This window comes from Hemitrygon akajei, chromosome 10, assembly GCF_048418815.1.
Source record: "Hemitrygon akajei chromosome 10, sHemAka1.3, whole genome shotgun sequence".
In the NCBI taxonomy this organism is placed as follows: domain Eukaryota; kingdom Metazoa; phylum Chordata; class Chondrichthyes; order Myliobatiformes; family Dasyatidae; genus Hemitrygon; species Hemitrygon akajei.
Genome location: NC_133133.1, coordinates 82,712,537 through 82,784,625, shown reverse-complemented (window position 1 = coordinate 82,784,625; position 72,089 = coordinate 82,712,537). Strand labels below are relative to the sequence as shown.

General features: G+C 41.4%; 1 protein-coding gene across 1 annotated transcript; it reads left to right on the top strand.

Moving 5' to 3' along the window:
* Positions 1-27,895: 27,895 nt before the first annotated feature.
* On the top strand, positions 27,896-55,747 carry LOC140734094 (interferon-inducible GTPase 5-like). Its single transcript, XM_073057678.1, has 3 exons — positions 27,896-28,007; positions 29,896-30,027; positions 53,997-55,747. The coding sequence occupies exons 2-3, from the start codon at positions 30,008-30,010 to the stop codon at positions 55,192-55,194; spliced, it is 1,218 nt and encodes a 405-aa protein (XP_072913779.1). The 5' UTR covers positions 27,896-28,007; positions 29,896-30,007; the 3' UTR covers positions 55,195-55,747.
* Positions 55,748-72,089: the final 16,342 nt, after the last annotated feature.

The following is a 72,089-nucleotide window of genomic DNA, read 5'->3' as shown; positions in this document are numbered from 1 at the left end:
TGGCCACAATATATTGATGCAATTACATGGAAAGGACAACAATGTCTATAGTTGATTAGGAGCTTGAGGAGACTTGGTACGTCACCAAAGACCATCACAAATTTCTATAGATGTTCCATGGAGAGCATTCAAACTAGTTGCATCACCATCTGGCACAGAGGGGCCATTACACAGGTTTGGAGAAAGCTGCAGAAAGTCTTTTCCTTTTCTTTGCAAATCTAGTTTACCAAAGGCTACAGCCATTGGTGGAGCAGTAACAGTCATGAAAGGCTGCTGCTCTCCACCCTGCATCAAAGAGTATCGTTACCCGGGGGATGACGGGGGAACTAGCTCATTGGCTTGGGCAGGGCTGGGAGGTGCATGGGCTAGTACATTCCTACTTGTGATCTGTCTATTCTCAAAGTCCTGAATCTGAGAGTAATCCCTATAGAATGAGGAAGGGGAAGGATTGTTGGTGCAGGTGTTTTGAAAAGCGCAGATCTAATCAGTCAGTGGGGACATTAAAAATACTGCTATGGAGCTATAGAACTGCAGATCCTAATAATTATCAATGGAAAAATTCCTCTAGTGTACTCTGCCATATTCTTTTGATTGACCATAAATGAACAAAATCAACACAGACATCTTGTGTAGATAATGGACTGCCTTCATACAATGCTTTCATCCTCCAAACCTTCATTTTCGTTGTTACATTCAGGATGATTGTTTTTATTTATTTATTATTGAGATATAGCACAGAATAGAGCTCTCCAGCACTTCAAGACACACCACCCAGTAATCCTCTGATTGAATCCCGGCCAAATCACCGGACAATTTACAATGACCAATTAACCTACTAACTGGTATGTCTTTGGACTGTGGGAGGTAGCTGGAGCACCCGGAGGAAACCCATATGTTCACAGGGGGAACACACAAACTCCTTCCAGGCAGCTTCAGGAATTGTTGATACCTTCAGATTCTTAATATTTCCTAACTTGTTGAAGCCGTAAAATCATTTCACTTTCACTCCTGGCTGTTTCTGGCATCTCCAAACCGTAATGTTTGAAACTGGATTGTACAAAACAGTTCGGCTTGTCTTACTGCGTATTTTTCACCAAGTATCAGTGACAAAAATCACAGCTTTTTTAAACACAAACACACAATCAACACTGTATAAAAACTGATCACTATAAGCATAGCGTAGTGTTTAACAACCATGCAAGTACACATGATTGATGCTAGTTAAAAGCAGTTGAGCAAGTCTCCTGTCCCAATTAAGTGGCATAGTGTCCCAAGTGAACAAAGGCAATCCCAGCTATTTTCTTGATTAGTTTTGTTGCTCAAGAGTTGTCTCAATAAGTGACTACTCCAATTAACAGATGGCCCAATGAGCTGGAATCCACTCTCATTAACTTACCTACTGGTAATGAGTGCCTTGTGTCCTCACTCACTAAACCAAAAATGACAAATGACAAAAATGACAAAACTGTCATCAGGGAGCTGTATCAGAACACATCAGGGTGGTCAGAGTCTATTTGCTAGGTAGGGGGTATTTCACACTACAGAGTATAGGTTTACAGTGAGAGAGGAAATATTTAAAGGGGATTTGTTATGAAAGCTTCCCACAGAGAAGGTGGTGTACATATGGAACAAGCTGCCAGAGGCAGTGTAGAAGTCATTATAATTGCAACATTTTAAACAGGATTGGTTCAGAGAAAAAGGGGTCAATGCGGGCAATTGGGAAACCTACTGACCCAGCCCATCCTGTCACATATAAAAATATAGTTCCCTTTTCTCAGTTCCTTTATCTGCCACATCTGCTCCCTGGATGAGAGTTTCCATTTCAGAAAATTTGAGATGTCCTCCTTCTTCAAGGCATGAGGTTTCCCCTCCACTACCATCAATACTGCCCTCATCCACATCTCCTCCATTTCCTGGAAATCCACTCTCAGCCTGTCTCCCTGCTGCCATAACAGAGATAGAGTTCATCTTGTCCATACCTACGACTCCACTAGCCATGGTATCCAGTGCGTCATTCTCTGTATCGTCTTCAATGGGATGTTACCATTAACTACCTTTCCCTTCTCTCAACTCTCTGCTTTCAGAAAGGATCATGAAACTCTCTTGTCCACTCATCCCTATCCCCCTATCTCCCTTTGGCACTTACCCCTGTAAGTGGGACAAGTGCTTCACCTGCCCTTATACCATCTCCCTCACCACCATTCAGTGCCCCAAACAGTCATTCCAGTTGAAGCAACACTTCACTTGTAAGTTAAGTGGTCCCTGTGCAGCCTCCTCTACATTGGTGACCCAACGTAGACTGGGGAGACCACTTCATCGAGCACCGTCACTCTGTCCATCACAAAAGGTGGGTTTTCCCGGGGACCATTGATTTTAATTCCATTTTCTACTCCCATTCCAACATGTCAGTCCATGTCTACTACCACGATGAGGCCACCCTCAATTGAGTTAACTTGTGGTAAATCAATTCTTTATTGCTTCCCTTTTCTTTTCAACCAGGAATCTGACAGGGGCAGGAAATATAAAGAGATGAAAGGGAAGGATGGAGATAAAGAGATTAAAAGGGACGGTGCCATGGAGGGGGTTGAATGCAGATAGAGAATGCTATGAACATATGATTGCTTCTCTGGGAGGTATTGTGTACTTTCCAGAAGAGAGGAGATGGTTAAACCCAGAATAGAGTGAAGACTGAAGCATTTTGCACAATATTTAATCTGAGGAAGGTGGAACAAGCGAGACTGACCGGGAGGAATTTGGAACCACACGTTTCAAGGTAAAGAACCTGGCTGGAGATTTCATTACGGACGCAATGAGGTGCAGTGAGAGTGGACAATATTCGATAACCTTGTGATTCACTACAAAGTAAAGGCATTGAATGCATTCTGTTTTCTATATACCCCACCTGTGATTTGATTAATCACAGATAGCTCACTAGTCCCATCACAGTAGACTGGTCACTGTAGATATAACATTAGCTAACCCTGACATTGTGAACACCTCACAAGTTTGTGCCTTGCAGAATTCGCACTCCCATAGCCACACACTACAGACTGCACACTGCTGATTGCTGACTGATCTACACAGAATTTGTTCACACATTTACAAAATCCAGATTGCTCACAAATGTGAACACCATGATCTGCTCACATCCTTACAGTAACATTCAAAACAAGGGTTAACAAGGTTTCCAGTGACACTGAAATGACTGTAGGAATAACAGAGACATGGCTGCAACAGGGCCTGGGTTGGGAAATGAAGATTCAGGCAATACATCCTATGGAAAGGACAGACAGGTGGGCAGAGGGGGTGGGGTGGCTCTGCTGGTGAGGAATGAAATTCAGTCCCTTACGAGGGGTGACAGAATCAGGAGATGTAGAGTCAGTATGGATAGAACTGAGAAATTGTAAGGGCAAAAAGACCCTAATGGGAGTTATCTACAGGCCCCCAAACAGTAGCCTGGATATAGGGTGCAAGTTGAATCAAGAGCTAAATTTGGCATGTCGCAAAGGTAATGCTATGGTTGTTATGGGGGTTTCAACATGCAGGTAGACTGGGAAAACCAGGTTGGTACTGGACCCCAAGAAAGGGAGTTTGTGGAGTGCCTCCGAGATGGATTCTTAGAGCAGCTTGTACTGGAGCCTACCAGGGAGAAGGTAATTCTAGATTTAGTGTTATGTAATGAACCAGATTTGATAAGGGAACTCAAGGTAAAGGAGCCATTAGGAGGTCGTGACCATAATATGATAAGTTTTAATCTACAATTTGAGAGGGAGAAGGGAAAATCGGAAGTGTCAGTATTACAGTTGAATGAAGGGGTCTATGGAGCTATGAGGGAGGAGCTGGCCAATGTTGAGTGGAAAGATACCCTAGCAGGGATGACAGTGGAACAACAATGGCAGGTCTTTCTGGGAATATTACAGAATATGCAGGATCAGTTCATTCCAAAGAGGACAAAAGATTCTATGGGGAATAAGGGGTGACTGTGGCTGACAAGGGAAGTCAAGGACAGTATAAAAATAAAAGAGCAGAAGTATAACATAGCAAAGATGAGCAGGAAGCCAAAGGACTGGGAAACTTTTAAAGAGCAACAGAAGATAACTAAAAAGGCAATACAGGGAGAAAAGATTAGGTACAAAGGTAAACTAGCCAAGAATATAAAGCTTCTTTAGGTATGTGAAGAGGAAAAATTTAGTTAAAACCAAAGTTGGGCCCCTTAAGATAGAAACAGGTGAAGTTATTATGGGGAAGAAGGAAATGGCAGATGAGTTGAACAGATACTTTGGATCTGTCTTCACTAGGGAAGACACAAACAATCTCCCAGATGTAATAGTGGCCAGAGACATGGCTCCAGGGTGACCAAGGATGGGAGCTCAACATCCAGGGATATTCAATATTCAGGAGGGATAGACAGGAAAGAAAAGGAGGTGGGGTAGCATTGCTGGTTAGAGAGGACATTAATGCAATAGAAAGGAAGGACATTAGCCTGAAGGATGTGGAATCGATATGGGTAGAGATGTATAACACTAAGGGGCAGAAAACGCTGGTGGGAGTTGTGTACAGGCCACCTAACAGTAGTAGTGAGGTTGGGGATGGCATTAAACAGGAAATTAGAAATGCGTGCAATAAAGGAACAGTAGTTATAATGGGTGACTTCAATCTACATATAGATTGGGTGAACCAGATTGGTAAGGGTGCTGAAGAAGAGGATTTTTTGGAATGTATGCGGAATGGTTTTCTGAACCAAAATGTCGAGAAACCAACTAGAGAGCAGGCCATTCTAGATTGGGTATTGAGCAATGAGGAAGGGTTAGTTAGCAATCTTGTCGTGCGAGGCCCCTTGGGTAAGAGTGACCATAATATGGTGGAATTCTTCATTAAGATGGAGAGTGACATAGTTAATTCAGAAACAAAGGTTCTGAACTTAAAGAAGGGTAACTTTGAAGGTATGAGACGTGAATTAGCTAAGATAGACTGGCAAATGATACTTAAAGGGTTGACAGTGGATATGCAATGGCAAGCATTTAAAGATCGCATGGATGAAATACAACAACTGTTCATCCCTGTTTGGCAAAAGAATAAACCAGGGAAGGTAGTGCACCCGTGGCTGACAAGGGAAATTAGGGATAGTATCAAGTCCAAAGAAGAAACATATAAATTAGTTTAAAAAAAGCGGCACACCTGAGGACTGGGAGAAATTCAGAGACCAGCAGAGGAGGACAAAGGGCTTAATTAGGAAAGGGAAAAAAGATATGAGAGAAAGCTGGCAGGGAACATAAAAACTGACTGTAAAAGCTTTTATAGATATGTGAAAAGAAAAAGGTTGGTCAAGACAAATGTAGGTCCCTTACAGTCAGAAACAGGTGAATTGATCATAGGGAACAAAGACATGGCAGACCAATTGAATAACTACTTTGGTTCTGTCTTCACTAAGGAGGACATAAATAATCTTCCGGAAATAGTAAGGGACCGAAGGTCTAGTGAGATGGAGGAACTGAGGGAAATACATGTTAGTAGGGAAGTGGTGTTAGGTAAATTGAAGGGATTAAAGGCAGATAAATCCCCAGGGCCAGATGGTCTGCATCCCAGAGTGCTTAAGGAAGTAACCCAAGAAATAGTGGATGCATTAGTGATAATTTTTCAAAACTCCTTAGATTCTGGATTAGTTCCTGAGAATTGGAGGGTGGCTAATGTAACCCCACTTTTTAAAAAAGTAGGGAGAGAGAAACCGAGGAATTATAGACCGCTTAGTCTGACATCGGTGGTGGGGGAAATGCTAGAGTCAGTTATCAAAGATGTGATAACATCACATTTGGAAAGAGGTGAAATCATCGGACAAAGTCAGCATGGATTTGTGAAAGGAAAATCATGTCTGACGAATCTTATAGAATTTTTTGAAGATGTAACTAGTAGAGTGGATAGTGGAGAGCCAGTGGATGTGGTATATTTAGATTTTCAAAAGGCTTTTGACAAGGTCCCACACAGGAGATTAGTGTGCAAACTTAAAGCACACGGTATTGGGGGTATGGTATTGATGTGGATAGAGAATTGGTTGGCAGACAGGAAGCAAAGAGTGGGAGTAAACGGGACCTTTTCAGAATGGCAGGCAGTGACTAGTGGGGTACCACAAGGCTCAGTGCTGGGACCCCAGTTGTTTACAATATATATTAATGATTTAGATGAGGGAATTAAATGCAGTATCTCCAAGTTTGCAGATGACACGAAGCTGGGCGGCGGTGTTAGCTGTGAGGAGGATGCTAAGAGGATGCAGGGTGACTTGGATAGGTTAGGTGAGTGGGCAAATTTATGGCAGATGCAATTTAATGTGGATAAATGTGAGGTTATCCACTTTGGTTGCAAGAACAGGAAAACAAATTATTATCTGAATGGTGGCCGATTAGGAAAAGGGGAGATGCAACGAGACCTGGGTGTCATTGTACACCAGTCATTGAAGGTGGGCATGCAGGTACAGCAGACGGTGAAAAAGGCAAATGGTATGTTGGCATTCATAGCAAAAGGATTTGAGTACAGGAGCAGGGAGGTTCTACTGCAGTTGTACAAGGCCTTGGTGAGACCACACCTAGAATATCGTGTGCAGTTTTGGTCCCCTAATCTGAGGAAAGACATTCTTGCCATAGAGGGAGTAAAAAGAAGGTTCTCCAGATTGATTCTTGGGATGGCAGGACTTTCATATGAAGAAAGACTGAATCAACTAGGCTTACACTCACTGGAATTTAGAAGATTGAGGGGGGATCTTATTGAAATGTGTAAAATTCTAAAGGGATTGGACAGGCTAGATGCAGGAAGATTGTTTCCGAAGTTGGGGAAGTCCAGAATGAGGGGTCACAGTTTAAGGATAAAGGGGAAGCCTTTTAGGACCGAGATGAGAAAAAACTTCTTCACACAGAGAGTGGTGAATCTGTGGAATTCTCTGCCACAGGAAACAGTTGAGGCTGCTTCATTGGCTATATCTAAGAGGAGGTTAGATATGGCCCTTGTGGCTAAAGGGATCAGGGGGTATGGAGAGAAAGCAGGTACAGGGTTCTGAGTTGGATGATCAGCCATGATCATACTGAATGGTGTTGCAGGCTTGAAGGGCTGAATGGCCTACTCCTGCACCTATTTTCAATGTTTCTATATTTCTGGAGGACCTGGGATAACAGAGGAACTGTAGAAAATCCACATTAGGCAGAAAATGGTATTGGGTAGACTGATGGGACTGAAGGCTGATAAATCCCCAGGGCTTGATGGTCTGCATCCCAGGGTACCTAAGGAGGTGGCTCTAGAAATCGTGGACACATTGGTAATCATTTTCCAATGTTCTGTAGATTCAGGATCAGTTCCAGTGGATTGGAGGGTAGCTAATGTTATCCCACTTTTTAAAAAAGGAAGGAGAGAGAAAACAGGGAATTATAGACAGTTAGCCTGACATCAGTGGTGGGGAAGATGCTGGAGTCAATTATAAAAGTTGAAATAGCGGCACATTTGGATAGCAGTAACAGGATTGGTCCGAGTCAGCGTGGATTTTTGAAGGGGAAATCATTCTTGACTAATCTTCTGGAATTTTTTGAGGGTGTAACTATGAAAATGGACAAGGGAGAGCCAGTGGATGTAGTGTACCTAAACTTTCAGAAAGCCTTTGATAAGGTCCCACATAGGAGATTAGTGGGCAAAATTAGAGCACATGGTATTGGGGGTAGGGTACTAGCATGGATAAAAAATTGGTTGTCAGACAGTAAACAAAGAGTAAGGATTAATGGGTCCCTTTCAGAATGGCAGGCAGTGACGAGTGGGGTACCGCAAAGCTCGGTGCTGGGACTATAGCTATTTACAATATACATAAATGATTTAGATGAAGGGATTAAAAGTAACATTGGCAAATTTGCAGATGACACAAAGCTGGGTGGCAGTGTGAAATGTCAGGAAGATGTTATGAGAATGCGGGGTGACTTGGATAGGTTGGGTGTGTGGGCAGATGCAGTTTAATGTGGATAAATATGAAGTTATACACTTTGGTGGCAAGAACAGGAATGCAGATTACTATCTAAATGGTGTCAAGTTCGGAAAAGGGGAAGTACAACAAGGTCTAGGTCTCCTTGTTCATCAGTCACTGAAAGTAAGCATGCAGGCAGTGAAGACATCTAATGGCATGTTGGCATTCATAACAAGGAGAGTTGAGTATAGGAGCAAAGAGGTCCTTCTGCAGTTGTACAGGGCCCTGGTGAGACCACACCTGGAGTATTGTGTGCAGTTTTGATCTCCAAATTTGAGAAAGGAGATTCTTGCTATTGGGTGAGTACAGCAGAGGTTCACGAAGTTCATTCCTGGGATGGCGGGACTGTCATATGTTGAAAGATTGGAGCGAATGGGCTTGTATACACTGGAATTTAGAAGGATGAGAGGGGATCTGATTGAAACATACAAGGTTATTGAGGGATTGGATACGCTAGAGGCAGGAAACATGTTCCCAGTGTTGGGGGAGTCCAGAACCAGAGGTCACAATTTAAGAATAAGGGGTAGGCCATTTAGAACGGAGTTGAGGAAAAACTTTTTCACCCGGAGAGTTGTGGATCTGTGGAATGTTCTGCCTCAGAAGGCAGTTGAGGCCAATTCTCTGGATGCTTTCAAGAAAGAGTGAGATAGAGTTCTTAAAGATAGTGGAGTCAAGGAATATGGGGAGAAGGCAGGAATGGGTACTGATTGTGGATTATCAGCCATGATCACAGTGAATGGTGGTGCTGGCTCAAAGGGCTGAATGGCCTACTCCTGCACCTATTATCTATTGCCAATTGACATCACTATCAGAGCTTATGATGCATACAAAGTACTGACATAATCTTTGTTTAATATCCAAAGTTGTTCATCTGCAATGGACATTAAACAAACAGTGTCAGTATGTCATTATAATTAGTCTAAAAATTGACTAAAAAGAAAGGACATTCCAAAAAGGAGTCCCATGCTTTAAAGGGAAATGTCTTCAAATGTTGGTGTTCTAATGTTCTCAGGGGATGCAAGAAGGAGCTTGTTCAGTTCAGTTCAGTTTCAGTTTATTGTCATTTAGAAACCACAAATACAATGCAGTTAAAAAATGAGACAACGTTCCTCCAGAATGATATCACAAAAGCACATGACAAAACAGACTACACCAGAAAATCCACATAACGTTTGGCAATCCACAATCCAGGGTCCGGAGAGGCTGCTGCGTATTAATATCGCGCTACTGTCTTAGCGCGTTCCCCAGAAAGGAGCTCCAAATCCACCAGACAAAACAAGACTACCCAGACACACCAAGTCAGGAGACCAACTCTAGCACCCAACAAACCAAAAACTAAAACTACAAGACCTGCACAAAACCACATAGTTACAACAGTGCAAACAATAGCATAATTGATTAAAAAAAACAAACCATGGGCACAGTAAAAATAGTCCAAAAATGTTAAAAGACTATAAGTTCAAAGGAAACCACCACACAGTTTCCACAAATCCTCAGGGTCCTAATAGGCTCGCCATCCCACGTCGGTGGCAGAAGGGAATACCCCCACTATGGGCTTGCACAGCGCCGCCGGACTCAGCCTCGCAGACGCAACACACAATGAAAGTTCCGTCTGATCCAGCCTCGCAGACAGCTCCCCAGCACCCTGATCACAGTGGACTCCGAGTGTGTTGAACCTCCGAGCCTCCGATCTTCCATTCCGGCACAGCTTCTCTGAGCACCATCCTCTGCAAAGTGCATTAAGATGCCCCCACCAACGGCTACCGGCAACACGACCCCGAGGACTGGAGGCCCCTTCTTCTCAGCAGAGACCTGAACCTCACAACAGCAGCAGCAACAAAGAAGGTCTTCCTGGAGATTTGCAGATGTTCCTCCATGCTCCCACGTCCATTTTTCATCAGATTAGGATTGTGCATGGCACCCCGCTTAACAAATAACATATCAGCTCCGGAGTGGCCTCTGCAAGCTGTGTCGTGCTGCCATCTTGGCTCAGCATTTACTCAGATATGTGATCCGATGTTGTGTTACCAAATCAAAGGGACTTTCCCAATTTGAGCTGAAATTTTCTTAGTTCCAAAAGCATACTTTACCAATGCCAAGAGCACCAGTGACAGGATATGGAGACTACAGAGATGCTGTGCACTGTACAGCATCTCACAACAAGCACACTATCAGCTCACCATTTTAGTGGACTGGAAAGTGTAACTCAAGAGTTGGAGAATGAGTAGAGAACTATAGTTGACAGTGTTCAACAAGGAAGAAGATGATGTAATGACATTTCTCTAGGTGTTACTGACAGGACGTGTGTGCAGTTGTACATGTTACAAAGATCTACATGTGCTGCAGTATTTTTGCAAGTGCAATTACGGTGTTTGTATATTTTAAATTGAGGAAGAAGGAGCTGTGTTGAGCCATAAGGTGTTGGAATTCTGGTTCCTGTATCTCCTGCCTGATGGCAGCATCAAGAAGAGTACATGCCCAAAAGGTGTGGTCCAATGATGCATGTCAGCTTCCTGAGAACATCTTGAAGATGCTTTGATATTGGGCTGAGCTGTACCGTACTATATGTTCCCATCTATCATCTACATGTTTCTGTCTCACACCCCACTCACATCTGTATAGTGGGTATCTCTACACATTATGTGTACTGTTAATGGAAATATGCATTATTATGGGAGAAAATAAAAAATAAACAATCAATTAAGTCTGCAAATTTTGCTTCTGTGACCTGAGATGGATTGGAACGACATTTTTTTCTGCTGGAAAAAAAGCTGAAGGGAATGAAATTTAAATGATATAATTTCTTTATTATAATCGCAACTGATAGATTCTGGAAAACTGGTGCAAATCTCATCACAGAGATTAAACAGCTGCGGAAGGATTTCTATTTTTCTGCTGTGATAATGACAGTAACTTTTATTCCATGAGGAAGCACCAAAAGGTAATTTATGAAGTACGGGGAAGCATGGGCTGACTGTGTGAGGAAGCTGGTAGAAGCAGGGATTCATGATTCGACAATGTCCATGATATCTGGTTTTGAGCGGGATCGGTATATTGGTGTAGAGTATGTCAAATGTATTCAGCTCAACAAGTACTGGATCTGCTATTAGGCAATGAGAAAGGGCAGGTGTCAGAAGTGACTAGGGGAACACTTTGAATCCAGTGACCACAATTCCATTAGTTTCAAAGTAAATATGCAAAAAGATAGATCTGGTCCACGGGTAGAGATGTTAAATTGGAGAAAGGCCAATTTTGATATGGCAGGTGTGGATTGGACAGGCTGTTTTCTGACAAGGTTGTACCTGGTAAGTGGGAGGCCTTCAAAAATAGAATTTTGAGAGTTCAAAACTTGTACTTGCCTGTCAGAATAAAAGGTAAATGTAGGGAAAATTGGATTTCAAGAAATATTGAAACCACAGTTAAGAGAAGAAAATGAGGTGCATAGCAGGAATAGGAAGGTAGGAACAAATGAGGTGCTTGTGGAATCTAAAAAATGCAAGATAACATTTAAGGAAGAAGTCAGGAAAGATTAAAAAAAGATAGAAATTAAAACACCACGTCAAAACAAAACTGCGTCATGAGACGAACACACAGCATAACGGAGTCACTGACAAATTAAACAATGAACTGACCTGCATCACAGCAAGGCTTTCCTGCTTTATACCTGTTGGAACAGGCCATCAAATGGTGGGAAATTACATCACCCCACCATCACAAGACCATTACATCATGCTCATCAGATTCTCAATTACATCATGGTCATAAGACAACCTCAAGATACCCACGGGGTATGTAACAGAGGGTATGAGCTATTTGGAGAGATTGAACAAATTGTTTTCTCTGAAGTGTTGGAGGTTTAGTGGAGAATTGATAGAAGTTTATAAAATAACGGGAGGTATAGGTGTGATAGAGAGTCAGAATCTTTCTCCCATGTTAGAAATTTTGAATTCTAAATGGCATAACTTTACATGAGAGGTGGAAAGTTTTAAGGAGAAGTGGAGGAACACCATTTTTCTCAGATAATTCCTTAGGTTCTACTGGGCAGGCAAACCAATGATGGTGATCTCTCACAACACAGTCACTACATGTAACATTGCCAATCTACTCTGTCACCACTCAGTGAAACTGCAAATCTGCGAAAACACAATAAGACCAGCGAGCAAGGTTTGGTGATTGAACAGAAGATGAATATGTGTAAAGGCAAAAATAATAGAGAGAACCCCTATGTGAGGAGTGCCAAGTCCAAGATGCAATAGTGCAGCATTTGGAAGACAACAATGGAGGATTGGACATCTCGCCAACATTCTGGTGGGACATGATACACCAGTAGGCTGTCAGACAAGCTGAACTCCTGCAAGGTGAAAATGGGACACCACATCATGTCTGTACTGAACGAGGACTGAGAGGAAGGGGAACCAGATGGGTGCTTTCTGGTTGTTGACAGCCACAGTAAACTGCAGCACAAGACAATCTCACAGAAGGAGAAAGAGATAAATTGCTTATGAAAAAAAGTGGAATTGCTAAACCAGTGATGTGTTGCCATGGGGGTGGCTGCCTAACCTATCGGACCAAGGAGTTAGAGGATAGGAGTACAGACATGGTCTGTCAGCTAGGAAAAGTGTAGCAGTTAGAGACTGCCTGCGACACTAACTGGCAACCATATCTCATTAAGATCCGAGCCCTGATGTTGTGGGAGGGTGACTGCGACGTGTGGGTGTGGTATGAGGTTATTTGGTTAGATGGTGAGGATGGGGAAGAAAGGTTAGCAAAGAGGTTTTCCCTTTAAGGAGTGCACATCCTCCTATGCATCCATGTCATTGTAGGCCAGTACTAGACCCGACAAGTGTGCTTCTGCTCCCTAGACCCTCCAGCCCCTATTGAACAGGCAGGGGAAGAGCAACAGGCTGGGGGAGATTCCCACCTGCTTCAAAAGTGTGACAATCATATCAGTGCCCAAGAGGAGTAGAATGAGCTACCTTAATGACCATTGCCCAGTTACACTCACATCTACTGTGATGAAATTCTTTGCGGTTGGTCATGGCAAGAATCAACAGCATTTTATCTATTGCCACAATAGGCCTACAGTGGATGAAACCTCACTGGCTCTCCACTCAGCCTTGGATCACCTGGACAATATGAATACCTAGGTCAGGCTAATGTTTATTGATTACAGCTCAGCATATAAAACCATCATACACTCAGTACTAATCGACAAGCTCTAGAACCTGGGCTTCTGTACATCCCTCTGCAACTGAATCCTTGACTTCCTTATCGAGAGATGACAGTCAGAGCAGTTTGGAAATAGCATCTCCTTCTCTCTGCCAATCAACACTGATACACTCATGCTTAGCCCACTAGGCTACTCTCTCTACACGCATGACTGTGTGGCTAGGCACAGCTCAAATGCTATCTTTAGATTTTTCAATGACAGAAGTATTGTTAGCAGAATTTCAGATGGTGATGAGGAAGTATGCAAGAGTGAGAATCAGCAGGGTGAGTGGGGTTGAATTCGTTGTGGTGGAAAGGGTGAGCAGTTTCAAGTTCCTGGATGTCCACATCTCTAAAGTTCTATCCTGGGCCCAATATATTGATGCAATTACAAAGAAGGGATGACAATGTCTATAGTTAATTAGGAGCTTGAGGAGACTTGGTATGTCATCAAAAACTGTCGCGTTTCTATAGATGTTCCATGGAGAACATTCAAACTAGTTACATCACCATCTGGCACAGAGGGACCATAGCACAGGTTCAGAGAAAGCTGCAGAAAATCTTTTCTTTTTCCTTGAAAGTCTGGTTAAAGGCTACAGCCATTGGTGGAGCAGTAACAGTGATGAAAGGCTGCTGCTCTCCACCCTGTATCAAAGAGAATCTTTACCCAGGGGGAAGACGGGGAATCTAGCTCATTGGCTTGGTCAGGGCCAGGAGGTGCATGGGCTAGTAGATTCCTACTTGTGATCTGTCTATTCCCAAAGTCCTGTCTCTGAGTAATTCCTATAGAACGAGAAAGGGGAAGGAGTGTTGGGGCTGGTGCTATGATAAGCACAGGTCCAATCAATCAGTGGGAACATTAAAAATACTGCTACAATACTATAGAATTGCAGATCCTAATAATTACCAATGGAAAAATTCATCGAATGCACTCTGCCAAATTATTTTGATTGACCATAAATGAACAAAATCAATGCAGACATCTTGTGTAGATAATGGACTGCCATCATACAATGCTTTCATCCTCCAAATCTTCATTTTCATTGTAACATTCTGGATTATTTATTTATTTATTTATTATTGAGATATAGCACAGAATAGAGCTCTCCAGCCCTTCAAGCCACACCACCCAGTAATCCTCTGATTTAATCCCAGCCTAATCACCGGACAATTTACAATGACCAATTAACCTACTAACTGGTATGTCTTTGGACTGTGGGAGGAAACCTGAACACCTGGAGGAAACACATATGGTCATGGGGGGAACATACAAACTCCTTCCAGGCAGCTGATACCTTCAGATTCTTAATATTTCCTAACTTGTTGAAGCCATGAAATAATTTCATTTTCACTTCTGGCTGTTTCTGGCATCTCCAAACCGTAATGTTTGAAACTGTAGTGTGCAAAACAGTTTTGGTTGTCTTACTGCATATTTTTCCCCAACTATCAGTGACAAAATACACAGCATTTTTTTTACAAAAACACACAAAAAACACTGTTTAAAAACTGATCACTATAAGCACAGTGTAGTGTTTAACAACCATGCTAGTACACACGATTGGTGCTAGTTAAATCTGTTCAGCAACAGTTTCCTGTCCCAATTAAGTGGCAGTGTCCCAAGTGAACAAAGGCAATCCCAGCTATTTTCTTGATCAGTTTTGTTCTTCAAGAGTTGTCTCAATAAGTGACTACTCCAATTAACAGATGGCCCAATGAGCTGGAATCCACTCTCGTTAACTTACCTACTGGTAATGAGTGCCTTGAGTCCTCACTCACCATACCCAGGATTTCAATTTCACATAACAGCCATCTTAGTGATCATAGAAAAGGAATGAAACTACACAAATGGAATACATGGAGAGTTTGCAACAGCCTAGAGCAAAGAGTAGAGGCTTACAGTACACGCATTTTGTCAAAATGTGGGCAGTGAGGCACTCGAGATTAGAAAGGACAATTTATTTAATGCAATAATTAGCCTGTGTTTTTGGACACTGCCAAGTTATCCTGGAGCTTCTGCACATAAAGATTTCATTTGACTGACAAAACTGTCAGCAGGGAGCTGTATCAGAACACATCAGGATGGTCAGAGTCTTTTTGCCAGGTAGTGGGTATCTCACACCAGAAGGCATAGGTTTACGGTGAGAGAGGAAACATTTAAAAGGAATCTGTTGGGAAGGCTTCCCAGAGAGAAAGTGGTATACATATGGAATGAGCTGCCAGAGACAGTGTAGAGATCATCATAATTACAACATTTTAAACAGGCACGTGAATAGGATTGGCTGAGAGGAAAAGGGGTCAATGTGGGCAATTGAGAAACCTACTGACTCTTCCAATCCTGTCACATATAAAAATACAGTTCACTTTTCTACAGTTCCTCTGTCTCTGCAACATCTGTTCTCTAGATGAGGGTTTCCATTTCAGTACACTTTCCCCTTCCACTTCCATCAATACTGCCCTCATCCCCATCTCCTCCATTTCCCAGACATTCACTCTTACCCTGTCTCCCTGACACCATAACAGAGATAGAGTTCCTCTTGTCCTTACCTACAACTCCACTAACCACTGTAGCCAGTACGTCATTCTCTGTTATGTCTTGAATGGGATCCTACCACTAACAGATCTTTCACTCCCCAGAACTCTCTGCTTTCAGAAGGGATCACTTTCCATGCAACTCCCTTGTCCACTCATCCCACTCAACCTGTCATATACCCCTCTATCAGGATGAGTGCTACGTCTGCCCCTATACCTATCCCTCACCACTAGTTTACCAAAGAGTCATTCCAGCTGAAGCGACACTTTACTTGCAAGCCTCCTCTACATCGGTGACCTGAAGTAGACTGGGGGGGGCAATGTTATCGGCACCATCAATGCCCATCACAAAAAGTGGGGTTTCCTGGTATCCACCAATTTTAATTACACTTCCCATTCTCATTCTGACATGTCAGTCCATGGCCTCCTCAACTGCCATGATCAGGCCACCCTCAGGTTGGAGGAAGAACACCATATTCTGCCTGGGTAGCCTCCAACCTGACAGCGTGAACAGTGAGTTCTCTAACTTGTGGTAAGTAAGTTGTTTATTGTTTCCCTTTTCTTTGCAACCAGGAATCTGACTTGGGCAGCAAATATAGGGTAGGAAGGAGATAGGAGATGAAGGGAAAGGGTGCCATGGAGGGGTTGAATACAGGCAAGAGAATGCTATGAATGTGTTATCCTTTTCCAGGAGTCACCAAGTACTGACCAGTGGAGGGGAGATGGTAAAACCAGATTAGGATGGAGACTAAAGCATTTTGCCCAATATTGAATATGAGGATGGTGGAACAAAGGAGACAGACTGGGAGGAATTTAAAACAATGAGTTTAAAGGTAAAGAGTCCCTGGTGAGGATTTCATCATGGTTGGAATGAGGTAGGGTGGAAGTGGACAATATTGAATAACCACTGAGTGAAGGCATTTTGATGCATTCAGTTTTCTATTATCCCTACACGTGATTTGATTTATCACAGTAGTTCACTAATCCTGCCACAGTAGACTGGTCACTGTTAAGTACCAACCCTGAAGTTGTAAACAACTCACAAGTTTGTGCCTTGCAGGATTCTCACTCCCTTAGCCATGCACTACAGACTGCACTTTGCTGATTGATGACTGATCTACACAGAATTTGTTCACATATTTACAAAATCCAGATAGCTCACAAATGTGAACACCATGATCTGCTCACATCCTTAGAGTAACATTCAAAACAAGGGTTAACAACAAGATTTCCAGTGACACTGAAATGACTTCACTACCAGAGTTTTTGATGCATCCAATGTACTGACATACTCTTTGTTTGATATCTAAAGTAGTTCATCTGCATTGGACATTAAACAAACAATGTCAGTATGTCATTATGATTCATCTCAAAAATTGACTTAAAGGAAAAGACATTCAAAAATGAGTCCCGTGCTTGAAAGGGAAATGTCTTCAAATACTGTTGTTCGAATGTTCTCAGGGGATGCAAGAACGAGCCTGTTTACTCAGATGTGTGACCTGATCTGTGTTACTGAATCAAAGGGACTTTCCCATTTCCCGTTTTCTCAGTTCCAAAAGCATATTTTACCAATGCCAAGAGCACCGGTGACAGGATATGGAGACTACAGAACCAGTTACCCCAACAAATGCTTTCTCATTTTTTCATTTTCTATTTTTTTATTGATTTAAAAGAATAAGGATGAATACAAGTCAGAGGAGAAGTTATCTCAAATACATATTTCAATAAAAATACAAAGAAAAAATATACACTGTCAAAATCATGTATAGTATAATATTGAGCTAATATTAAAAAAAGAACCACAACTCCTCTTAACAATTCATAGATGAAAAGATTCAAAATTTCTATTATTTAGAAAGAAAAAAAAACACTAAACTAACCTAAAACAAAAAAGAGGACTGGGTGATCCATTTTGAGGATATAATTTTTAAAAAAGGAAAAATCCTTCTGGTCAATGTAAAACTTTGCAGAGAGGAAAAAAATTACCTAAAAAAGTTTAAAAATAAATTAGATCATATGAAAATATTGAATGAAAGGTCGCCAGGTTTGCTCAAATTTAAAAGATATATCAAATGTCTGACTTCTAATTTTCTTCAAACTTAAACACGACATGACAGAGGAGAGCCAGAAAAAAACAGCAGGTGGGTTGGGATCCGTCTAATACAACAAAATCTCTCTCCTAGCCAATAAAGTTGAAAAAACTATCATGCGTTGAGCAGAAGCAGGAACATTTCCTGCTTCCTTTGGAGTAATCCCAAAGATTGCTGTAAATGAATTAGGTTGTAGGTCCAAACATATGACTTTTGATAACGTTCTAAAAACATCTATCCAAAAGTTATTTAACTTTATACAGGACCAAAACATATGAGTTAAGGTAGCCACCTCAGTGTTGCATCTATCACAAGTGGGATTTATATTAGAAAAAAATATGCGCTAGTTTATCTTTTGACATATGCGCCCTGTGCACTACCTTGAACTGAATCAAGGAGTGACAGGTGCAGATAGATGAATTGTTAACTAAATGATAAATTTTATTCCATTGATCATCTGAAAGTGACTCCTGAAGTTTCAATTCCCAAGCACGTTTAACCTTATCATTAGACATCATTCATAATTTATTAGCAGCTTATATATAATGGCTACCAATCCTTTTTGAAATGGTTTAAGGTGAAAAATAACATCTATCAAATTGTTAAATGAGCAAATGGGTAACTCTGTAACAAATCACCTAAAAAATTCCTAACTTGTGAATATCTAAAAAATTATGCAAGAGATATATCATATTTATCCACTAGCTGTGAAAAAGACATTAAACAATCCTCTAAAAACAAGTCTAAAAATGTTTTTATTTCCTTAGTTTTCCATGTTAAAAAGTCCTTATCCAGAATTGATGGTTTAAAAAAAAGTTAAGATGGATATTACTAGAGAGAACAAAGTTATTTAAGTCAAAAAATTTTGCGAAACTGTTAGCAAATTTTTAATGTATCTCTAACAATGGGACTAAGATCTTGTCTAACAATCCTAGAAAACAAAAAAGGAAGAGGAACTCCCAGTAAAGAAGCCAAAGAAAACCCGCTTACCGAGTTCTCCAAGTCTAACCATGAAGGACAGTCCTGATTATCTATAACGTAAATCCAAAACGTAATGTAACGAATATTAATTGCCCAGTAATAAAATCTAAACTTTGGTAATGCCAAGCCTCCATCTTTATTTAATTTTTGCAATAATGGTTTACTCACTCTAGAACTCTTATTATTCCAGATATATGACAGCATCATAGAATCTATTCTATCAAAGAACGTTTTCGGGACAAAGGATGGAACAGCTTGAAACGTACATAGAAATTTCTGTAAAATTGCCATTTTTATAGCATTTATTTGACCAATTAACAACATTGTCTCAGGTGACTATTTGGAAAGTGTTTGTTGTGTATATTCAATTAGAGGAAGAAAATTATACTTATGTAAATCTTTAAAATTTTTAGTAATTTTAATACCAAGATAGGTAAAATCATTTTTAGCAATATTAAAAGGTATTTGATCATAATAATCAGAATAGTTATTAATAAGAAATAATTCACTTTTATGTAAATGTAATTTATATCCAGAGAAAGTACTAAATTCAGTAAATATGGATATCATAGAGGGAACAGATTTCTATTTGTACCTGCCATTTCTTGATACAGTTCAAAGTAGTGCATCGGGCACATAGGTCAAAGGATAAACTAGCACGTATTTTTTCCAACCTCAATCCTATATCTGACAGATGTAATATTGAGGTGTCCACTTTAACTCATATGTTTTGGTCTTGCATAAAGCTAGATAATTTTTGGAGAGATGTTTTTAAAGTGTTAACAAAAGTCTTGAATCTTGACCTACAACCTAATTTACTTACGGCAATCCTTGGGATTATCCCATTGGAAGTAAAACATTCCTGTTTCCACTCACTGTATGATAGCCTTTTCAACTTCATTGGGGAAGAGCCATTTTACTGAATTGGAAGGATTCTAATCCACCTACTGTCTTTTATTGGCTTTCCTCCATTATATCCTGTTTAAGTTTAGAGAAAATAGGAAGTTGAATATTTGGTACATCCTTTAAATTTGAGCAAATCTGGTGACTTTTTATTCAATATTTTCATTTGATTTGATTTATTACTCTTCCAATTATTTTTTTTTTCAAAATTTTAGATTTGATCAGAAAGTCTTTCCTTTTTTTCGGGTTGTATCCTCAGAATGGACTGCCCAGTCCTTTTTCCCCTTTTCTCGTAGAGTATAGTGGTTTTTTAAAATTTAAAAACTTACATTTTTTCTCTCTATGAATTGATAAGAGGAGAATTAGCTGTCTTCTTTTTTATTATATACTATGTATTAGCTTAATACTATGTATGATTTTGATAATGTCTATTTCACTTTCTGTTTGTATTGTTATTGACGTATATATTTGAGATAATTCTCTTGTTTGTATATGTGCTCTTTTTAAAGCAATAAAAAGATTAGTAAAGAAAGAAGAACCAGTTACACTGTACAGCATCTTACAACAAACACACTATCAGCAGACCATCTCAGTGGACTGGAAAGTGTAATTCAAGAGTTGGAGGAAGAGCAGTGAACTGCAGTTGACAGTGTTCAACAAGGAAGGAGATGATGGAATGACATTTCTCTTGGTACTGTTGACAGGATGTGTGTGCAGTTGTATATAAGATAATGATCTACATGTGCTGCTGTATTTTTGCAAGTGCAATTAGGATGTTTGTATATGTTAAATATGAGGGGAAAGAAGCTATGTTGAACCTTGAGTTGTAGGACTTCAGGCTCAGAGTACCTCCTGTCTGATGGCAGCATCAAGAAGAGTACATGCCCAAAAGGTGGAGGCCAACAATGCATGTCACCTTCCTGAGAACATGTTCCTTTCTATCATCTACATGCTTCTGTCTCACACCCCGCTCACTTCATGTCATGTGGGAGAAAATTTTTAAAAATAAATTAATGCCTACTAAAGTTTGCTTCTGGGACCTGACGTGGATCAAAACTACAAGCTTTTCTGCTGGTAAATAGCTGAAGGAAATGGAATATAAATTATACAATTTCTTCATCATAATCACAGCTGATAGATTCATGGAAACTAATGCAAAACTCTCCTTACAGATTAAACAGTAGGGGAAGAATTTCTATTTTGCCTGCTGTGAGTTTGAAAGTAATTTTATTCCACAAGGAAGCAGCAAAGGGTAATTTACAAAGAAGTTACAGGAGAAGATCTGGACTAACGTGTAAGAAAATTGGTAGAAGCAGGGATTTGTGAACCACCACTGTTCTTTATATCTAGTTTTAAGCAGTATTGGTACATTGTCATGAGGATTGGCATATGCCATCAGATTCAAATTAAATATATAAAAATATTGGTCTGGTCCGCAGGCTGTGAAATTGGAGAAAGGCCAATTTTGAAGGTATCAGAAATGATTTGGCAAGGGTGTATTGGGACAGGCAGTTTTCTGTCAAATATGTACCTGGTAAGTGGGAGACCATCAAAAGTGAATTTTGAGAGTTCAAAACTTGTATGAGCCTGTTGGAATAAAAGGTAAAAGATAACAATTGTTGTATTGTAGGGAACCTTGATTTTCAAGAGATACTGAGACCCTGGTAAAGAGAAAACAGGAGGTGCATAGCAGGAATAGGAAAGCAGAAACAAATGAGGTGCTTATGAGAAATGTGAGAAAACTTACAAAGGAAACCATTAAAGCTAAAAGAATGCAAGAAATTGCTCTAGCAGACAAGGTGAAGGAGAATCCTAAGGGATTCTATAGATATGCTAAGAGCTAAAGAATGGCAAGGGGCAAAATTGGTCCCCTGGAAGACGAGAATAGTAATCCATATGAGGAGCCAAACAGATGGGGGATATCTTCAATGAATTCTTTGCATCTGTATTTACTCAGGAGATGGATACAGAGTCTATAGAAGAGAGGTAAAGCCCCATCAACTTTATGGACTCTGTATAAAATACAGAGGAAGAGGCGTTTGCTATCCTCAGGAACTTCAGGGTCGATAAATCCCCAGGACCTGACAATGTGTTCCCTCAAACCCTACAGAAGGCAATTGCAGAAATTGCCAGAGCCCTAGCAGAGTTATTTAGATTGTCATTAGCCACAGGAGGTACCAGATGATTGGAGGATAGTCAATGTTGTTCTGTTGTTTAAAAGTCTCTAAACATAAAGCAGGAAGTTATACGTGAGTGAGGCCAACATCAGTTGTGGGGAAGTTATTGGAAGATATTCAAATGGACCAGGTATATATTAGATAGTCATGGACTGATTAGGGGTAGTCAGATAGTCAGATAGTCAGATAATACAGATACAGATTCTGTATCACTTTCGCCAATCACCTTTCCAGCTCTTAGCTTCATCCCACCCACTCCGATCTTTTCCTATCATTTCGCATTTACCCCTCCCCTCACTACTTTCAAATCTCTTACTATCTTTCCTTTCGGTTAGTCCTGACGAAGGGTCTCGGCCCGAAACATCGACAGTGCTTCTCCTTATAAATGCTGCCTGGCCTGCTGTGTTCCACCAGCATTTTGTGTGCATTGTTTGAATTTCCAGCATCTGCAGATTTTCTCGTGTTTGCTTGGGCAAAGTAAGTACTTTTGATTCTGATGGTTCTGGTAACCACTTCCCTGATGGGAGTGGGGTAAACAATCCACAAGCAGGGTGGGTGAGATCCTTCATGATGTTACTGGCCTTTTTCCAGCACCTTTCTGTATCCACTCTATGTCCTTGATGGTAGGTAAGCTGGTGCTGGTGATATGTTAGCCAGTTTTGACTACCCTTTGTAGAACCTTCCTGTCTGCCACAGTTTCCATATCATGCAGTGATGCAGATGTTATCTAGTCCACATCTGTAGAATGACTTGAGTGTGGATGTGCATAATCCAGTTGTTTTCAGCATCTTATGATACTTTCTTGTGCAAATGGATTCTGATATTCCTCACTTGTAGATCCCAGTAAGTACAGATTGCCAAAAAACAGCTCCTCCACAATCTCCATCAGCACAGGAACACCACAGGGATGTGTATATAGACCCCTGAAATAGTTGTGTTAAATGTATGACTGTGTAGCTAAGTACACTCAAACACCTTATACAAGTTTGTAAAGAACACCACTGTTGTGGGCTGTTTCAAAGGGGCTGATGATTCAGCACACTGGAGAGAGGTTCTAAACTTGGCCGGGTTGTGTAATACCAACAATCTCTCACTCAATGGCAATAAGACCAAGGAACTGATTGTAAACTTCAGGGGAGGGAAACCAGAGGTCCATGAGCCGGTAATCATTGGAGGATCAGAGGTGGACAGGGTCAGTTACTGTTAATTCCTGGGTGTCACTGTTTTAGAGGACCCATCCTGGACACATCATATAAATATTATTGTGAAGAAAGCTTGACAGAATTTTGCACAGGTTCAGCATGACATTGAAAACCTTGACAAACTTCTACAAATGTGTGGTCAAATCCAGAATCAGAATCAGAATTAGTTTTATTGTCACTGACATGTGACGTGAAAATTATTAACTTAGCAGCAGCAGTTCAATGCAATACATAATCTAACAGAGTAATAATAATAATAATAATAATAAAAGTTAAAAATAAATGAAATTAAAAATACAATAATAAATAAACAAGAAAATTAATTACATATATTGAATAGATTCTTTAAATCATGCCAAAAAAGAAATACTGTATATTAAAAATAAAGCGAGGTTGTGTCCAAAGATTCAATGCCAATTTAAGAATTAGCATTGGGGTGGGGGGAACCAATATCCTGGGAGGGAGCCAAATCACAAACAAGACAAAATCTGCAGATGCTGGAAATTTGAGCAACACACACAAAATGCTGGAGGAATTCAGCAGGCCAGACAGCACCTATGGAAAAAAATACAAAGTGTCCTGCTGAAAGATTTTGGCCTGAAATGTCGACTGTACTTTTTTCCATAGATGCAGCCTGGCTTGCTGAGTTCCTTCAGTATTTTGTATGTGATCCTGGAAGGGAGGTTTGCTAATGCTATTGCAGAGGGTTTAATCTAGATTTGCAGGGGGATGGGAACCGAAGTGGAGAAACAGAAGATGGCACAGAAGTAGAGACAGCTTGCGGAGAGTTTGTGAGGAAGCATAGACAAATGTTAGAGCAAAGGTGCACTCAGCCAGATGGTTTGAGATGTGTTTATTTTAATGCAAGTAGTATCATATACAAGGTTGTTGAATTTAGAGTGTGGATCAATACGTGGATCTATGACTTGGATGTCTTAGGGATAGGAATGGCTGCTGAACGTGCTGGTCTCTAGATGTTTCAAAAAGGACAGGGAGGGAGGCAAATGAAGTGGGGGCATGGCATTGCTAATCGGGGATAGTATCACAGCTGCAGCAAAGGAGGAACTCAAGTAGGGTGATTTTAACTTTCCTAATATTGACTGGCATCTCCTCAAAACAAGTGGTTTCGATGGGGTGGAGTTTGTTAGCTGTGTTCAGGAAGGTTTCCTGACATAATATGTAAATAAGCAAACTAAGGAAGAGGCTGTACTTGCTCTGGTATTAGGCAATGAACCTAGTCAGCTGTCAGGTCTATCGAGGGATGAGCATTTTGGAGGCAGTGATCACAACTCTATCTCTTTTACCATAGCACTGGCAAAGGATAGGAGCAGACAATTTAGGAAAACATTTAATTGATTTAGGGGGAAATATGATGCTGTTAGGCAGAAATTTGGAAGTATAAATTGGGAGCAGATGTTCTCGGGAAATAGATAGAGATAGATAGATAGATAGATACTTTATTCATCCCCATGGGGAAATTCAACATTTTTTTCCAATGTCCCATACACTTGTTGTAGCAAAACTAATTACATACAATACTTAACTCAGTAAAAATATGATATGCATCTAAATCACTCTCTCAAAAAGCATTAATAATAGCTTTTAAAAAGAACTTAAGTAGTTTACTTAAATACATTAAATACAATCAACCCCGGCACTTTAACATATCTTACTCCTGGCGGTTGAATTGTAAAGCCTAATGGCATTGGGGAGTATTGACCTCTTCATCCTGTCTGAGGAGCATTGCATCGATAGCAACCTGTCGCTGAAACTGCTTCTCTGTCTCTGGATGGTGCTATGTAGAGGATGTTCAGGGTTATCCATAATTGACCGTAGCCTACTCAGCGCCCTTCGCTCAGCTACCGATGTTATACTCTCCAGTACTTTGCCCACGACAGAGCACAGCAGAAATGCGGTAAATGTTCAGAAACATTTGCATGGTGTTCTGCATAGGTATGTTCCATTGAGGCAGGAAAAGGATGGTACATTAAAAGAACCATGGTGTACACAGGATGTAGAAAATCTAATTAAGAAGGAAAGAAAAGCTTAGCAAATGTTCAAGAAACTAGGTACTGTTAGAGGTCTAGAAAATTTCAAGGTTGCCAGGAAGGAGCGTAAGAATCTAATTAGGATAGCTAGAAGAGGCCTTGTGAGGGCCTTGGTGAGGAGGAATAACGAAAACCCCAAGGCATTCTACAAGCATCTGAAGAGCCGTGTGAAAATAGGACCAATCTGGTGCAATAGTAGAAACATGTGCATGGAGTCAGAGGAAGTAGCAGAGGTAATTAATGAATACTTTGCTTCAGTATTCACCGGGGAAAAGTTTCTTGACAATTGTGGGGATAACCTATAGCAGACTGAAACACTTGAGCATATAGACATCAAGAAAGGGGATGGGCTGGAGCTTTTGAAAAGTATTAAGTCAGATAAGTCACCAGGTCTGGATGAGGTATACCCCAGGCTACTGTGGGAAGTGAGGGAGAAATTTGCTAAGCCTCTGACGATGATCTTTGCATCATCAACAGAGATGGGAGACGTGCCAGAACATTGGAGGGTTGCAAATGTTGTTCCCTTGTTCAAGAAAGGGAGTAGAGATAACCCAGGAAATTATTAACCACTGAGTCTGACTTCAGTGGTGGACAAGTTGTTGCAGAAGAATATGAGCATTTTGAGAGACATAATCTGATTAGGGATAATCAGCCTGACTTTATGCAGTACAGGTTATGCCTTACAAGCCCGATTGAACCCTTGAGGATGTAACAAAATACATTGATCCAGGTAGGAAGTGAATGTAGTGTATATGGATTTCTGTAAAGCATTTGATAAGGTTCCCAGTGCAAGGTCCTTTCAGAAAGTAAGGAGACATAGGATTTAAGGAGACCATGCTTTGTGGATCCAGAATTGGCTTGCCAATAGAAGGCAAAGGGTGGCTGTAGATGTTCAAATTCTGCATGGAGGTCAGTGACCAGTGGCATTCTGTAGGGCTCTGTTCTGGGATCCTTCCTGTTCGTGATTTTTATAAATAACCTGGATGAGGAAGTTTGTACGTTTGCTGATGACACAAAGGTTGGGGCTGTTGCAGATAGTCTGGAGATTTGTCAGAAGTTGCAACAGGACATCGATAGGATGTCCATTCAGAAAGTAAGGAGGCATAGGATTCAAGGAGACCTTGCTTTGTGGATCCAAAATTGGCTTGCCCATAGAAGGCAAAGGGCTGAAAAGTAGCAGATGGAATTCAAACCAGATAAGTGTGAAGTGGTTTATTTTGTTAAGTTAAGTTTGAAGACAGAATATAATATGAATGGCAAGACACTTGCCAGTGCGATGGATCAGAGAAGATCTTGTACACAGGACATTCAAACCTGCTGCACAGTTTAACAGTGTTGTTAAGAAGGCTTATGATGTGCTGGCCTTCATCAACTGTGTGATTGAGTTCAAGCGCCGTGAGGTAATGTGACAGCTATATAAAACCATAGGCAGACCCCATTTGGAGTATTCTGCTCAGTTCTGGTCATCTCACTACAAGAAGGATATGGATACTACAGGGAGAGTGCTGAGGAGATTTACAAGGATGGTGCCTTGACTGGAGAGGATGCCTTATGAGAATAGGTTGAGTGAACTTGGCCTTCTCTCCTTGGAGTGACAGTGGATGAGTGGAGACATTATAGAGGTGTATAAGACGATGAGCAGTGTTGATCGTGTGGACAGCTGGGCTGAAATAGCTAACATGAGGGGCATAGTTTTAAGGTGTTTGGAGGTAGTACAGAGGGTATGTCAGAGGTAATTTTTTTTTACAGAAAGTGTGGGTGTGTGTGGAATGCACTGCCAGCGATGGTGGTAGAGGTCAATACAATGGGACTTTTTAAGAGACCCTTCCATAGGTACATGCAATAGAGGGCTATACATTAGGAAAATCCTAGGCAGTTTCTGGATTAGGTTAGATGATCGGCCCTGTAATTTCTATGGTCTATATTCTATGTTCTATGCTAATAATCTCAGGATTGTATGTGGTGACATATATGTACTCTGATAATAAATTTTCCTTTGAACTTTAGAAATTAGAGGCCTTGGTGAACTTTTCTGATTGTGTAGGATGGTGACCATGAAAAGATTTGTAAGATGTGCACTCCTGGGATTTCGAAACTGCTCGCAGCTTTCACTCCCATGCGGCAGATGTAAACAGGGTGTGACTGGTGCGAGTTCTCCTGCATTCAATAATCTCCTCGTTTGTCTTGTTGACCTAGAGGAAGAGGTTGTTAGCCTGGCACCTGGCCTGGAATTAACATTATGGAGATGTGCTTAGAGAGATCAAGATGAGGGAGTGGGGTGGCTTTGTAAGTACCGTGTCTGCTTGTATAAACATGGTCGAACCTAGTGGCCATGGTGACCTGTTACTGGAATTTGGGTAAAATCTCCTGTAACCGGTTAGGATACTCCCCACTGTGTATCTATAGAAGTTTGTCTCTCACATTATTTTGGTTTTATAGAAGTCCCTCGCGTGCTATTCAACTCTTCATGTTGCCCACCAAACCGCAGGACCTTTGCTTGCTTTAGCTAGTCGGCTGCGGTAAAGTATTCTAAATGTAGATGTCTGCCTGAAGAATTCAGAAATGTATAAATTGATGGGCATGCGGGGAAGGGTATATTGCAGGAATCTATTAAAGACCATTCTGTAAGTACAGAGTTTCTAAGTGCACTGTCAGCACTCTTGATACACCCAACCAACAGAATGAAAAAAAAGTCACCCGGCAACAAGTAATTACATACATATCTTTATTTCTTATTGGATAACACACAGCGATCTGTCCAATCGATAAGAGGTACACAGTGGGAATGAGAGGAAGCACAGAATATACAAATCGCGACGGACTGCAGATCAAAGCGGACATTCACTGACGGAGCCTCCTTGATCAAAGATCCGGTGCAGGTAAAGACAAGAATCTGAATGACAAATTGAGTCTATTTATTATTATTATTATAGATTTTAATCTATTATTGATTGAAACAATTCTGGGCAGCGTACCCTACCTGTTTATAAGCAAGGTCTCGTTGTAAACGACCGTAAATCCAATACATAGCGCGAACAATTTGAGAAACCTTCTGAACCGGTGTTACTTTTCTGTCCTTTCTACTGGCGTGTAGGGATTTTACATCGGGGATCTGTAGGTTTCTGAGTGAAACTGAAGTTGAGCATGTAACAATAGCATCAAACTGCCCTAAATTGATGATAAAGAGGTTGGGTGTTTCCAGGAAACGAGAGCTGTCTGAAGCAAATCACGATTCAGAGTGACCCAGGATGCTGCAAACAAGACAGCAGCTTATTGCAAACCGCCCAGAAAACAAGTGAGGAAACAATAATTTTCTGTTTACGCAAACGCGAGAAAATATGCAGGTACTGGAAATGCAAGCAACACACACAAAATGCTGGTGGGATGCAGCATCTATAGGAAAAAGTACAGTTGAGGTTTCGGGCCGAGACCATTCGTTAGTCCCCGTTTACGTTTAGTTCACTTTCCCAGCCTGTCTGACTATTCCCGGCACTGAATGAGATGTCATCACAGGACCGCTTAAAACAAGGTACAGATGGATTAACAAAAGCATCTGACCCGCGGTCTTTGTGGAGAAGTTGTGGAGGCCCAAGCGTTTGTGGGCTCGTCTCTCGAGTTTCAATACCACCAGGTGCCGATGGAAAGATGGCATACAGTTCATATGGAAAGGTTCAGCCAGCCAGAGGACAGTGACCTTGGAAGCTGTTGGAGTCATCTGGCAGAGCGCTGCAACGATGTTTCGTTGTAGACAACCTGAACTGGAGGGTGGGTGGGGTCGGTCGTTCCGCAAAGGAAAGTTGGGAGCTAAAACACAATGCCCCGACCTCACTAGTTCCAGTCAGCAGCGTTCTTAGCCGGATAAGCAGTGGAATCGCTAAAGCACAGAATTCATTGATTGAGTGTGTGCCTTCAGGTTCCTGTACCTCCTCCCTGATGAGGAGCAATGAGAAGAGGGCAAGTCTTGGGTGTTAGGGTTTCTTAATGTTGTTTGCCGCATTTCGGAGGCATCGCCCCTTGACGAAGTCCTGGTTGCTGGGTAGGCTACTGCCCATGATGGGGCTTACTAAGTTTACAACTTTATGCAGCTTATGTTAATCGTATGTAGTGGCTCCTCCAGACCAGCCGTCGATGCAGCCAGTTAGAATTTACTCTCTGGTGTAACATTGTCTCACTCTATTCTAACTTATCAATGCTTTATGGATACAACACTGAAACATCTCATCCTCTTGATTTAGTTTGGTATTTAATCATATCTTTAGTATTTTATTATTTTCTGTAATGACAAGCTATAATTTCAATAAATCATCTTTTTATTTTAATTTAATTGCTATTTCCCTGACAGCTACTATCCAGAAAAATAACATCTTTCTATGAATTGCTTGGAGTGTGAGTGCAAATTTTTATTTTCCCCAAAGTGATTGCCACGGTCTTTCCACTGAGACAGCAAGTGGCACCTTGCGGCACAAGGGTTTCTGTCATTGCACGGCAAGGTAGCAACTGATTTATGTTTGAGAGTCCAGACAACCTCTATTTCTTGAGTTTTATGATAAGTTTTTCTTCCTTGGAACATTGAGAAGGAAGCACGACTGTCCTCACAATCACTTTCTTCAGGTTGACTAAGGCAAGGTGAGTCAATGCAGTTGCATATTTTCAAGTTGCTTGCCTGAAACCAACACTTATTAAGGATGATTGTGTGATTTGCCTCAGAGTGTCGGATATGTCTGCTATTAAAACAAAACACACCTCCTTCTCTGTCATCTCTTCTAGAAGTAGAAAAATCACGGAAGGAAAGTCAAAAAGGCTCCCCTGAGCATTCATTTAAAGCCCCGTAGGCACCAGATCATTATACACGCCAGCCAACAAAAGACGGAGATCAGGAATGGGAGGTTCAAGCTCCAGGTAGGTCTGAAATTACGCACTTTGTTTCTTCCCAGCTCTCCTGCATCAACAAAACCTGCCAGAGCAGATGCCGTACAGTGTTCAGCTTTCTCTTTAGAACAAGGCAGATCTGGCTCTCTGGCAGATTAAATCCTTTTTATTTGTTTTTGAGATGTGGACATGGACATCAAGAACATCATAGAGTAGGGTACATGGCCGGCACAACATTGTGGGCCAAAGGGCCTGTAATGTGCTGTAGATTTTCTATGTTTCTGTGTAACAGCAGTTATTACAAGTTTCTAACAGCCTGTGAGCATGTGGCTGGGACCTGCCTTCTTGAAAAGCTGCATTGTGGATCAATCTGATCCCATCTTGGGGTTGGCTCACAATTTTATCACAGTAGACCTGGCAACATAAAAGGAGCAACAATAGCTTTCCTCAGAAGCATGGTGCATGATGGAGATGAAGATACATGAGGAAATGTTACCTCATACTAAAGCCCTGGTCCATTCTCTTAGTGGACATTTTATTGTAGAATAGCATAAACAGCCAGCATCATTAAATCTTGCGAGTATGATTCAATGTTTTGGGCAGCATATGGTGTACCAGTCCAACTTCTTAAGTGCTGCTGGAGCTTGATTCATTGTAGGAAAGTGAGGGGTAATCCTGCATTCATGTGACTTCTGCCTCACAGGTATTAGAAGGCCTTGGGGTGTCAAGAAATAAGTCACTCACTGGAGGATACTGTTACAAGAATTATCCTTTGTAAAAATTATCAGTGAGGCACAGAGAATTTGTAATTACCAACAATAACTTTTATTTTCTCAATTAAAAAGTACGTGGGTTCACAAACTACCTACATGCGTGAAAACTACAGGAATCCCTGACCCTCCATAAACAGTCAATGAAGAGAAAAGGTATTACCCAAGAATGGAGTCTATGCTGGCCAGGCGTTCCTCTTGGTCCCAATCTCCACATGTGGGGTCATCCATGTCTGTGATGGCTGGTCTCTGGTTACTGTAGAGTTATTGCCCCTGTGTATTTGGAGTTCCTGACTCTTGTACTGTTTCTCTTCAATTGAACTGTTGGATCTCTATCCCATTGGCTCAAGCTCACCTGAGCTATCTGGTTCTCCTTCTTACTGGTCATTGTACAGGGCTACAACTAACATTGGTTCTGCCCACCCCAGCCTTGTGTATGAGTCTTTCAACTCTGACTGGTCTGAACCAGTTAAATGAGGCAACCCAGACAGAGTGATGAGATTACCGATTGCTTCTTTGGTAGGTCTGGCATGTTACATAATAAGTAGCTACTCCTCCAAAGATGGTCTCAGACTTAGCAGGTCATTACCTGAAGCTTCCTGTGGCCACATTCAATTGCTCTGCTTAGATTATCTAAGAGCAAGAATCAGTTCAGAATCCACAAAATGGAGGGAAGAAAGATAACTAGTTTGTCTGCTTCCCTGTCCTTCATTAGACTGTAGATTCTTCTATCCAACATCTCCCTCCACTTATCTTAGGATCATTATCCTCCTCTCAAACAGTTGAACCCCAGCAGGTGCACAACACTTGCATTCTATAAATAATATTAACATTTACTTACTAAATTCACACATTTTATACTGACAATCATCTCTGCTGTTTCATGAAAGCATTATCCTCAATTTTCTTTCCATTATTTCGGCCTTCCAACTTTTCAGTTGATATACATTGAGTAAGACAATTATCAGGGTACATAAAATTAATAAATATTACAACAGCATGTGATATTATTCTTGCCCACAGATGAATTTGAACATTTGTCCCCCAATTGGAAATCTTAATCCAAAAGCCTGGTCGCTCAATATTTCATTTGCCTTACCAGCATGTGTTTTTAATTACTTTAGTGTGTTTAGTTCATTGATGAATTATCTCTCTGGCCCCCTCCACAACACGTGTCCAGTCTGCAGTCAAGTGATGAATTGGTGGCAATTCAGTAACAACATAGTGCTACAGATATTCATCTATTCATCTGTATCAGTGTGTTGGATCTTGAAGTTCTCCTTCATACAAGTTTGAGTCCTCTATTTCTCCTTTTCTGGACCACATTACCCATGTCAGTTGAGAAGATATGTTTTTTATTTTTGTTCACTGAGTGTTTTCCAAGCAATGATATAACTGTTGACACATCTGTCCGCTGCACTGGCTCTGGAACAAGACTGACCATGGCCCCAGTCATGGTTAATGCCTGTAACACACAAGGGTATTATCTGTTATTCTTCCCAGTTTAAATCTTAAATTATTTTAAGACCATATTTTCTATTTGCTTTGCTAGACTATTCAATCTGGCCTCCCAATTGTCTTTGGACTCAAGGCATCCATTTTTCCTTACCCAATTTTGTTTCCAGATAGGAGGGACAAGCATTCTCATATCTTCCTTTTCCTTTGATTTTTTTTTTGACAAAACTTCCCTGGTTCTCAGGATGAGGGAACTGAAAATCACCCCCTTGATAGGACCTGTCCCCATCTTCATGGAACAGTTGTTTCATCCTCCAGTCTCCCAGATCAGGGCTATCATGTACATCAATTGTTATGTGCTGATGGTGATAACGTTCCTTTTCTTCCCCACCAATTTCAGCTGGTTGATATGGTGGCAACCACTTTGATCTGGAGAAGTCAGTACTTTGTACACTGAAGGACTTCATAGGGCCCTGCAAACTTTGGATTTAAAAAGGAGGTGGGTTGATATATTCTAATCATCACTCTTTGTCCTGGGCTTAATTCTATGGGACTGACTTTTGAGGTAAAGTAGGCTTTACTCTGTTGCTTTTTCTTTCCTATTTGGTGGGCTGCCACATAATTGGCCTCTTTCACTGTCTCTACCAATTATTATACACACTTTTCTGATACAATCCTGTTGATTTTGGGTTCTGACAAATCTAATCCTAACAACTCCTCCAATCCTGTCGTGTCTGTTCCAGTCTTGAATTTATACGGGACTTAACCAGTTGATGATGTCACTGTATCCCTTATTATCATCAAGGCACAAGGCAAAACTACTTGCCACGTTGTTCATGGTCCATGTTGTCGCACCATTTGTGCAATCATATTTTTTAGCGTTTGATTCATCCTTTTCACAATTCTACTTGACTGTGGTCTATAGGGTGTATGAAATCTCTGCTTAATCCCTAAAAGTGCCATGACATCTTGAATTACCTAGGCCATGAAGTGTGTGTCTTGATCCAATTCGCTACTCCAGGGTAGTCCCCAGTGAGTGAATATCCTTTCCAATAAGATTTTTGCATGGCCTCTTGCTGAGTTTGTCTTAGCCAAGAAAGCTTCCACCCACTTCATAAAGGTTTCTATTACTATCAGAATATACTGTATTTGTATCCTCCTGAGGTGGCTGGCAAGTGGCCAACATAATTTATCTGCAAATTAGTTCAAGGCCCTTCCACTGGTTTGGTGTGTCAAAGGGCTCCTTTCTTTACATTTCTTTCAGGATTATATTGTGCACAAATCAAGCATTTTTTGACATAATGCTCCACATCATCCTTCATCCTAGGCTGCCAACACACCTCCTTTATTTTTTTCCAAGGTGCCTTCGGCTCATTGGTGTCCCATATTTCATGGTACCAGTGGATCATCTGGTTTCTTCCTCCCTATGGAATCACAAGCTTTCCTTCATGAAGGTCAACTCCATCTTTGACAAACACTCCCTTATGCTCTTTGTATTTTTCAACCCTGCACCTTCTATCAATTTTTAAAATTCATTATCTTTCTAGTGCTCCTCTGTTAAATCCATAACCTTTATCTGTTGTTCTTTCTGCCTCCCAATCTCCCCAATCTGTGGCTGCCATTCCTGCCCAAGTAAAGCACCTTGCTTTGCCAATTTGTCAGTCTTTCCCTCAGGAGATAGTTTAGAGTAGGCTTTCAGCTTTATGACTCCATATTCCTTTCCCTTTACCTCCTTAAATATGCATTGTAATAAAGCAGCAGATGGGAAGGGTTTCCCGTCAGCTGAAACAAACCTTTTGGCTTCCCACAGAGGCAAATATTCTGTAAGGCTATTACAAACGTATAGGCTAACAGAGTGTATGACTGACCCTGGCAGAAAACATTCTGGCTGGTTGATCACATACTCTATAGCTGCCAATTCTGCTGCCTGTGCACTTATGGTTTTGGGTAACCTTAAAGCTATACTATATAATTCCTGACCATGTTCACCGTCTACATATATGCCACACCCAGTTCTCTTCTCACAATCCTGTACTGATCAGGAACGACCTACAAAAATAATTAAAATGGGGTTTTTCTTTTTCCGTTGTATTTTTGTTTTCAGGCATTACTTTATCTGACCTGCTTCCACTCCTTCCTTTTTTTTGATACAATTGGTCCTTTGGGTTCATTTGCTATCATAACTTGACACTCATGTTCACTTCCTTGGTACACCAGATTATTGGCTAACATGGAGGTAGTGTTTACTTGTTTTACATTAATATTTCTTCCTTGCAGCTGCAATGTCCATCGAGCAATTCTGTTTTGGCTTACTGAACCATCTTTAATTCTTCTATTTAACAGTCATTGTATAGGGATATGTTCTGTCAGTCTTGTAAGTGGATTACATCTCACTCTATGTAGGCAAAACATTGTACTGCCCAGAAAACAGCAAACAAGTGTTTTTCACTTACATTATACCCCTGTTCTACTGGTGAGAGCATGTGTGATGCATACACTACTGGTCTTAACTTCCCATGTGTCTCCTCTAATAGCATGGCCGAGAGTGTGGTATCATTTGTAGCCACTTGCAATGAGAATGGCCCATTCGGATTTGGAGTTTTTAAAGCAAGTGCAGTGGCCAACGCTTGCTTCAGAGCTGTGATGGCTTGATCTGTCCTGATTTTCATTCCCATGCCACATTCTTTTTCAGTAACTCCATTAAAGGAACTGCTTTAGTGGAAAATCCATCAATGTGATCCTTACAGTAGCCTACCAGCCCCAGAAAGGACTATAGCTCTTTTAGGTCTCAGGGACCAGGGGAGTTTCATAACTGATTCTACTCTTTACTTATCCATTTCTCTTTTTCCCAGGTCAAGATCATTCCCAAATAACTAAATTGTTGTTTCATCACCTGTGCTTTTTTAGGGTATACCTTTGTTCCCAATGCAAGTAATAATTGCAGCAGTTCTGTCAATAGCTGACAAAGTTCCTGCTTGGTTTCAGTCTGAAAAAGTAAATTATTTACATATTGTACCAAGCACTCGGGTTTTGAAAAGTGTTTTAACCCTTTCCCTAAGCTCTGGTGAAATATAGATGGGGACCTATGGAACTCCTATGGCAGGGCAGTCCATTTATACTGCTGAACCTGAATGATAAATGCAAACTTGTATTGACACTCTCGCTCTAGTGGGATCAACCAAAATCCATTATTTATGTCTAAAACTGTGAATCATTGTGCTCTTTCATTTTATTTGACCACTGTCTATGGGTTAGTTGCTACAGTTAGGGCTGTGAACGGGGTTACTTTACTCAGCTCTCGATAGTCTATTGTCAACCTCCAACTACCATCTGGTTTCCTCATTGGCCATATTGGTGAGTTATTCATGGAGGCTACTGGCCTCAGTGCCCCTTATTATACCAAACTCTGTATTCCCTTACCTACATCTTCCTCTGCTTTTTTTGGAAACCTATATTGCTTCTGTGGTTTCGAGTTGGGACCTCGTATACACACAATGTCAGCCATCTTTCCGCAGCCATGCTTGTGCCATGCAAATGCCCCCGAGTTTTGTGCAATAATTTGATGCACCATCTGCACTGGATGAGACTGGGATTCAGGGCCAGGGCGAGGACTAAGACAAGGAAAGTGGGACCAGGACAAGGAACTTGGAACTAGGTGCCTGGGCTAGGACTCTAAGCCAGAGACTGGACAGGGACCCGGAACCTGAGTCTTGACTTGGGCTCGGACCCCGGATCTAGGCGAGGTCAAGACATGGCTACAGGACTGGATGTGGAACTCCTGCACAGGACAAGGCACATGGACAGGATGAGAACACAAAGCCATGACTTGGACAGGACGAGGTTCTTGGACTAGGCTTAGACAAGACAAGGTTCTAGGACTTGGTTTGGACAGGATGAGGAATCTCAAGCACAGGACGAGGCACCAGAACTGGATGAGGACATGAAGCTCAGACTTGGACAGGGAACACGGTACTCCAGAACAGAGCCTGGACAAGGACCCGGAACCTAGGTCTTGGTTGGAACTAGGAACCCGGGTCTAGGCTAGGACAAGATGTGGGTACAGGTCATGGCGTGGCTACAGGACAGGACAAGACACAAGGATGGGATGAGACTCATTGACGGGATGAGAACACGAAGCCTTGACTAGGTCTTGGGAGACAGGAAACACAGAGCCTAATTCTTGGGCAGGATGCAGAACTCCTGGGCAGGCAAGGCCTCAGGCAAGTTTTCAGAAGGAAGGGAAGGGACCAGACCGGCCAGGAATCCTCAGTTTGCAGAGGTATTTATGTGCCAGTGCAAAATGAGAATCAGGTGCCTCAATTAAGATACACCAATGGTACCAGGGAAAACAGGAAAAACTGGAATAAGGATCGATGAACCGGACCGTGAACTGGAATGTGGATTTCATGGACCGGACCATGACAATTAGTGATGTTGACAGTGGTCAGGGATCCTCCAGTGTCCCATAAAAAGGTAACAGGGTGGCCTCTGACCCTATCACTCACTAGAGGTCTTCCAGTTTCATCCCGCCTTGTGTCACACATCCATGTTGGTGAGGCCTGACACCGTCATTGAAGCTCAGGTTACAATTCTCTGGATGGTAGTGTCTCTACCATTGTTATTTTGTGGGCTCCATCTTTCTGACCCCTCCAAGGGCAAACCACATGGCTGTTCTTTCTTGTCTCAGGTTTAGACATTCTCTCGTAATGTGTCTCTCTTGACCACGGTTATAACATTTAATTACTCCACCTTCAGTTCTCCCTATTACTGGCCCTGTTCCATTTCTTCTGCCCTTCCTTGCCCCTTGACAACATGGCAGGGAAGCACTCAGCGTGGATCCCCTGCCCTCATTTCTCCAGGTAGTTGCCTGACTTTTAACAGCTATCGCCTTCCTATTAGAGTTTAGATGGTCTTTGCATCTCCTTTTCCCACACTCCATTCATTTTCCTCAGTACCCATGCCTCAGTATGTGTGGGTTCAGAAGGATCAAATATTTCCAGTGCCTTAGCAGATTCATCTGAACAGTGAGACACCAGTGTCCTCAATCATCTGTTTGAGGCCTCTGGTCCAAACTGATCTCGATCTAATGCTGCTCCATACACCCCTTGGAACACCATCCATAAACGGAATGCAAATGCAGTGGGATGTTCACCTCTCCTCTGGTAACATTTGGCTAACGTGTCTACTGGGTCCCCTCTGTTAACACCCATAACAGTCAATATTGCGTTCTTTGGTTCCCGCACCATGTCGTTGGCAAAGCTGAGTGTATATTTGGATGCAAAATCATTATAATCAGTTTCCTTTCCTCGGAGTCATCTAGGCCATGTATTACTCTCTCTGACTAGTGGTTTGGAAAAGCTCTCGAGGATCGTCTCCGAGCAGACATGTCCCGATATCTTTAGCAATATCTCTAAGCTGCTGTACCCCAGACAGTGTGGTGTATGTTATATTCTGATTTTGATTTGCTCCCCCTGCTCCCCCTCCCTGATAGTAACAAGGGGTGCCAATTGTGCAGATGATAGCACTGGCTCCTGTTGGTAGGGTGTTGGTGGCAGTTCCTCGGAAAATAATGCTTCATAATTATTGTAACCGTATCTAGTAGCTTCATTTGCTAAATCATGTCAATCAATGTCTCCATATTTACCTTCCTCCCCCTTTTCAGATCCAAAGCACATATTATTCCTCGCTGTGCAGCAAGTTGGTCCTGCAGGTTTTGAATCTGCTTGAAACACTTTGCATGATCGTTAGTGTTACCCTGCCATTCCTGTGCTGATTTCTGAATCACACTCATAGCCATTTTTAAATCACTGCACAGTTTTGTTAATCCTTCCAGTTCATCCTTCACCAATTTGTTTACTTCCTCTAGTTTACTTTTTTCATTAAGTAAGTTCTCACACTTCAATTGAAACTGGTTCATATGCATTGTCCATGCGTCTATGACCCTGTAAATCAGTAACCCTTTCTCTAAATGTTTCCAGTTCCTTTTGGAGCCTTTTGTGTTCACCTTCTAATCTTTCTTGCTTGGCTTCTACTTGATGCTGATATTCTAAAATTTTCTGCCGTAACCTAGCTCACTCAGCTTCTGCTTTATGATGACATTCGTTTTCCAATTCTAATTTGTGCCATTCTGCCTTAGCATTTTGTCGTTATTCTATCAAATCCTCAATTAAACAGCCAAATCGTTGGCTGGTTTTGTAATTGTTTAAACTTCCTGCTCAATAACTTCCCTTGAGCAATTTTCCACAGGGCATCTCCAGCAGTTTTCCCTTCACAGCCAGGGTGACCGACAAACTCCTCATGTTGTGACCATTTCCTCAACACGTATTTCTGGAGGCATCCACTCCAATCAAAACAATCTAAGTCCTCTGGACTTGCAGAATTTCCTGTATTTTTCATCCTGGGTTGGTAACGCCCATCTCCCCAGTGCCAGACTTCTCTGTACCTCACTCACGTGGTCTGACTCGAGTCTCCCGCTGAACAAAGAGATTTATCTTCGATACCCCACCCATGGATGCCAATTCTGTTACAAGAATTACCCCTTGTAATAATGATCAGAGGCACAGAGATCTGTATTTACGGAGAGATAACTTTTGTCCCAACTAAAAAGCATGTGGGTTCACAAATCTCCTACCTGTGTGCATCCTCCTAGAATCCATGAACAGTCAATGAAGAGAAAAGGTATTACCCGGGAAAGGAGTTGACGCTGGCCAGGCATTTCTCAAGGTCCCGACCTTCACGTGTCCGTGGCATCCTCCTTATCCACAATGGTTGATCTCTGGCTGCTGGAGAGTTATCACCCCTGTGTCTTTGCTCCTGACTCTTATAGTGTTCCTCATCAATTGAACTGTTGGATCTCCATCTCATTGGCTCATGGTCACCTGACCTACCTGAGTCACCTTCTTACTGGTCATTGTAGAGGGCCACAATCAATATTGTTTCATGGTTCTGCCACCCCAGCCTTATGTATTTCAGTCTTTCAACTCTGATTGGTCGAAACCCATTAAATGAGGCAACTCAGACAGACTGATGAGATTACCGTTTGCTTGTTTGGTAGGTCTGGCATTTCACATAATAAGTAGCTACTCCTCCGAGAAGGGTCTCAAATTTAGCAGGTCATTACCTGAAGTTCCTCTTGTCCACATTCAGTTGCTCTGATTAGATAATCCTAGAGCAATAATCAATTCAAACAGCTACTTCTTTGAGAATGGTCTTAGGTTTCGCAGTCATTACCTGGAGCATCTCGTGTCCACATTTAGTTGCTCTGATTAGATAATCCTAGAGCAATAATCAATTCAAACAGCTACTTCTTTGAGAATGGTCTTAGGTTTCGCAGTCATTACCTGGAGCATCTCGTGTCCACATTTAGTTGCTCTGATTAGATTATCTAAGAGCAAGAATCAGTTCAAAGTCCACAAATTGGGGGGAAACAAAGACAACTGGTTTGTCTGCTTCCCCTGTCCTTGATTAGACTGTAGTTCCTTCTGGCCAACAATGCCAGGACTTTGACCTTATTGATTCCTCTTCCGACCACCATTTTCATTTTTCTGGTCTTGCCAAATACTTGATCAGTGAGGAATTTAGCTACAATACTGAAATGAAGTGCTTAGATTCTCTTCTGGAGATTTTTTAGTTGAATGAGTTTTACCACTGTTTTGGTTATTCTCTATCTGAATGCTTCTTAGCCCTTTCATATTTTCAAGTTAATCTCTGTTATTTCTAATTGACATGTTGACTTCAGAATCTGGAAATATTCAGGCCATGAGATTTTGCATAGCTCCAGAACAGTCAACCTTTTATTCCTTCTTTCATCTTTCATCAGGCCAACACTTTCCCAGTTATCTCATCACCCAATGGATTCTTTTGAATGTAGGGGAGAGTGAATGGCCCATGGGAAACTGAGATTGTCACAGAGAGAGATTGCAATCTCCATCCAAACAACACAGAGAGAATTAAACCCACTTTACTGGATGCATGAGCCAGCTGCATTATCTGAAGTACCGTAGAGTCACCTCACTGTCTGTTGTTATGTTATATGGAGGTAGGAAATGGTATATTTTCATTGTGAGTGAAATTGAATTTTGTCCTTCAGCAAAGATCGAACTTTTGACCCTGTAGTGAAAGGAAGTCATCTATAAGGCACTAAAGATGGTTGGCTTGGCAATGAGTTGAATCATCTGTAACAACCTGCATCTCCGGTTCAATCCTTTGCATTGGTTCTGTCCTCAGAAATCGAAACATTCTCTTTGTGGTCAAATAGGTCTACTGAGCTGCTGCGGTTTCTCTCATTTCTCAACAACATACAAGTTGTAATGTTAGTTGGCCAATGTAAACAGTTGGTTTGTAGGTTAGTTGAAGGTAAATAAAAGGTTGTGTCAGTTGATAGACAGGTGTACAATGAATAACAGGTTGCTGGGAATTAGGTGGAATGAAGGCATTGCTCTGAGGGCCAGTCTACTGAGTGGGATGGATAACTTACTGTGTTGCAGGAAAGGAGAAGAAAATGCAGAAAAAATGAAGATGCAAAAGAGCAACAAACACAACCATCATTGTTTAGACCATAAGGCATAGGAGCAGAATTTACCCCATTGTGTCTGCTCTGCCACTCAGTCATAATGGAATTATTATTTTTCTCAACCCCATTCTCCTGCTTTCTCTCCCTGATCTTTTATGACCTTACTAATCAAGAGCTAGTCAACTTCCACTTTAAATACTGTATACCCAATGACATTGCCTCCACTACTTTCTGTGGCGTTGAATTTCACAGATTCACCACCCTCTGACTAAAAAGATTCCTCTTCTCCATTCTAAATGGATGGCCTTGTGTTCGAAGGCTGTGACCTGAGGAAACGGACACTGGAGCTACTGGAAACATCTCCTCCGTATCCACCGTAACCAGGCTTTCATTATTTGGTAAACTCTCCACAATTCTTCTAAACTCTCATGAATACAGGCCCAGAGCTACCAACCACTTCTCAGACATTAACTCTTTCATTCCCTGGGACATCTTCATAAATATCCTCTGGCCCCTCTACAATACTAGCAAATCCATTCATAGTTACAGGGCCCAAAATCTGCTCACATTACTTCAAGTATGGTTTGATCAATGCCTTATAAAGCCTCAGTGTCACATCCTTCCTATAATTATTCTAGTCCTCTCAAAATCAATGCTAAAATTGCATTTGCCTTCCTTACCACTGACTTAACCTGCACGTTAACTGTTAGGGATTCCTGCACAGGGACACCAAAGTCTCTTTGCTCCTCTGATTTATTAATTTGTTCTATGTTTACAAATAGTCTTCACCTTTATTCCTACTACCAAAATGCATGACCATACACTTCACTACACTGTATTCTTCTTTGCCCATTCTTCTCATCTGCCCAAGTCCTTCTGCAGAATACCTGCTTCCTCAACACTACCTGCCCCTTCACCCATCTTTGTATCATCCAAAAATATGGACAGCCTACACATTTGGCCACAAAGTCACCGGTTCCATAATCCACGTGATTAACGTTTAATGTGAAATCCATCACTGAACTGAACAGAACACTACTTGTCACTGACAGCCAACCAGAAAAGGAAGAACGAGCTGATGTTTCAGGCCGAGACCCTTCATCAGGACTCTTCATTGCTACTCATAGATATGTACTGCCTGACCTGCTGAGTTCTTCCAGCATTTTATGTGTTACCTTTATTCCCACTCTTTATTTTATGGCAGTCAGCCAATCATCTATTCGTGCTAGTTTTTTTTTTCCTGGGATCTTATCTTATCTTGTTTCCAGCCTTCTATGCAGCATCTTGTCAAAGGCCTTCTGAAAATGCAAGTAAACAACATGTACTGTCTCTCCTTTATCTATCGTGCCTGTTATTTACTCAAACAATTCCAACAGATTTGTCTGTCAAGATTTCCATTCAGGAAACCATTCAGAGTTCTACCTATTTTATCATGAGAAGGACTTAAACCAATTAGGCAAATGGGTGAAGAATTAGCAAATGGAATACAGCTTTAGCAAGTATATGGTCATGTGCTTTGGTAATAAAAATAAAAGTATAGACTATATTATAAATGGGGAGAAAATCCAAATATTGGGAGTCATTGGGCAGGATTCCCTAAAGGTTAGTTTGAAGGTTGAGCCAGTGTTGAGGAAAGCAAATGCAATGCTGGCATTCATTTTGAAAGGACCAGAATATAAAACCAAGGATGTAATGCTGAAGCCTTATAAGGCTTTGGTGAAGCCCCCTTTATGTATTGTGATAAGTTTTGGGCTATTTATTTAAAAAAGGATGTGCTGACACTGGAGAAGGCTTAGAGAAGGTTCATGAGAATGATTCTAGGAATGAAAGGATGAATGTATGAGGAGCGCTTGATGGCTGCGAGTCTGTATTTGCTGGAATTTAGAAGAATGAGGGTGAATGCTATTGAATTGTATTGAATGTTGAAATGCTTCGATACAATAGACATGGAGAAGATGTTTTCTATGGTGGGGGGGGGGGGGTGTCTAGACCAAAGGGCGTAGTGTCAGAATAGAAGGGCGTTAATTTACAATGTAGATGAGGAGGAATTTCTTTACCCAAAATTCATTACCACAGGCATCTGTGCAAGCCAGGTTGTTGGGTGTATTTAAGGAGGTGGTGCTTGTTCAGTCAGGGCATGGAAGCTATGGGTAGAAGGCAGGAGAATGGAGTTGAAAGGGAAATGGATCAGTTATGGCAGTGCAAACTTGTAGGGCCAAATGGACTAATTCTTCTCTTATGTCTTGTGCTCTAATTATTCCCTGAAACTCCAGCCATTACTGTTCTATCTTCCCTGCTAGTATCCCCTTCGGAGGAACTTTGGCCAGCTCCTCTCTCATGCTTCTATTTTCCTTTATTTTACTGTATTAGTGATACATCCAATTTTAACTTCTCCTTCTCAAACTGCAGGTGTATTCTATACTATTAGGATGACTGTCTCCTAAAGGTTCTTTTACCTTAGGTCCCTTAATCAAATCTGATTGACAATGCAACACCCAATCCAGAATTGCCTTTTCCCTCACAACCAGAAGTTGCTTGAAAAACCAATTTTATAGGCATTCTACAAATTCCTTCTCTTCGGATCCAGTACCAAAGTGATTTTCCAATAAACCTGCATATTTTAATCTCCCAAGACCATAACATTACCCTTTCCTATCTCCCATTGCAATTCCCATTACATTACTCTACACACTGCATCCACAAAGGAAATAGCCTTATGAAGGACCCCATGCACTCCTCATACAATCTCTTCTCCCTCTTGCTGTCTGGGAAAAGGCTCCGAAGCATTCGGGCTCTCATGACCAGACTATGTAACAGTTTCTTCCCCCAAGCTGTCAGACTCCTCAATACCCGAAGCCTGGACTGACACCTTGCCCTACTGTCCTGTTTATTATTTATTGTAATGCCTGCACTGTTTTTGTACACTTCATGCAGTCCTGTGTAGGTCTGTAGTCTAGTGTAGCTTTCTCTGTGTTGTTGTTATTGTTTTTATTTTTTACGTAGTTCAGTGTAGTTTTTGTACTGTGTCATGTAACACCATGATCCTGAAAAACATTGTCTCATTTTTACTATGTACTGTACCAGCAGTCATGGTCGAAATGACAATAAAAGTGACTTAACTTGTACCGCACACCATTGCTTCCGTTTGGAGGCCTCTATATAGCTCCCATCGGGGTCTTTTTTAAAAAAAAACCCTTACAGATTCCTAACTCTACCAACAAGTATTCTACATCTTCCTATCATATGCTCTCTTTTTTAAGTGACTTGATTTATTTGTTTTAACCAATAAAGCCTTCTTTATGCTTCTTAACAATAAAGCCTTCTCTCTGCTTAGCTGCCTGTCCTTTCAAAATGAAGTGCATCCTTGGTTGTTAAGCTCCCAGCTGTGATCTTTCAGCCATGACCCAGTGATGCCCACATTGTACCTGGCAATTTGTAATTGTGCCATCAGGTCATCTACTTTATTATATATACATCATGTATTCAAATATAACAAATTCAGTACTGTATTCACTATTCTTTTCAATTTTATCTCCATGTTGTCCAAAGATGATTTCTTATCCCTTTTTAAATTTTATCTTATTAATTACTCTGGAGATTTCTGTAAACTCTCCTACATTCTCTGTTCCTTTAATGTTATTCTCACACTTCCAGCATGTTAAACCCAGCCACTATTATTTAGTTTAAAGCCCTAACCACAGCCTTAGCCATGTGATTTGTCAGGACCCTGGTCCCAGCATTGTTCAGGTGGAGCCTGTCCCATTGGAACAGCTCCCTTTCTCTAAAACTCGTGTCAATAAGTTCAAACAAGTTCAAAAAAGTTCCACAAGTTCAAACCCACTTCTTCCACATCAAACTTTGACAACACATTTAGCTTTCTGATCTGATTACCCTGTGCAAGTTTGCATGTTGCTCAGGTAGCAATCCACTTGTTCCTGCATTTTAATCTAGTCTGTGGCTTCTTAAATTCCCTTAATGGAACCTCTTACCTTATTCTTCCTACTTCGCTGCTATCCACATGGACTAATAAAGTTGAAACTGACCCCTTCCCATGCCAAATTTCTCTGCAATTCAGATGAAGTGTCCCACACCCATGCAGTCCTGTTGAAGGGTTTCAGCCCTAAATGTCGACTGTACTTTCTTCCATAGATGCTGCCTGGCCTACTGCATTCTTCCAGCATTTTGTGTGTGGGGCAAGTTCAGGGGCTGAGACTCCTCCAGCACTCCTGCTTGGACCCTCCCTCTCTCAAATGCTTCAGTTGCAGTCACACCCTCATGTCCATAATTACAGAGCAATTAGTGCCCAGATGACACTCGCCCTCCCTGATGCATCATGGTGTTTGAAGCTCAGATTCCAGCTCCTCATATTTGAGCACAAGTTGCTCAAATAACTCACACTTGCTGCAGATGTGGTCACCAGGAACCACAATGGGGCACACCAGCTCCCACATCACCTGATCCTGCATCAGTATTTTATTTAATTTGTAACTGAGTATCCTTTTAGTTAAGTATTTATGTACAGTACAGTACAAATATCGTAGGAACCCTAGATACAGTATATATACCTGTGACCTTTGTTCATACTTATGCTACTCTCCTGCGTTTCCTTACCAAAGACCCTGGACTACTCCACTGACCCACTCACACGAAGCCAAACCAAAATCCCCTCCAGGACTTTGGTGTCCACCTGTTCCCACGAAAACCTTAATTCCTCACTCTAACAATAATGGCAGTTCTGCTTAAACCTCACTATTTATTGCCTCGTGAAACTCACACACAAGTAGATTTGCAGATTTCAATGGTTCCCCCTCCCCCCACACAGATCTCACTATTGCTATTCCAAACTCCAGTTTATATGGATTGCATCACTAATCATTGGTATGAATTATTCTTGGTGCCTGCTGAAAGAGTGTGGTTCTTTTTTTGCTATACTCAATGAATTTTTAGCCTGGGATCAAAGAGAGTTTTCATTATGTATGGGAAGAAGTTCTCATGTCCACAATTGAGCTAAGTTGAAAATGAGGTTTGAAGATACAATTGTCCTGGAAAAATCCAAATTAGGCAAAGGTGGGCTGTGAATAAGTGCTTCCTGAGAGCCCGATCGTGGCAAGGCCCATTACTTTGTGATCTTTTATTATTGACAGATTTGATGTTATTAGCTGTACTGGATTTGACACACTTGAGCAATGTTCTGGCTTGTGTAGATTCCTGCATTGAAAGCTAGCTTTAGAGCGAAGGTCTTCTGTACTATATCTTGGAAGTTGCTTGTTCTCATAGCCTTTATATTTATGTATTGCCATCTTCCCTTTGTTGGTATCATGTAGAGTGAATTGAAGTATCTGTATCCAGGTTCCGTGGTGGCATAGACCTGTATATCGAACAACATGCTTGTGAATATTTCAGCTATGTCTTTAGCACTTACGACAGCTGAAGATGACCATGTTCTTGGAAACTGTCCTCTTTTCCCCTCAACTATTTAACTCTGCAACATAATTCAGAGCTTATTGTGCTGAAACTAGATGATTGACTGTGGTATCAAAGGTTCAATTTATTATCAAAGTATGTACTGTTACGTACCCGTGACACATGACAGTGGTATCCTTGTCACTTGACTGGGGTTGAAGTTATACTGGACTTGAGGTAATGGTCTTGTGATGGTGGAGTGATGTCATTTTCCCGCCAGTAGAGGTCATGTGACAGGTTTTTTTTTACAGGTTATAAAAGGAAGACCCACCCTGTCAGGTGGGGCAGTTCGTGGCTAGATTTGCCAAGCTGACTTCATGTCCCTGCGTGATTTAATGTGATGACGCAGTTTAGTTGAAAAATGAAGTTTTATATAATGCCTAAAGTTTAAAAGGTCATTCCCAGTAGTTTCTTTGCTGGTGGAGAGTGAAGATAAGAATTTGGAAGATAAAGATCGAGGAGAATCGATTTTCGAGGTGGATTGGTTTCGACCTTATTTGATCCTCATTCGGAAGGATTTCGTTGACTGTTCTCGTGTTAATCTCCGCTGGGATAGCGGGAGATTGAGAATAGTGTGGAAGGAAGGTCAGTGCCTTTAAGCCGTTATATTCCATAAAAGTATTCGTGGGAAAGTTCGACGCCGGGAATCGAAGGACAACGACGTGGAAGAGAATTTAAATCGCTTTAAAAAGTCTCTCCTTTTAAATGGACTGTGAGCTTTTGAACTTTCAGCATACCGCTTTAAAGAACTTTTTTTTCAATACCGCTTTAAGAACTGTTTGAACTGCAACACTATTAAGAACTGTGAATCTGCCGCACAGCAGCTGAACTCCGGTTAAGCTAATGTTTGTTTACTTTTGGGGGGTTTGTTTTCAGTGTTTAATAAACATGTTGTTTGTTATAAAAACCCTTGCCTATCTCATATATATTTATTGTTGCCTGAATACGTAACATAAATATGGGGGCTGCGTCCGGGATTGGATCGTTTGAGTTTAAATGCTTGTTAACTTTTGAATCGGTGTTTTGGTAACGGGGAATGCTCGATTCTTTTGTTTGATTGGCTTGTGAGTGGTATTCGGCAACGATGAATATTGATGAGTTTCTGGATTCGCCAGCCGTGGATTTGTTAGTGAAGGCGAAAAAAACTGAAGTATCTGAGATTGCTAATAGATTGCAACTTAAAGGTATTTTGAAGACTACATCAAAAGCTGTAATACAGAGGAAAATCGCATCACACTTTGTGGCTTCGGGTGGTTTTGATGAATCGATTTTAGAATTGTTTCCAATAAGTAATCTGGAGATACAGTTGCAAATTGAACAAATGAAGTTGGATCAAAGTAAAGCAGAATTGGAGCGTTATAAATTGGAAGCTGACCAGAAAAAAAGGGAGTTTGAATATGCAATGGTGAATTTAAGGTCTGGGAATCAGTCTTCTGATTCTAAAAAAACGTTTGTTGCTAGCCAAGAAATTAAATTGGTCCCTCCATTTAGTGAAACAGAAGTGGAAAGATATTTTCAACATTTTGAAATTATTGCTCGGATGTCAGACTGGCCGAAAGATAAATGGTCAGTGTTGTTACAGAGTGTAATTAAAGTCAAAGCACAGCAAGCTTACATAGCTTTAACTGCTGCACAAGCATTAGATTATGATATTGTGAAAACGAATATTCTCAAAGCATACGAATTAGTCCCAGAAGTTTATAGGGAAAGATTTAGGAGTTTGAAAAAGTCTGTGGAAAAGACTTATGTGGAATTTGCCTATGATAAAGCTATGTGTTTTGAGAGATGGGTTTCTTCTAAAAATGTAAATGAGGACTATGATACATTGAAAGAGCTGATTGTAATGGAGGAATTTAAAAGAAGCATTCCTGTTGAAGTAAGGACCTACTTAAATGAGAGGGATACTGATAAATTGCAGGACTGTGCTAGATTAGCTGATGAGTATGTTTTAATCCATAAGAATAAATTTCCTCAGGGTAGAATTTTTAAGAGGAAAAGTAATATGGAGACTCAAGGTAAATCAGAAATTAAATCAGAGGTTAATGAGAGAGGTAAGGAGGAAGGAAAACTTGTGAAGGAAAGACAGTTTGGTCTTATTTGTAACTATTGTAAGAAGCCTGGCCATGTAATAGCTAACTGTTTCAAATTGAAAAAGAAAGAGAAGGAAGCAGTTCCAGATGCTTGTGTGCAACATACTGAAGCACCTGTAAAGTTACAGGATTTGGTAAACACAAATGAGGATTTGTTAGAGTCTGACCAAGTTAGAAAGGGATATGATCATTTTATAACTGAAGGGTTTGTATCCTTGAAAGAAGGATCTACTCTGGTGCCAATAAAAATCCTTAGGGATACTGGAGCTTCTCAATCACTGATGTTAGATAATGTGTTGAAGTTTAATGAAGAGAGTGATACTGGTGAGGTAAATTACATAAGAGGTGTTGGAAGTGATTTTATGCCTGTACATTTACATAAAGTAAATTTAAAATCAGGGTTAGTTACAGGATTTGTTAAAGTAGGATTACAGCATAGCTTAGCTGTGAAGGGTATTTCCTTCTTGTTAGGTAATGACTTGGCAGGTGGACAAGTTTTTCCTGAAGTGCATTTGACAATGGAGTCAGAGGAACCAGAGATGAATTCTAACACAGATTCTTCCTGTGTTGTGACTAGAGCTATGGCTAAAAAAATTGATGTGCAGAATGAGGTTGTTACTCATGACTGTTCAACTCAGGACTCGAGTTTTGAGGATGTGTCAGAGACTTTCTTACCTTCGTTGTTTGAACAAGATTCTGGGAGTAAGTCTGACTATGAAGATTTATCTCTGTCTTGGAAGGAGATGATAGCAGAGCAGAATAGAGATCCTGAGATTATAAAATTAAGGGAACAAGCTTTACTAGATAGTGAAATTGAGAAGGTGTCAGTAGGATATTACTTGGAAAAAGGAGTGTTGATGAGGAAGTGGAGGTCGCCTACAATTCCTGCAAGTGAGGAATGGAATGTTGTTTATCAGGTGGTTGTTCCTAAAGTTTATCGGAATGAGATTTTGACTTTAGCTCATAGTGTGCCTTTAGGTGGACATCAAGGGTAAGGAAAACTGTGGACAAAGATTTTAAAACATTTTTACTGGCCTGGTCTAAGAAAAGATGTGGCGATGTTTTGTAAGATGTGCCATACTTGTCAAATTGTGGGTAAACCAAATCAGGTTACACCAGTAGCTCCATTACAACCTATTCCAGCATTTGGTGAACCGTTTTCTAAAGTTATTGTAGATTGTGTTGGTCCATTACCAAAGACAAAAACTGGTTATCAGTATTTGTTGACTATCATGTGTACTTCGTCTAGGTTTCCAGAGGCAGTACCACTTAGGAATATAAAAGCTAAAACTGTGATGAAGGCTCTTATAAAATTCTTTACTTATTTTGGATTGCCTAAGGAAATACAAACTGATCAAGGCAGTAATTTTATGTCTGGATTGTTTCAACAGATAGTTTATAAATTGGGAGCTAAGCAAATCACTTCGTCTGCATACCATCCAGAATCGCAAGGTGCCTTGGAGAGGTTTCATTCTACCCTCAAGAATATGATTAGGACATATTGTGTGGAAAATGAAAGTGACTGGGATGAGAGTATAAACTTACTTTTATTTGCAGTAAGGGAATCGGTACAGGAATCTTTAGGTTTTAGTCCAATTGAACTTGTGTTTGGGCATAGAGTTAGAGGACCTTTAGCTTTATTGAAAGAACAGTGGATTAGTACGGAAGTGCATACTAATTTGTTGGACTATGTTTTGAAATTTAAGGACAGGTTACATAAAGCTTGTAGCTTAGCCAAGGAAAATTTAAAGTTGGCTCAGGAGAAAATGAAAACTTGGTATGATAAGGAAGCTAGGATGAGGATGTTTAAGCCTGGAGATAAGGTGTTGGTTCTTTTCCCAGTGCAGACAAATCCTTTACAAGCTAGATTTCATGGTCCTTATGAAATTGTGTCTAGAATCAATGATGTGGATTATGTAATAAAAACTCCAGATCGTAGAAGGTCAACACAACTTTGCCACATAAATATGATTAAACCATATTTTGGGAAACATGATACTGTGACTGTTGTGGTTAGTGAGAATGAGTTTGATGTAACTGGGAACATGATAGATGATTCATCTGACTTTCATTCTAAATCTAACATTGTTTCTGTTAGGTTACCTAATTCGACCATTCTGGAAAATATGGATGAGAAATTAGCACATTTACAGCTAGAGCAGAAACAACAGATGAAGGAATTGATTTTTAAGTATAAGGATTTGGTTCCAGATGTTCCGAGAAGGACTACTATAGCTTCACATGATGTAGATGTTGGAGATGCCAAACCTATTAAACAACATCCATATAGGATGAACATGGAAAAATGTGAACTTGCTGAGAAAGAAATTGAATACATGCTAGAGAATGAAATTATTAGACATTCTAACTCGAATTGGAGTTCGCCATGTGTTATGGTGCCAAAACCTGATGGTAGTATTAGGTTTTGTACGGACTATAGGAAGGTGAATGCTGTAACGAAAACAGATGCATATCCAATTCCTAGAGTAGATGATTGTGTAGATAAGGTTGGAAAAGCAAAGTTCCTTACAAAGATTGATTTATTGAAAGGGTATTGGTGTGTTCCATTGACGGACAGAGGTAGAGAGATTTCTGCATTTGTAACTCCATCTGGGTTATATGAGTATAATGTTCTTCCATTTGGGATGAAGAATGCCCCAGGTACTTTCCAGAGGATGATTAATTCTGTGATTCAGGGATTGAAAGATACTGATGCTTATATTGATGATTTAGTGACAGGAAATGATACTTGGGAAGCACACATAATTGCGGTGGAGAAATTGTTTGAAAAGCTTTCAAAAGCTAACTTGACTATTAATTTAGCTAAGAGTGAATTTGGACATGCCACTGTGACTTACCTTGGTTATGTTGTGGGTCAAGGTAAGGTGGCTCCTGTTCAGGCAAAAGTTCAGGCAATTTTAGAGATTCCCACTCCGACGGGGAAAAAAACTCTCAGAAGATTCTTGGGAATGGTAGGATATTATCGAAAATTTTGTAAGAATTTTGCTAATGTTGCCCTTCCATTAACTTACCTTCTGCAGAAGAATGTGAAGTTTGTGTGGACAGTGCTTTGTCAGGAAGCATTTGAAAAATTGAAAACAATGATATGTCAACAACCTGTGCTTAAGGCACCTGACTTTGAAAAACCTTTTTCATTAGCTGTAGATGCTAGTGATGAAGCTGCGGGAGCAGTATTGATGCAAAGGAATGAGGGTGATGAGGTTGATCATCCAGTAGCTTACTTTTCTAAGAAATTTAATAAGCATCAAAGAAACTATTCAACAATAGAGAAAGAATTGTTATCTCTTGTTTTAGCTTTGGAATATTTTGAGGTATATGTTGGTACAACTCAAAAACCACTTATTGTTTACACTGATCATAATCCGTTAGTTTTTCTGAGTAAGATGAAAAACAAAAACAGAAGATTGTTAAATTGGAGTTTGATGTTACAAGAGTACAATATTGTGATAACTCACGTTAAAGGTAAAGATAATGTGGTTGCTGATTGTCTATCTTGATGCTGAATGTACAATGTAATATTTTTTCGGAGTGTTTTTTTAAAATTGTAACACTCCTACTGTATTGTATATTGTGTATGTTATATAATTTATACATTTGTTTTTCTTGTAAGTAATTGTTAAAATTTTTGTTCTTGTAAGACCAAAAATGTTTTTTTTGGAGGGAGGTGTTACGTACCCATGACACGTGACAGTGGTATCCTTGTCACGTGACTGGGGTTGAAGTTATACTGGACTTGAGGTAATGGTCTTGTGATGGTGGAGTGATGTCATTTTCCCGCCAGTAGAGGTCATGTGACAGGTTTTTTTTACAGGTTATAAAAGGAAGACCCACCCTGTCAGGTGGGGCAGTTCGTGGCTAGATTTGCCAAGATGACTTCATGTCACTGCGTGATTTAATGTGATGACGCAGTTTAGTTGAAAAATGAAGTTTTATATAATGCCTAAAGTTTAAAAGGTCATTGCCAGTAGTTTCTTTGCTGGTGGAGAGTGAAGATAAGAATTTGGAAGATAAAGATCGAGGAGAATCGATTTTCGAGGTGGATTGGTTTCGACCTTATTTGATCCTCATTCGGAAGGATTTCATTGACTGTTCTCATGTTAATCTCCGCTGGGATAGCGGGAGATTGAGAATAGTGTGGAAGGAAGGTCAGTGCCTTTAAGCCGTTATATTCCATAAAAGTATTCGTGGGAAAGTTCGACGCCGGGAATCGAAGGACAACGACGTGGAAGAGAATTTAAATCACTTTAAAAAGTCTCTCCTTTTAAATGGACTGTGAGCTTTTGAACTTTCGGCATACCGCTTTAAAGAACTGTTTTTTTTTCAATACCGCTTTAAGAACTGTTTGAACTGCAAAGCTATTAAGAACTGTGAATCTGCCGCACAGCAGCTGAACTCCGGTTAAGCTAATGTTTGTTTACTTTTGGGGGGTTTGTTTTCAGTGTTTAATAAACGTGTTATTTGTTATAGAAACCCTTGCCTAACTCATATATATTTATTGTTGCCTGAATACGTAACAGTACACAGAATACAACTGAGATTTTTCTTCTCCAGATAGCCATGAAATAGAGGGAAAAAAATTGCAGTCATTGAATGAAAAGACATCAAACCACACTCTCACCCCCCACATGAAGAAAAAGAAACAGAATTCACAAGCCCTAAATCCTTCCTCACACAAAAACTAACAGGTCTCCTACTCAGGCATCTCAAACCTCTCAAACAGGTCTCAAACCAATAACCCAGAAGCTTTCCCTGCAAAAAAAAGTTGATGATTACAACAAACACCCAACCCCTCTTTCGCACACTAAATTTAATAGATTGCTCACATGGAGAAATGCCAACAAGAACATCAGACCCAAATTACCAACACCCTCCCTCACCCATAAAAAGTAACATATCACCCACCTGCCAATCAGCAACAAGTAAAACAGAAAAACTGAAAGATGCCTATAAACTGCCATCCACACTATTAATATCATATGTCTCGGCATTTCAAAATCCGCCTCCGTCAGAATTGAGGAGAGCGACAGTTCAAACTCATCCCTTTGTGGAGACTGACTGCTGAGCCAGCAGCTCCTGTGCAGTGATTGCTGATCCGTGAAAAGTGTATCAATGAATGAAGCATGCCAGGTCTGAAATGAGTTGTTTCCATTCCCATTGATGCATTGTACTACCGACAGGACGCATCAACTGCATAGGAACCTCTGATAACCACTCCTCTTCTGCACCCTATCAGACAATTACCTGTGCCCCTCACAATATAGGGCTTCATGTGCTCCAAATCACCATTCACTAACTTCACCTGCAATACCAGTTCAGAGAGGCAAGAGTTTAAATAACCTTGTTCGAGAGAGAGAGAGATGACATGGTGAAGCAACATGGATGAATGGAAACAAAATGGTAGAAGAATGTGAAGTTGCTGCTCTATGGACAAACAAGCTTTATAAGCACGAGGTCAAGTCTATAAATAGTTAAATCAATGGTGGTTAAGCAAAGTCAAAACATTAACTTATGTACATTACAATAACAAACTGTATAGATAGCTATTTGTTAGCAAATTGTAACAGCAAAGAGCGCTTTGGCCATTACTAGGATTGACATGAAGATGTTCTGTCAATGCCATGACATACAATATACTGCAAATGGAAGCTGTTTCAGTTGAGAACTTAAATGGAACATATTTTCTTTCAGTGAACAGGTGCCAGGGACCAATACAACTTCATTCTTCACACTGGAAGAGCTAAGCAAACTAAAGGCTGATTTTGAAACAAGTGGGGTGGAAAAAGTTAAACCACTGATAGAGAAGAAAGTAACTGATCTGGACAAAACAGAGCTTAACATCGCAGTGACAGGAGAATCAGGTACAGGAAAATCCACCTTCATCAATGCCATGAGAGGACTTCAGAGCGATGATCTGGGAGCAGCTGTAGTTGGGACCACAGAAACAACAAAGGAGCCAACCGGGTACTCACATCCCATTCTGACCAATGTTCGCTATTGGGACCTGCCAGGGATCGGATCTACACAATTTCCAGCAGCTAAATATCTCACAGAAATGAAATTCAAAAGATTTGATTTCTTTATCATAATCTGTGCTTGTCGATTCAAAGAATGTGATGTAAAACTTGCCAAAGAGATCAAACGGCTGGGAAAAAAATTCTATTTTGTCCGCTCTAAGATTGATGACGATCTTAGGTCCATGAGGAAACAGAGGGTTATTAATGAAGAAGAAGAGCTGGAAAAGATTTGGAGTGACACCGTCAGGAGGTTGGCAGAGGCAGGGTTTCGGGATCCAACTGTGTTCCTGATATCCAGTTTAGAGCCGGATCGTTTTGATTTCATTCGGTTAAATGAAGGACTTGAACGTGATCTAAGCAATGTAAAGAAAAGGATCTTTGTCCTGGCACTGCCAAATCTAAGTGTCAAGATAGTCCAGATGAAATATGAGATTCTGATAAAATATGTCTGGATGTATGCAACACTGTCTGGGGGATTGGGAGCGGTCCCAGTTCCAGGCTTTTCTCTAGCTTGTGATATCGGTATATTGATTGGAGCCATTGTCCACTTCCGGAGATGCCTGGGTCTGGATGATGCTTCTCTTCAAAGATTGGCCAAGAGAGCAGGAAAACCTGTGGAAGAGCTGAAGGCGACAGTAAAACCTCCACTGCTGGGGGACATAACCCCAGATGTAATTATGGGGTTAAGTTGGGGTACTACTGCTGTTGTCGTTTCCCTTCTGGAAATTGCTCTCCACCATGTCCCAGTCATCGGTTCCATTTTTGGAGCAAGTTCATCATTTCTCATGACATTTAAGATGCTGTGTTGTGCACTAGATGATCTTAGAGAGAATGCAGAGAGAGTGGTGAAAGTTGCCTTTGAAACTGATTAACTGAGCTGTATAAACATCTACCCAGTGAGTTTATATCACACCATAGTTAATATTTTTTTTTAAAATGAGATTTAACACCAAATCTTGTAATTCAACTCTATAATGTTCACTTCTACTGCTTTAGTTCCTGGCAATTTTTCTTATCAATTACCTAAGGGGGTGTTCTAAGCTGCAGCATTTGTCAAACCATTGTAAGATTAACAGAATGCTACTCTATGAATGAACATTAAAATTAAGCTATATCTGCTTTCAGAAGTGTACACAAAGAATGTACTCGATAACTATTGGTCTATAGAAGGCACAGCTGGGTGGGTTGCTATTCAATAATCCTTGCATTACTCAGCCAATTACTTGTTTAAGTATATAACTGCATAGGCAAAATGATAGCTGATACTTGGGTGCAGTGAAAAGATGTCTGTATCAAGGTTGTAAACCATTGGTTGAAAGATCAAGTGCCACCCCAACCATCTGTACTAATCTTTGATGTTAACTTACAGGGAAGATTTTCACAGCAAATGTTCAGTGCTTATTGACCTGCTACATTTGAGTTACATTCAAGAGAACCTCTAAATAATAAAAAACATCTTCAGAGAATTTGGGTCAAGGTTCATAGCAATATCCTCGATCAATGATGGCCTTGCACATTTAGTTCTCAAATGAAACAGTCAAACAATTTTAGAGAATACTTCATTATGCAGATTCTATGAGTTTCAAGTGAACACCTCTGGACAGTGTAAATTACTCATAACACATAAATTAAGGATTATTCCAAGTTGTTGTCAAAAGGGGGGCACTGAAGGTGGACCCAAGTGCAAGACACAGATACTGAAGTACTGGGAACTGGACTGGACTAGATTTAAGTACAGGACGGGACAGACTAGGAGCTGGGACAGGAACAAAGACTGGAGCTATGAAAGCAGGACCAGGACAAGGAACTGGGAACTAGGAGCCTGTGCTTGGACTCCAAGCCAGAGAGTGGACAAGGACACAGGACCTGGGTCTTGTCTGGGGTTCAGACCCCAGAACTAGGCGAGGACATGAGGTGGCTACAGGGCTGCATTCTCCGAGGCTTCCCTGGGCAGGACAAGGTACTCCTTCTTCGATCACAGGGCCAGGATGCTTTCACAGGGCTGGGCCCCTTCCTTGGACACCGGGCTGGGATGACTGCTGAAGTAAACTGCCGAGGAAACTCAGGGATTCAGATGGGGAGGGGAAGAGAACAGTCCTGCCTCAGGGTAACAGCAAAGATAGCCTGACTTACCCCACAGAGACGAGGACAGGAAGGGACAGATCCAACCATAGGTAAACAGCAAGGACAGCCTGACTTACCCAACAGAGGCAAGGACAGGAAGGGACAGATCCCAACATAGGGTAACGGCAAAGACAGCCTGACTTACCCCACAGAGGTGAGGACAGGAAGGGACAGATCCAACCATAGGTAAACAGCAAGGATAGCCTGACTTACCCCACAGAGACGAGGACAGGAAGGGACAGATCCAACCATAGGTAAACAGCAAGGACAGCCTGACTTACCCCACAGAGGCAAGGACAGGAAGGACAGATCCAACCATAGGTAAACAGCAAGGACAGCCTGACTTACCCCACAGAGGCAAGGACAGGAAGGGACAAATCCCAACATAGGGTAACGGCAAAGACAGCCTGACTTACCCCACAGAAGCGAGCACAGGAAGGGACAGATCCAACCATAGGTAAACAGCAAAGACAGCCTGACTTACCCCACAGAGGTGAGGACAGGAAGGGACAGATCCAACCATAGGTAAACAGCAAGGACAGCCTGACTTACCCCACAGAGGTGAGGACAGGAAGGGACAGATCCAACCATAGGTAAACAGCAAGGACAGCCTGACTTACCCCACAGAGGTGAGGACAGGAAGGGACAGATCCAACCATAGGTAAACAGCAAAGACAGCCTGACTTACCCCACAGAGTCAAGAACAGGAAGGGACAGATCCAACCATAGGTAAACAGCAAGGACAGCCTGACTTACCCCACAGAGGCAAGGACAGGAAGGGACAGATCCAACCATAGGTAAACAGCAAGGACAGCCTGACTTACCCCACAGAGGCAAGGACAGGAAGGGACAGATCCAACCATAGGTAAACAGCAAGGACAGCCTGACTTACCCCACAGAGACGAGGACAGGAAGGGACAGATCCAACCATAGGTAAACAGCAAGGACAGCCTGACTTACCCCACAGAGGCGAGGACAGGAAGGGACAGATCCAACCATAGGTAAACAGCAAGGATAGCCTGACTTACCCCACAGAGGCAAGGACAGGAAGGGACAGATCCAACCATAGGTAAACAGCAAGGACAGCCTGACTTACCCCACAGAGGCAAGGACAGGAAGGGACAGATCCCAACATAGGGTAATGGCAAAGACAGCCTGACTTACCCCACAGAGGTGAGGACAGGAAGGGACAGATCCAACCATAGGTAAACAGCAAGGACAGCCTGACTTACCCCACAGAAGCGAGCACAGGAAGGGACAGATCCAACCATAGGTAAACAGCAAAGACAGCCTGACTTACCCCACAGAGGTGAGGACAGGAAGGGACAGATCCAACCATAGGTAAACAGCAAGGACAGCCTGACTTACCCCACAGAGGCAAGGACAGGAAGGGAGCTTAATCCAGGCTGGCTCCAAGTCTCAGGGTGGCCAGCAACCTTGACTGCCTATGGAAACAGCCAAATCCATATCTAGCTCAGATTGGCAGACAGCTACTCAGCTAGCCTCGGAAACAGCCGAATCTGTACCACAATGACAGCTCCGACTAGAGACAACAAGGCTTCATGAAACAGTAGTCCTTCAACCAGGCCAAGAGATCACAAATGGCTGCTCCAGCCTTCCACCAGCAGGTTGCTCCTAGGGGATACTGACAAGATAAACCAGCACCCACACTCGACCCCAGAGCCACTTATATTCCCAGCCCCAAGAGAAGCATCAGGTGCCTGTGATTAAGCCCAACTGAAGCAAAGGACAGCCGGAAGTCCAGGAGTCCGAACTCCATGGACCAGACCGTGAACCAGAATGCAGATTTCATGAACTGGACCATGACAATTGTTTCTTAATACTTGTTAATAAATCACAATATAAAAAGAAATATCACAAGATAACAGAAGAAATTACATGTTATTGAAATAAACTTACAAAACTTTAGATCTTAATTGTAACTGTAAATTGAGCTCACATAGTATTCTCTTCAACTCTGATTGAGCTGAACACATTGTCACGGAAAAGAGTACTTGGACCTGGAGTGAAGTCACTTCAGAAAATCTTTAGTGATGCATGATATCATAGAGAGTCCAGACACCTAAAGCAGAGTTCTGAGACTCTGCTCAACAATAGATTGCACTCTTATTTATACCCCAGGCGTACATGACAAGAAACACTTAAATCTGAAAAAGGAGGGAACCTCAGCTACAACTCATCAGAATAGCAAAGTTGCACTACATGTCCTTGAGAGGTTATAAATTTCCTTAAAGTTTTAGTTCTCAGGAAAGTATATCTGGCTTTCCCAAATGCAGACATATGATGATTCTTAGAACAAGGAAGCACAAACATAGTTATTTTCCCAACCCGTCTACAAAGCACATTTCAGTCACACAGTGTACATTAGTCGCAGATAAGTGATTACAGAATTTGAAATCACATAGTAGAAGGTGGTCATTAACCTCTTAAATTTCATCACAATGTCATCACAATTTCATCACAATGGGGGAGGAAGAGAGAGAGAGAGATATTTTCGTGCTACCTGTTCCCTTCAGGCCACAAGGGAGGCTCGCCAGTAGAAAAGGGGACTCTGTTGAGTCTGACAACATTCCCTTCTGTCCCCCAATCCCGGATGCAGATCCAAACTACTGTAAGCTACAACCAACAGTCCCTGTCCTTGGCTGTCTTGATAGACTCCGGAGCAATTGATGAAGTGGTAGAGTGGGGATGTAGATTTTCAGTAGTAAAAAGATAGATAGATAGATAGATCTGGATGTGATTCAGGCTCAGGTTTTGAGAGTGTGCAGTGGGGCTTTTAAAACATCACCAGTATCAGCCCTGCAGGTAGAAATGTGAGTAATACCTTTGGAATTAAGAAGAATGCAATTGATGGCAAACTACTGGGCTAATTTGCAGGGACACAGTGATTCTCACCCTGCTAAAGGAGTGTTGCAGGAGTCCTGGGAAAATGGGAGGTTTCAGAGGGAAAACTTTAGTCGGGTAGGGAATGATATTGCTAGATCATGTGGAGTGTTTGATCTAAGGATAAGTCCTTCAGTAGTTTATCCGGTTGTAGCTCCATGGAAGCTGGTATGGCCTGACGTAGACTGGCATTTGTTAGAGGTAAAAAGGAAAGGAAAGTATAAAACTGATTTTGTAAGTGCATTTAACTGTCATGTGATGGAAAAGTATAGTGATTATACTCAGGTCTATACAGATGGTGCTAAGGAACCTGAGACAGGAGTGACAGGGTTTGGGGTGGCTATTCCAGCAAAAGCAATTGCAATCAGCAGAAGAACATCTGATAAGTTAGCGGTGTATACAGTGGAGATGATGGTTGTGTTGGTTGCGTTGCGTTGTGTTGGGTGGAGAAAGCTAGACCAGTCAAAGCGTTGATATGCTCAGATTCATCTTTAGTTCTAGCAAGTTTAAGGTCTTCTCACTCAAACAGCTGGCAAGATGTACTTCATGAAGTCCTTCAGTCAGTCACAAGAGTTGCAAATCAGGGAGGTCAGGTTAAATTTCTATGGGTTCCAGCTCATGTAGGGGTGAAGGGGAATGAGAGGGTGGATGAGTTGGCAAAGAGGGCATTAAAGAAAGAAAATGTAGAAATGCACATTAGTATCAGTAAAGCAGAGGTTAAGTGTGTAATCTGGGACAAAAAAAACAACCAAATGTGGCAAGAAAGATGGGACAAGGAGGGGAAAGGGAGGCATTTATATCAAATACAAAAAAGTGTTGCAGGTACTAGGATAGGTAGTAGATACAGAAGAGAGGAAATTGTGTGGACTAGGTTAAGGTTGGGGCACTGTGCACTAAACCAAACACTGAAATTGATAGGGAAACACCAGACAGGATTGTGTGAGGAATGTCAGGAAGAGGAGTCAGTAGAACATGTAATTCTGAGTTGCAGGAAGTATAGGAGACAGAGAGAGATGATGAGAATTAATCTAAGGGAATTGGGGGTACAGGAATTCACATTAAAAGGGTTGCTTGGCATGGGGGAGAGAACACAGGTTAGGGTATTTTTAGCTTTCTTAAGGGGTATAGGGTTTTTTTTATAGGATATGATGGATAAACAGGAATAGGGTACTAGGATGGCCAAAGATGGGAGGATAAATGTGTGTCTATCGCACACTCTGGAGCAGAAGGTGGTGGTAATGCACCATTAAGCTGGGTGCCAACCGCCGTAAAACAAGATGGAGAGTGAGAGAGAGAGTGGCCCTGGGTTAGAGTGTGGTTGCTGGTTTGTCTTGTTGGTATCCCATCTGTTGGGTAAGTCAGGCTGTCTTTGCCATTACCCTGAGGCTGGACTGTTCCCTTCCTTCCCTCTGAAGACTGGCCTGTAGCCCTGACTACAAACTATGCCTGTAGCCTTGCTTGCAGCTATGGCTCTCCCTGCTTTGCGTTCCTGCTCTCCCTCGACCTAGGCTCTGTGTTCCTGCTCTTTCTCGACCAAATCAAGGCTTTGGGGTCTCGTCTAGTCCTAGCCAGGTCCAAGAACTTTGTCCTGTCCAAGCCACGGCTTTGTGTTCTTGTCTTTTCCATGTGCCTTGCCCAGCCCAGGAGTACCTTGCCCAGCTGGGGTTCCCTCGTTCTGTGCTGAGCTTCCCTTGTCCTGTCCAGGAGTCTCACGTCCAGGCCTGTTTCCTCTCCTTGTTCTGTAGCCACGTCTTGTCTTCGCCTAGTTCTGGAGTCCAAGCCTGAATCAAGACCCAGGTTCTGGCTCCTTACCCAGTCTCTGGCTAAGAGTCCAAGCCCAGGCTCCTAGTTCCCAGTTCCATGTCCTGGTTCTGCTATTCTAGTCAAGTCCTAGCCCAGGCCTGGAAGCCTTGTCTCATCGAGGGCCTGTGTCATGTCCAGCAACCTTTCTTCCCCACTTACCTTGCTTCCTTTACACTTAGTTCTTTCCCTAGTACTTAATTGTCTGTGACCTGCATTTGGGTCCATTCCCACCGCCCACCTTGTGACAGGGGCAATCCCAGAAAATATAGTACTGGTTTGCATTTTGATTTCCACAATTTCTCCAGCAAACAGGGAGGTTACTATTATAAAAACACACACCAAATGCTGGTGGAATACAGCAGGCCAGGCAGCATCTATAGGGAGAAGCACTGTCGACGTTTCGGGCCGAGACCCTTCATCAGGACTAACCGAAAGGAGAGATAGTAAGAGATTTGAAAGTAGGAGGGGGAGGGGGAAATGCAGAATGATAGGAGAAGACCGGAGGGCGTGGGATGAAGCTAAGAGCTGGAAAGGTGATTGGCAAAATTGATAAAGAGCTGGAGATGGGAAAGGATCATAGGATGGGAGGCTTCAGGAGAAAGAGGCGGGGGAAGCACCCGAGGGAGATGGAGAACAGGCAAACAACTAAATATGTCAGCGATGGGGTAAGAAGGGGAGGAGGTTACTATTATAATGGGATTTCTGAGAGGGTGTAATAAAATATATTATCAAGTGTTTCCATCCAAACTCCCTCATTTCTGTGAAGTGGTACACTTCCACTGATACCAAGATGGACAAGAATTGTTCATTCTTCCTCAGATATAATTATCCCTCCTTCTCTCATTTTGTTTTACTGTATGAAGTCGAATGTGTTTTAAGATTTGACAAACTCTTATACATGGTTGAAATGATTCTACTACCATTATCTGAATTATATGCTTTTCTAAATAGCTCTATCAAACATGTATTTGCCTTGGTTACATTTTTAACCCTCCTATTAACATACTGTCACATCTGCAAATACTGATAAGTCTTGTTTTTCTAATAAGTGTATCTCTTTATGAATTTCAAAACTGAAGTGTTCCTTCTTTCATTATATTGCAAAGAACTGTTATTCCTTTAGTTGTCCAGTCCTTAAATCTAGCATCCAGTTTATTTGGCGTAAAATCCGCGTCATTTGCACACAATTTAAGAATTGCAATATCTCCCTCTAGTTTATATTCTTTTATAATAGTTTTCCATATGTTAAGAGTTCATTTCATCCATGGGTTATCAATAGTATTAACTTTGTAGGCTATTATCAGCCAAAATTGCCTGTATGGGGATAGAAATTATCCTCTCCTCAATGTTTTTCCATTGGGCATCATATGATGGGTTGCAGCAGCATATCACAGCTCTCAACTGTGCTGCAAAATAATAATCTCCAAGAGAAGGTAGGCCCCATCCCCCCTTTTCCTTGGCTAATTGCAGAGTTTTGAGTCGAACTCTAGGCTTTTTACCTTGCCATATATATCATGATAACATTTTGTTCCATTCATTGAATTGATTTTGGTTAATCTCTCTTGGTAGGGTCTGAAAGAAATATAATAGTCTGGGCAGTATATTCATTTTAATGGATTCAATCCTTGAACTGAGACAAAAAAAGGAATTGGGTTCCATCTTGTTATATCTTCCTTAATTTTCTATATATATAGGCAGATAAATGCATTCTGATAATTTTGGCAAATCCTTTAGCCTAATGATGCCCAAATATTTGAAAGACTCTGTTTGCCATGCCCAGAGATATCTACTTTCAATTTCTCTTGGTGGGCTATAGTTATATGAAACTAAAAGGGTTTTTATCTATGTTAATCTTGTATCCTGATAATCGACCATATTGTTCAAAGGAGTGCATCAATTTAGGTAAAGAGTATGTTGGTTGCCCTAGATAGATCAAGATGACATCTGTGTAACAGGCCAATTTGTGCTCTGTCCCTTTAATAGTAATTCCCCTGAGGGCAGCCCAATCTTAAACAGGTGAATGGAAATTACAATGGACATTTACAAAATGGAGAAGATAACAGCATCTGTTAATCATGTTGGAACAATTTGATTCATACTGGGAAAATAGTTTAACTACAAAGTACATAACACCTCAGAGAACTATTTTATTCTCAAATCAATTAATATGTTGTATGAAAAAATGATCACTCCCTTCTTGTACCTAGTGTTTCATCTTTTACTTGTTCTTTCTTTCCTCTCTTTTCTATAAGTGTATATCTTAGATAAATATGTGGAGATCTGTGAAAAAGATGAATATATGATACATATGTACAGTATCTGAAATTACATCTTATGGAAATGTTTGACGATGAACTTCAATAAAAATAAATTACAATAAAAGAAAATAAAACTCACTTGTGAATTTATTGAAAGTACACCATTTATGATTGTGCAAATTACATTCACTCTTTTCTACTGCAAGTCCAGTACTAGTGAATTTAATTATATCACATCATCAATATTAAGCTGGATTTTTTTTTGTCTGTAGGAAACTGAAGACTGAAAAGATCTTGCCTTAGTCAATGCTTATTGTCAATAGGAATGTTCTGGGGCTGTCCTCCCATAGAAACTCTGTGATAAACAGATTAATAAATTGTTTTGCTTCTAACTGAACTATTCCATTCACGCATTCCTTCACCCACCTGATATAAAATAAACAAAAATGCTCTTATTGCTAGAAAACTGAAATGAAAACCAAGTGTGGGAGATACTCGGCAATTCAGGCAGTAATTATAGAGAGAAGAGAAAATTTCATAATCAAAGTCACTTCTCATTTGAAACTGCATCAAAAGTTTCTTCAATCATTGCAGTGATTCCTTCTTTTATAGCCGATAGACAGAGAATCAACTTCAGTGCAAAGTGTGAATCAATGTCTTCCATGTTTGGCTATAATCACCAAAACATCACAAAATATTGTTTAATCAATTTAACAATACAGAGTAAAGCAATGTAAATTTTTAAGTAACCTCAACTAATATGGTGCAACACACAATGCTCCTTGGTCGACAGCTTCCGGATAGCCGAGGAAAATGTCTATTTTACTACTTTTAAGTCGGTTTTTCATCTTAAATAATTTTCTGGAAGAGTTAGAACCTGTAATTTTTAGTCTGGAAATCAACTGAGTGATCCAGCCCTTCGTTGTCTCTGAGGTTTCCGGAAGCGAACACAGACTCAGGAGGCCTCGAGGAGGAAAAAAAACTTCGAGTCAGGGCATATCACTGATTAAACCGTACATTAATCGCCGATTAGTGTAACGGCAAGATTAGCTCCAGTTTATGTGCATATTTGACTGTTTAAGAGTAATGAGCCTTTTTTGTTTTTTCATTCATTTATTAACTGTATGCTTAAGTTTACATTCTTAAATATATTTCATAATCGTATGCAGTGTACGATCTGTTATTTCTTGCTGGGGGCAGTAAATCACACAGCATTCACACAAACCGGGGTTCGGGTCGCCGAGACATCCCAACCTCATGGATTTGCGGGACCTAAGTTGTATATACCCTAGACGTACCAAGCCTGAAAAACGTGGCTTTCTCGCCGCGGAAACCAGTGGCAGATAGCGATGGGCTGACGAACCGGTTTTCTAGAGATGCCTAGTAACAGGGAGTTTCAAAAGCTTCAAGGCAGATTGAGCCATTGAGGTGAATGCGGAAGGCGAGAGAGAATTCTACACATGGGCGGCCTTATCTATGTTTCACCCGTTTCAACTGAAACGGGCCCCGCCCTTACAGGGGCCCCCGACTGACAGCAAAAATTTAATGCACAGCTCCCAGACACCACAATATTCTCCTGGTGGTCAGTCGAACCATCAGTGGGCGCTCGCTGACTGACATCTGAGAAAATACTGTAAACATTGCTCCTGGCTAAGAAGGCTACTTTTCAATGAGAGGAAAATGAAACGCTCCTATCCTAGTGGTGCTGAAAAACGGAAAATATTAGATAACAATACAAAACGCCTAAATAGTCTCCCAAAAGTTACATTTTTCTTTGGTCCAGCATCTGTAAAAGGCCCGCCGACTGCAGTTGCTGCTGCACCATCGTCACAGCATGGGGCTGCAGTGCGAAGTGACAGTAAGCGGTACAGGAGATGTTGATAATCAGAGCAATGAAAATGAGAAGAACAATTCTACTCAAACAGATGGTGATAATGATGGCCAAACTTTGTTTGATGAACAAGCACCACAACATGATGACAGTCCTACAACTGAGACAGGTGAGGGAGATGCCGCCACCAGCACACCAGACAGAGAGAAAGCCCCACTACCATTCACAGAGATCGATCCGGCACGTTGGCCAATGTATATTACCAGCGACCCACGGATCGACATTATTAGGAGAGGTCCCGTCCAGTCAAAGGACATTAACCTTCCACAGAGCCAATCATGCCGTCGTTTTACCAAGGACAGAGATCTTATGAAGATGAAAAATGGAGAAACCATTCGTAGGTCATGGTTAGTGTACTCAGAATCATCTGATTCAATCTTCTGTTTCTGCTGTACCCTATTTGGCAAGCGAAATCACAGTCTCACTTGTGGAAGTTTCAGAGTGTGGGAGCGACTCACTCTCACACTCCAGCATCATGAGAAGTCAAATGCGCACCGTGCCAACAGGGATAGCTGGCGCGAGCTGGAAACGCGCTTAAGAAGGCACAGTGCCACTGACAGCACGTACCAAGAAATGCAAATGCTGGAAAAAAACACTGGAATGATGTCACGAAGAGGTTCATTGCCATAGTCCGTCACCTTGCAGAACGAAACCTTGCTTTCCGTGGCCACAATTCCACCCTACATGAACCAAATAATGGGAACTTTCTAGGTCTGGTCACATGCCAAGTAAATGTCGGAGCTACTGTTAGTGAGCATTTTGTCGGTTTCCTACCAGTGTTTGACACAATAGGTGCAGGCCTAACCTACGTTTTCTTAACGCAAATGGAGAAGTTGGGATTAGATATCTCAAAATGCAGGGGGCAGGCATATGATAACGGGAGCAATATGCGGGGGAAAATAGCGGGGTGCAGAAGAGGGTGCTAGATATTAACAAAGAAACACTGTTCATGGCATGCGGCAGCCACAGCCTAAACCTAGTCATTGTCGATGCTGCAAAATCAACAGTGGAATCTGTGAGCTTCTTTGGGGTGCTGCAATGTCTATACACACTATTCAGCTCATCGACACAGAGATGGGAGTGTAAGGGGGTTTCTTCTTTTGTGGGTGTTTTCTTTGTGTATTGGGGGTTCTTCTTTTTCTTTGTTACTGCGTATGTTAATCAAAATAGCTTCTTTGTTTTGTTAAAAGTAGGAATGCTTCTTTGTTATGAGAGAGTTCTGGAAGCTTGTTTGGGTTAAAATTACTGATATCGTGAATTGTATTTCTTTGTTAACCAATCGGGATTAATGTTATTCTGTCTTCTGGGTCTGTAAGCTATTGTTGGCGGGCTTTGCGGGAGTCGGCGCGAGGGGGTGAGAGAGAGAGAGAGGGCGCGATGCTGTTAGCTGGGCGACGAAACGGACCCCGAGGGGGTCCAAGGCCAGGATTGTCGGTGAGGAGAGCAGACGAAGACAGATGTGCCGGGGGTGCTCGCTTGATCACTTCGGGTGGTCCTGAGCTACGTGTCCAGGAGGTTTGAGCGGATCGAATGGCGGTCAGAAGACTTCGTTAATTGAGCTCCAACGGTTGTGCACGAAGTGGTTTGGATTTTGATAAGTTTTGGCGCCTTTTCTTTATTTTCTTTTCCTTCATATATACTGTATCGTTATTAATCACTTAGTTCTAGGAATATCTATATAGTGTACTGTCTGTTAATTGGCGGGGTTGGGGACATCACACAGCATCCACACAAGCTGATCATCTAGTTTGGCGGGGCCAAAGGCTGCTCCCCCTAGACGGAAGCCAGCTGAGCGAGCCTGAGGCGACCCATGGGGCTACAGGAGCTTTTCAAGGAGAACGTGCCACAGATGACCCTCAAGGCCATACCCAACACGCGATGGGAGTGCCGCGTGGAAAGTGTGAAAGTCCTGCGCTACCAGCTTCCCGATGTTGGCAATGCGCTCTTGTCACTGATTGAACACGCCACACAGAAAGGTGACAGTGAAACCACATCTGCAGCCAGAGGCCTAGAACAGGAGATCATGTCATGGAAATTCTTGCTGACTGTTATCATCTGGTACAACGTTTTACATGAGGTGAATCGTGTCAGCAAGCTGCTCCAGAGCCCACACGTGGGAATCGATGTGCTACAGCGCGAGGTGGAATATGTTCTGAAATTTCTCAAGGAATACAGAGAGAGCGGCCTTTCATCCGCCCAACCAGATGCCAGAGACATAGCTGAAGAGATAGGGATGCCAATGGTCTTTCCTACTGCACGAATCAGAAAACCAAAACGCCAGTTCCAGTCCGAGTCCCAAAGTGCAGATCCTTCCCTACAGTGGCACCCGAGGAACGGTACAAGAGAGAAGTTTTCCTTCCACTAGCGGACTCTGCCATCACAGGCATTAGTGAGCGCTTCAGGCTGATGGAGTCATTTTACAGTCCGTTTGGCTTCAGTTATGGAAGAGAGGAAATGAAGAAAGCCACCCAAAGTCGCACACTGAAAGACGGCTGTGTACACTTGGAGAGGACACTTGGTGATGTGAATGCTGAGGACCTTTTGCGCGAGGTGTCGGCTGCTGTCAGTGCCATGCCTGCAAAAGAAACCACTGGCCTGCAGATTCTGAGCCACATTTACAGCAATAATCTGATTGAACTGTATCATAACCTCACCATTACTCTAAGACTCATGCTGACAGTGCCTGTGACTGTAGCGAGTGGAGAGAGAAGCTTTTCGAGCCTAAAGCTCATCAAAACGCATCTGAGGACAATCATGCTCCAGGAACGTCTGTCAGCTCTTGCTGTGATATCAAATGAGCATGAAATAACAAGATCGCTGGACAAAGATGAGCTCATTAAAGCATTCTCAGCACTCAAGCACAGGGGGGTGGTAAAGTTCTAGTGGTAAGGCTTTGAACACATTTTTAGCAGAAATAAAGTTTATAATTAAAACAATAAAATAAACCACGTATTTCACTCAAAATGTGTATAGGCGATTAGGCGGCGCTTCCACAAATCGTAATTTCTCTCTCCCGCTTGCGTCCTCTCTCTCTCTCTCTCTCACTCTCCTGTTCGCACGCCAGGCTTTACGTGAGCTTTCCGTGGTGCTGAAAGAGCGCTCGACGCAATTTGTTGTAAACTTCCAGTAGTTAACTTTCAGACACTGTTCATCGAATAAATAAAGTGTGAATTTTCATTAAATATGACATTGCTTTTGTTATTAATTTAATTAGAGGGAGATTGTTTAAGCTGTTCTTATGTCAGCTGATACCTAACACATAGTGCCATTCAATGCAGACTAGTTGCTGAAAAGAGCGCGGCTTCTCACTCCAAAGAAAAAAATGTCATTGTTTCAGTTTTTAATTAAGAGAATTGTTTGGATTATGTTGAGCTGTCTGTCCATTATGCTGAAAGTGCATATAATGCATTTAAGTCTTATATTATACCATTATTGATGCAAACCAACGTGAATATTCGCTTTTTTCTTTTTTTTTGGGAAGCGGGGTTAGGGCCCCACATTAACTCTTGAAACGGGCCGCCAGGTGCTTAAGGCCGCCTATGGTTCTACACCAAATGCTTTCCTTTTGATCGCTGCGAGAGAAAGAATCTAGGAGCAACCTTTCGCTATGGCAGCTGGGTAGGCCTCTCGTGTGTTGTTCCTCCCTTTTGATGATGAAGGAGGATGTTACCGTCGTTCTGCGTTATGGATTGAACTATTGCGTCTGTGTCAAAACAGGCTGACAATGCTAATTCTCCCACTAACATTAGCTCTTTGCCCGGTAGGTCACTCTTCCTTGTTCTGTCTTTAGTCCAGTTTCCCCACTAGTTCAACACTTTGCCCTCCCTTTCTACAGTTCTTGGGAGTTCACCATTTACACAGCCCAACAGAAAACCAATCGCTAGCCTGGCTAAGCAATACAGTCCCTTCAGTTAACTTGCTCTAGTGGTTTAAAACTCATAAAAATAATAATTCGAGACACAGGCATTTTAAACATTTTCATTTATTTTCACTCACGCCATTACATTGGTTTGTAGACAGCAAAACGGCTCCAGAAGACCCGAGGGGTAGTCTGGAGCGTTTTAAAATAATGTCTGGGTTCGTGGCAGCAGGCGCCATACACTCGACGCAGGCAGATTTAAACCCTCAGTTTGGCTATGCTGAGAGGTGTGGAGTTTACGGCTGGTGAGTAGTTATATTGGAAAGTCAACGACAAAACATGTAAATATTTTTTTCTCCACAAATTTTGGGGAGCCATTGCACTTTTTTTTTCAACCTGGCACTAAATAAAACCCTTTGCACTAACTTACCATTTTTTTTTTCAACTGGGGACCCTCGTCCACCGCACTTACACACCCCTGATAGCGATTCATAGACTGTGGACATTCTCAGACTCTTGGTTTTTATATATCTGTGCTTTTCCTCCGTTCCTTACCGTTTTGTTATGCGAGGGAGGGGCTGTGAGAGTTTGTGAGTTGATACGAGAAAATCTGCAGATGCTGGAAATTCAAACAACACACACAAAATGCTGGTGGAACACAGCAGGCCAGGCAGCATCTATAAGGAGAAGCACTGTCGACGTTTCGGGCCGAGACCCTTCGTCAGGAAAGAGCAGACATTATGACATGAATATTATGGAGTAAGCATTGAGTGCCCACGTGCTTTCTTCCCTGTGCTTCAATTTTCAGAAAAATTGGCCCGTTTCCAGCGGAGACATTGCAGCTGCTGCTTTACAGAATCATCGTCAAAGGGGCTGTGATCAGGTATGGTGCCGTCAAAAACAGAAGAGATCCCGCAGATATTGGAAATCCAGAGTCACACACACAAAATGTTGCAGGATCTCAGCAGGTCAGACACCATCTATGGAGAGGAATAATCAGTTGACATTTATTTGACTTCATCAGATTCTAATGAAGGGTCTCAGCCCAACTGTTTAGTCTTCTTCATAGATGCTGCCTGAACTGCTGAGTTCCTTCAGCATTGAGTGTGTTACAGTATGCTACAGTTGCAAAGGAGAGAGAAATGATCTGGAAGAAGCTATCTTCAAAACGCTAGCTGCTATGGCAGTAACTTGTGGGAGCATCTTACAGCAGCTCACTTGAACTATTCTGCTTATTTACAGGCTTGAACATTCGATTGATTAGTGTTGTGATGTACTTTGTTCTTTAATTTACAAAGTTCCAAATATGTATATTGCTGGTCCATAACTATGCCTTAAGATAATTTGTATGGCTAAAACATGTGTATAAACATGTGTATAACCAGTTTTTAAAAATATTCTCTTTTGCATTGTAGTTTCATTACACCAAATCAGTTATCAGGTCAGATGCATTATATTTCACATTGCTGCCAGATTGTAGTATCCTTTGCAGTAATTATATTCTGGACATACATCGAATAATTTCTGCATCAGCTTATGCATATAATAGCTACATAGTTTAAAATCAGAATGCGGCAGGGCAGTCTGAATATTGTGCAAGGTCAATGCCATTCATTACATTGAACAGCAATGCAAGGTAAAGTATTACTGATGGGGAAAACTAATGATTTAAATTTAGCTTTTGTTTTGCCAGGATGGGTTAATACTGTCTCAACGTGCAGTTATGCCTAAATATTGTTTTATGAAATCCCCTTCTCTGATTAATCATTAACTTTGGCAGTCAAGGTAAAGAATAATCCAAAGAGTTTCTACAGGTATATTAAGAGCAAAAGGATAGCAAGGGGTAAAATTGATCCTCTTGAAGATCAGAGTGGCTGGTTATGTATGGAACCAAAAGTAATGGGGGAGATCTGAAATGGGGTTTTGCATCTGTATTTACTAAGGAAACTGGCATGAAGTCAATGGAAATGAGGCAAACAAGTAGTGAGGTCATTGAACCTATACAGATTGAAGAGGAGGAAGCTCTTGCTATCTTGAGGCAAATCCGAGTAGATAAATCCCCAGGACCTGACAGGGTATTCTCTCGGACATTGAAGGAGGCTAGTGTTGAAATTGCAGGGGCCCTAGCAGATATATTTAAAATGTCAGTATCTACGGGTGACGTGCCGAAGGATTGGAGGATAGCTCATGTTGTTCAGTTGTTTAAAAAAGGCTCAAAAAATAATCCAGGAAATTATAGGCGGGTAAAATTGACATCTGTAGTAGGTAAATTATTGGAAGGAGTACTGGGAGATAGGATCTACAAGTATTTGGATGAGCAGTGACTTATTAGGGAGAGTCAACACGGCTTTGTGCATGGTAGGTCATAGTTAACAAATAGAGATTTTCGAGGAGGTTACCAGGAAAGTGGATGAAGGGAAGGCAGTGGATGTTGTCTACATGGACTTCAGTAAGGCCTTTGACAAGGTCCCGCATGGGAGGTTAGTTAGGAAGATTCAGTCATTAGGTATACATGGTGAGGTAGTAAATTGGATTAGACATTGGCTCAATGGGAGAAGTCAGAGAGTGGTAGTGGAGGATTGCTTCTCTGAGTGGAGGCCTGTGACTAGTGGTGTGCCACAGGGATCAGTGCTGGGTCCATTGTTATTTGTCATCTATATCAATGATCTGGATGATAATGTGGTAAATTGAATCAGCAAATTTGCTGATGATACAAAGATTGGAGGTGTAGTGGACAGTGAGGAAGGTTTTCAAAGCTTGCAGATGGATCTGGACCAGCCGGATAAATGGGCTGAAAAATGGCAGATGGAGTTTAATACAGACAAGTGTGAGGTATTGCACTTTGGAAGGACAAGCCAAGGTAGAACATACAAGGTAAATGGTAGGACACTGAGGAGTGCAGTAGAACAGAGGGGTTTATGAATAAAG

Coding starts and splice junctions, on each gene's coding strand:
- LOC140734094 (XM_073057678.1), top strand. CDS start 30,008: ATGGGAGGTTCAAGCTCCAG. Junction 30,028..53,996: donor ATGGGAGGTTCAAGCTCCAG/GTAGGTCTGAAA, acceptor ATTTTCTTTCAG/TGAACAGGTGCCAGGGACCA.